This window comes from Salvelinus fontinalis, chromosome 7 (assembly GCF_029448725.1).
Source record: "Salvelinus fontinalis isolate EN_2023a chromosome 7, ASM2944872v1, whole genome shotgun sequence".
Taxonomy (NCBI): domain Eukaryota; kingdom Metazoa; phylum Chordata; class Actinopteri; order Salmoniformes; family Salmonidae; genus Salvelinus; species Salvelinus fontinalis.
Window position 1 is genome coordinate 64,771,082 of NC_074671.1, and position 72,089 is coordinate 64,843,170.

The window sequence follows — 72,089 nt, forward strand, 5'->3', positions numbered from 1 at the left end:
CTGAATTTAACCTCTTAATGGGACGGCAGGTAGCCTAGTGGTTAGAGCGTTGGGCCAGTAACCGAAAGATTGCTAGATCAAATCCCCGAGCTGACAAGGTAAAAATCTGTCGTTCTGCCCTTGAACAAGGCAGTTAACCCACTGTTCCTAGGCAGTCATTGTAAATAAGAATTTGTTCTTAACTGACTTGCCTAGTTAAATAAAGGTTCAATAATTTTTTCTCCATATAAAATAAAAAATGCGCCAGACCAGCAATTTACCAGGTTTTCACCTTGATCATAGGACTGTTTCAGCTTAGTTAAGCTGTTTTCAGCCTTTGAGGTGGAACATTCTTCATACTGAGCTTTAAGAGTGAATCATTCCTTGTTTACTTCTACTGAGTTATCTCAAAAAGATTTCCTCTCCAATTCTCTGATTTCGCTGTCCACATTTTCTGATTTAAATTTAATTGAGTTGATTTTAAACTGTTAAAATGTATAATTTGCCCTCAAATACATGCTTTGAAAGCCTCCCATCTGGTACTTGCTGACATTTGGTCAGTGTTCAATGTAAAATAAACATCTATATGCACTCCAACGTAATGTAAGAAGTCTGGGTCCTGTAACCATCTGGGATGCAAACACCATCTAGAGGATCCTTCCGTTAGTTCTCCTATATACTGCTTAGACAGACAAGTTATATTTGCATGATTTAGCTTATTCATTATTCATAATTAATTCATCATTAACGTTTGGTTCCTGCATGTGACCGACCAATAGCTCACGAGGCTTCTTCTCTCCAAGCTGAGACCTTGAAACTGAGATATCCATTTTGGTTCCCAGAACAATGTTCTGGGCGTACTACCAAATGGTCTAAGGAGGAGGTCACAGTCACCTGCGTGAACCAAGAACATTTCCCCCAATTTTTTAGAGGGCTAATAGTTAGCAGGGCAATTTTGTATTAATTACTGTATCAATGAGTTGAATGTATGTAGGCTGTGAAATCCCTCACACCAGTACAGTAGGTGTATGCAGCTAAAAGTTTGATGCGATCCGCCAACCAAATCCCAAAGAAGAAGAAGGACGCACGTGCATGTCGCTTGACCCGTATGTAGAATGTGAAAAAGGAGCGTTGTTAATCTCTATTATTGATGTTTGATTTAGAGTTTCTACCACCCTATGTAAAGCTGGGATATATTAGATACCCCATAAAAGAGTTTGTGTAAAATCCCGATGCAGTGCAAGAAATGTAAAAAGTTTGGCCACATGTCAAGTGTTTGCAGATGGAATGTGTGCAACTGTTGTGGGGGTCATATTCCTGAATTCCCAGAGTGTCAAGGAAAGAGAGGGTGAAAGGGTGGGTGAAAGAGGTTGAGGTGTCAAGGATCAGGACTGTACAGTAAATCTCCTATATGGAGGTAGTGAAGAGAGTTATAGGGGCATGAGGCCACAGTTCTGAAGAAGATATGGTGGTGGATGTGTAACCGATGTGAAATGGCTAGCTAGTTAGCGGTGGTGCGCGCTAATAGCGTTTCAATCGGTGACGTCACTCGCTTTGAGACCTTGAATTAGTGGTTCCCCTTGCTCTGCAAGGGCCGCGGCTTTTGTAGAGCGATGGGTAACGATGCTTTGTGGGTGACTGTTGTTGATGTGTGCAGAGGGTCCCTGGTTCACGCCCGGGTTGGGGCGAGGGGACGGACTAAAGTTATACTGTTACAGATGCACCATAACCAGTTGCAAATGTTGTACGTCAATCAAGTTATCTGGATACACTTATTGTGAAAAGGTGGATTTTGTAGCATTTATAGCCACAGCTATGAATTGTACTGCACAAGAAGTTCAAGAAACTGGACATTTTGGGCCTCCAAGACTGCAAGGACTAGGGCTACTGTCGCCAGAAAATGTTCCGTTCTTACAGGATCCTTCTCAGCCTGTGTAGGGAACTGATTAGAACAGAAAAGCAGGCTGATTTAGTTTTATTTAAATTTCGTTATTGATAGTTTGTATGATTTTGAAAATACTGTGTACACTGAACAAACATACAGTGCATTGCAAAAGTATTCACCCCCTTGGCGTTTTTCCTATTTTGTTGCATTACAACTTGTCATTTAAATGGGTTTGTATTTGGATTTCAGGTATTGGACATACACAAAATAGTCCAAATTGGTGAAGTGAAATGTAAAAAATAACTTGTTTCAAAAAATCTAAAATCAAAAACGGAAAAGTGTATTCACCCCTTTTGCAATGAAGCCCCGAAAGAAGATCTGGTGCAACCAATTTCCTTCAGAAGTCACATAATTAGTTAGATTGCACACAGGTGGACTTTATTTAAGTGTCACATGATCTCAGTATATCTACACCTGTTCTGAAAGGCCACAGAGTCTGCAACACCGCTAAGCAAGTGGCACTATGAAGACCAAGGAGCTCTCCAAACAGGTCAGGAACAAAGTTGTGGAGAAGTACAGATCAGGGTTGGGTTAAAAAAAAATATCCCGAAACTTTGAACATTCCACGGAGCACCATTAAATCCATTATAAAAGAATAGAAAGAATATGACACCACAACTAACCTGCCAAGAGAGGGCATTAATCAAAATTCAGAGACCAGGCAAAGAGGGTATTAATCAGAGAGGCAACAAAGAGACCAAAGATAACCCTGAAGGAGCTCCAAAGCTCCACAGCAGAGATTGGAGTATCTGTCCATAGGACCACTATATACCGTGCACTCCAAAGAGCTGGGCTTTACGGAAGCAAAACATGTTTGGTGTTCGCCAAAAGGCATGTGGGAGACTCCCCAAACATATGAAAGAAGGTACTCTGGTCAGATGAGACTAACATTGAGCTTTTTGGCCATCAAGGAAAGCGCTATGTCTGGCACAAACCCAACACCTCTCATCCCCCTGAGAACACCACCCCACAGTGAAGCATGGTGGTGGCAGTATCACGCTTTGGGGATGTTTTTCATCGGCAGGGACTGGGAAACTGGTCAGAATTGAAGGAATGATGGATGGTGCTAAATACAGGGAAATACTGAGGGAAACCTGTTTCAATCTTCCAGAGATTTGAGACTGGGACAGAGGTTCACCTTCCAGAAGGACAATGACCCTAAGTATACTGCTAAAGCAACACTCAAGTGGTTTAAGGGGAAACATTTAAATGTCTTGGAATGGCCTAGTCAAAGCCCAGACCTCAATCCAATTGAGAATCTGTGGTATGACTTAAAGATTGCTGGACACCAGCAGAACCCATCCAACTTGAAGGAGCTGGAGCAGTTTTGCCTTGAAGAATGAGCAAAAATCCCAGTGGCTAGATGTGCCAAGCTTATAGAGACATACCCCAAGAGACTTGCAGCTGTAATTACTGCAAAAGGTGGCTCTACAAAGTATTGACTTTGGGGGGGTGAATAGTTATGCAGGCTCAAGTTTTCAGTATTCTTATTTCTTTGTTTCACAATAAAAAATATTTTGCATCTTCAAAGTGGTAGGCATGTTGTGTAAATCAAATGATACAAACCACCAAAAAATCTATTTTAATCCCAGGTTGTAAGGCAACAAAATAGGAAAAATGCCAAGGGGGTGAACACTTTCGCAAGCCACTGTAAACGCAACATGTAAGGTGTTGGACCCATGTTTCATGAGGTGAAATAAAAGATCCCAGAAATGTTCCCAACACAAACTTATTTCTCACAAATGTTGTGCACAAATGTGTTTACATCCCTGTTAGTGAGCATTTCTCCTTTACTAAGATAATCCATCCACCTGACAGGTGAGACATCAAGAAGCTGATTAAATTGCATGATCATCATTAAACAGGTGCACCTTGTGCTGGGGACAAGAGTAGCTGAGTAGGTACCTTGCCAGCAGCTAATGGGGATCCCTGATGTCAACGTTGTGAACAGAGTGCCCCATGGTGGCAGTGGGGTTATGGTATGGGCAGGCATAAGCTACAGACAACTGCATTTTATCGATGGCAATTTGAATGCACAGAGATATGATATGACACGATCCTGAGGCCCATTGTTCTGCCATTCATCCGCCGCCATCACCTCATGTTTCAGCATGACAATGCACAGCCCGATGTCGCAAGAAAGACTCTGTACACAATTGAAAATGCTAAAAATGTCCCAATTCCATGGCCTGCATACTCACCAGACACGTCACCCTATGAGCATGTTCGGGATGGTCCGGATCGACGTGTATGACAGCTTATTCCAGTTCCCTCCTATATCCAGGAAGCCTTTGAAGAGTGGGATAACATTCCAGATGCCACAATCAACAGCCCGATGAACTCTATGCAAAGGAGATGGGTCCCGGAGGAGGCAGCAGCAGCTACCCACTTCTCTGGTGCTTCATTTGTAAATTGGGAGGTGCTGGTACAAAAAGGGAGTGCAAGAGTGGGTAACCTGGGGGTCTCTGACGTACCAGAACGCATAAAAAATAGAACTCACCTTTATAATAAAGCATTGCATTTATTATCATGGCTTTTGTGTACTGGCATATTATTCTTTTTTAAATATTATTTATTTAAACTTTATTTAACTAGGTAAGTCAGATAAGAGCAAATTCTTATTTACAATTACGGCCTACCCCGGCCAAACCGGGACAATGCTGGGCCAATTGTGCGCTGCCCTATGGGACTCCCAATCACGTCCGGATGTGATACAGACTGGATTCGAACCAGGGACTGTCGTGACACCTCTTGCACTGAGATGCAGTGCCTTAGACCGCTGCGCCTCTCAGGAGCAGTGGCGTTGAGCCGCTTACAGAAGTTACACACATGGAGTACATTTTCTGTAGCCTAGAGTCTAAGAAAAATTTGGCCTTTTTATAAACGGATTTCATGCAATTCTACATAATTTTAGATGACTAGAGACTTTTGCAGAATCTTTTTTAATACCTCACAAATGACCAAAATGACAGACTGCTTTGACACTAACAAACTGAGAATCTGAGATCAATAAAAACGACCTTGTCTCTAATCCATCAATAGCCTAGGCCAGGTGTGAGGAGAAACACATTGTACAATATGAGGAGGAAGTTATAGTCCTAAACAAGCTTTCCAGTTTCACTGACTCACCCAATGATGTGCAGCTCACTCACCGGCCAAAAGCTTCTCTCTCTTGCTTTACTATGTAAAAAATGCTGTTCGCTCATATTTGGAAGTTGATAACTTGGTAACATACAGACAGATTAGTATTTTCTTTTCAGCAGGATCCATTTGCTTTACAACCTGTGTTTTCCAGCGATTGTATTAGAAATATTGGGAAAGGTCTGTTTTGGCTGCATGCTGTTCACTGACAGATTTGCCACACGTTCCTGACTGTAGACATGCCTTGTGATTTGGCTACACACAATCCACAGCTAGGCTATTTAAAAAAAAAAAGCTATTTATCCTCTGGCTAAATTCTAGTCTTACTCCTGGTGTAGTATTGGGAATGATTTAATTTCTTTCTGAACAGACTGCAGAGTGCTGCAGCACCTCAACACACTTCCCACAGCTATTATTCTATTAGGAAATTATGAAGTGCAATGCTGGAGAGATGAGAGTTGTCGACTCATATCTAAACTCAGCAAAAAAAGAAACTTCCTCTCACTGTCAACTGCATTTATTTTCAGCAAACTTAACATGTGTAAATATTTGTATGAACATAACAAGATTCAACAACTGAGACATAAACTAAGTTAAGCCAAGTTTATCGCTATGAGAGAATGATAAGGGATGCAAATAATGTCGCCACAGATCTGACCATCACAGAGTTGTTTTGGGGATTTCTGGAGACTTCAACATAAAAACCTTCGGCAGCATAGAGGATAAGGGGCTGGATATTTCAAAATGTCGTGGGCAGGGGTATGATGGAGCTGCTAACATGAGCAGGGTGTATTCGGATGTGCAGGCCAGAATATCCTAAAAGGAGCCACTTGCTGTTTATGTGCATTGCGCAGCGCATAATCTTAACCTGGCTCTCAATGACTCTATCAAAAATGTGCCAGAGATTAAACAGTTTAAACAATATGATACTGTTGAACTGTTATACACCTTCTTCAGGTATAACATGAAGAGATGGTCAATGTTGCGTGGTAAATTTGATTTTGCATCAGAAAATGTAACTCTAAAACGTGTCCCACCCGCTGGTCATCTAGATATGAGTCCCTTGCCGCCCTGAGATACAGATATGTGGACGTAATGAAGGCCCTCACCAAGATTGTGCTTTTAAGTGACAAGAAGGACGAGATGGATGATGCAGTAGCACTTAAATGTTAGTCGTTCTGCAGACTAAGGTTTTAGAAAACGTGAACGTCGTCTCCAAAATGCTACTGGCCAAAGATGCAGACCTGCACAGGGCAGTTAGCCTAGTCAAGGACATTATAGAGGTCCTGTCCGGATTCCAACATGATTTTGAGAAGGCAAAAGTCACTGCAAAGACCCTTGCTGACAAATGGGGAGCTCAGAACGCATTTGAAGACACTCGGAGAAGGAAGGCAAGGAAGGCGAGGCGTCATTTTGATGAGCTATGCGAGGACGAGCGACTGATGGGGAGAGTAGTTTTAGAGTCAACATCTTTAATGCAAACCTTGACATCGTTATTCACCAGCTGTCAAACAGATTTAAAAGCCTGCGGGCAACATCGAGTCTGTTTGACTCCATCCATCCCACTACCCTGGCCAACGCAGATGATGATGCGCTCTACGAGACGGCCAGCCATCTGGCTGAACATTACAGCAAAGATATATCAGCAAGCTTGGGGCGGCAGGTAGCCTAGGCCCTCATGGTTCCCCACTGTTAGATCTAAACTCAGCAGAAAAATATGTGTCCTCTCACTGTCAACTGAGTTTATTTTCAGCAAACTTAACATGTGTAAATATTTCTATGAACATAAGATTCAACAACTGAGACATAAACTGAACAAGTTCCACAGACATGTTGTCACGATCGTGTGGAGGAGAGACGGACCAAAACGCAGCATTTGGAAAATAAGCCATCTTCCTTTTATTGAGAAGAAGGAAAAAACAAAACAAAAACACTTACAAACTAACCAAAACAATAAACGACCGTGAAGCTAATAAACGTAGTGCACATACACAGGCTACAAACGTTCAGACATAGACAATTACCCACATCAAACGAAAGCCTATGGCTACCTTAAATATGGCTCCCAATCAGAGACAACAGAAATCAGCTGTCTCTAATTGGGAACCCATTCAGGCAACCATAGACTTTCCTAGACAACTACACCCAACATAGACACAGCTAGACACATACACTCAACACAAACCCATACACTACACCCAACACCCCCTTTACCATATAACCACCCAAAACCGACAAAACACAAACATTCCCCATGTCACACCCTGACCTAACTAAAATAATAAAGAAAACAAAGAATACTAAGGCCAGGGCGTGACATAACCCCCCCCTTAAGGTGCGAACTCCGGGCGCACCAGCACACAGTCTAGGGGAGGGTCTGGGTGGGCTTCCTTCCACGGTGGCGGCTCCGGCACTGGTCGTGGTCCCCACCCCACCACAGTCACTAACCGCCTCCGTAGCTTCCTCCAAATGACCCCCCTCCACATTAACCCCACTGAATTAAGGGGCAGTTCCGGACTAAGGGGCAGCTCCGGACTAAGGGGCAGCTCCGGACTAAGGGGCAGCTCCGGACTAAGGGGCAGCACCGGACTAAGGGGCAGCACCAGGATAAGGGGCAGCACCAGGATAAGGGGCAGCACCAGGATAAGGGGCAGCACCAGGATAAGGGGCAGCACCAGGATAAGGGGCAGCTCCGGACTGAGGAACGGCAGCTCCGGACTGAGGAACGGCAGCTCCGGACTGAGGAACGGCAGCTCCGGACTGAGGAACGGCAGCTCCGGACTGAGGAACGGCAGCTCCGGACTGAGGAACGGCAGCTCCGGACTGAGGAACGGCAGCTCCGGACTGAGGAACGGCAGCTCCGGACTGAGGGACGGCCCATGGCTGGCTGACGGATCTGGCTGCTCATGGCTGGCTGACGGATCTGGCTGCTCATGGCTGGCTGACGGATCTGGCTGCTCATGGCTGGCTGACGGATCTGGCTGCTCATGGCTGGCTGACGGATCTGGCTGCTCATGGCTGGCTGACGGATCTGGCTGCTCATGGCTGGCTGACGGATCTGGCTGCTCATGGCTGGCTGACGGATCTGGCTGCTCATGGCTGGCTGACGGATCTGGCTGCTCATGGCTGGCTGACGGATCTGGCTGCTCATGGCTGGCTGACGGATCTGGCTGCTCATGGCTGGCTGACGGATCTGGCTGCTCATGGCTGGCTGACGGATCTGGCTGCTCATGGCTGGCTGACGGATCTGGCTGCACATGGCTGGCTGACGGATCTGGCTGCACATGGCTGGCTGGCGGATCTGGCTGCACATGGCTGGCTGGCGGATCTGGCAGATCCTGTCTGGTTGGCGGCTCTGGCAGATCCTGTCTGGTTGGCGGCTCTGGCAGATCCTGTCTGGTTGGCGGCTCTGGCAGATCCTGTCTGACGAATGGCTCTAGCGGCTCCTGACTGACGAACGGCTCTGACGGCTCGGGACAGACGGGCGGCTCTAATGGCTCGGGGCAGACGGATGGCTCTAATGGCGCTGGGTAGACGGATGGCTCTAATGGCGCTGGGTAGACGGATGGCTCAGATGGCGCTGGGTAGACGGATGGCTCAGATGGCGCTTGGCAGACGGGCAGTTCAGGCATCGCTGTGCAGACGGCAGACTCTGGCCGGCTGAGGCGCACTGTAGGCCTGGTGCGTGGTGCCGGAACTGGTGGTACCGGGCTGGGGACACGCATCTCAGGGCTAGTGCGGGGAGAAGGAACAGGGCATACTGGACCCTGGGAGCGCACATTAGGCCTAGTGCGTGGTGCCGGAACTGGTGGTACCGGACTGGGGACACGCATCTCAGGGCTAGTGCGGGGAGCAGGAACAGGGCATACTGGACCCTGGGGACGCACATTAGGCCTAGTGCGTGGTGCCGGAACTGGTGGTCCCGGGCTGGGGACACGCATCTCAGGGCTAGTGCGGGGAGCAGCAACAGGACACACAGGAAGCTTGGTGCGTGGTTTAGGCACTGGTGGTAAAGGGCTGGAGACACGCACCATAGGGCTAGTGCGTGGAGGAGGCACTGGTTGTACTGGGCTGGGGACTGTCACAGGAGAGTTAGTACGTGGGGCTAATACAGGAGGTGCAGGACTAGGGAGGCGTACAGGAGGCCTGGTTCGTGGGACTGTCATTCCCAGACGGTTAGCACGCACATCAGGACGAGCATGGAGAGCTGACTCAGGTAACATCACATCCCGCACACGCTCTGTCGGGTGGATCTTGTGCCTCACGCACCAACACAGCAGCTCCCTCATTTCACTCTCTTCCAACCTCCCCAATAAATCCTTAACAGTCTCTGTATCATTCCCATTGCTCACCTCCAATATCAGCCCGACTGGCTCAGGTTCCCTCTTAGAGTCCTCACGGGTAGCACGGGAAGTTGACGCAGATCTCCCATCTGGACTCGCCACACTCCCCATGAGCCCCTCCCCAAGAAATGTTTGGGTATTACTCACGGGTCTCCAGCCTTGCTTCCGTGCTGCCTCCTCATATCGCCTCCTCTCGGCTTTCGCTGCCTCCAGCTCTTCACGAGGGAGGCGATATTCTCCCGGTTGTGCCCAAGGTCCCTTACCATCCAGTATCTCCTCCCATGTCCTAGAATCCTGTGTAGGTGGGTCCTGTTGCCGCTTTACATGCCGCTTGATCCGATGTTGGTGGGTAATTCTGTCACGATCGTGTGGAGGAGAGACGGACCAAAACGCAGCATTTGGAAAATAAGCCATCTTCCTTTTATTGAGAAGAAGGAAAAAACAAAACAAAAACACTTACAAACTAACCAAAACAATAAACGACCGTGAAGCTAATAAACGTAGTGCACATACACAGGCTACAAACGTTCATACATAGACAATTACCCACATCAAACGAAAGCCTATGGCTACCTTAAATATGGCTCCCAATCAGAGACAACAGAAATCAGCTGTCTCTAATTGGGAACCCATTCAGGCAACCATAGACTTTCCTAGACAACTACACCCAACATAGACACAGCTAGACACATACACTCAACACAAACCCATACACTACACCCAACACCCCCTTTACCATATAACCACCCAAAACCGACAAAACACAAACATTCCCCATGTCACACCCTGACCTAACTAAAATAATAAAGAAAACAAAGAATACTAAGGCCAGGGCGTGACACATGTGACTAACAGAAATTGAATAATGTGTCCCTGAACAAAGGGGGGGTCAAAATCAAAAGTAGCAGTCAGTATCTGGTGTGGCCACCAGCTGCATTAAGTACTGCAGTGCATCTCCTCCTCATAGACTGCACCAGATTTCTAGCACACATCTGCATATTTCAGTTAGTCAATGAAGCGCTCATGTGCTATAACTCAATTCGCCTTTACATTCCTTCTAAACAATGCAATTTAAAAAAAACTTTTGCAAAGGGTAAAGTCTGCAAAACTTAGTCCACTCTGTTCATAACAGATTTTAGTTTTGGGAACAGAAAACTGTATTAAGATCAGATGTTTCATCGATTAGAACATTTGCAGAATGTCGGACAAAATCCATCTCGTTCCATCTTCTCCCACTGCCGGCCAGGCCGGTAACATCAACAGTGAGGACAAGCCCAGCCTGCCTCGCTAAGCGGATGCTTCACATTTATACATCCGGTGAAATATCTGTCTCATTGTTCTATCTGTGGCTGCACTGTGGTAGTGGGGGAACAGGAAGTTCCAGGCAGGCACGCACCATTCTTCAGAATAAATAAATCGGGGGGATCACGTGACCCCTGAACGAGATGGCCGCATGAACTAGGAGCTCCGCACAAGTAGTTTCCAATTCCTAATCTTACCTCCACTTCAAGTTTAAACTCATTTAGCTTTAGTCAAAAAGTCATGGCGGCTACAAAAGGCGACACTACAGGTGACATTTTTACCCGGACTCGAGCACTAGCGACGGAAAAAGCCTCCAAGAAGCAGCTAGCTTCAGAAAAAGCTAGCGCCATTAGCCAGGAGCAAGAGGACCCGTTCCCCCCCGAGGCCCAACGAAGGCCAACCTCGCACTCTGTCGAAGACATCTTTTCTGAGCTGAGATCCCAACGTACAGAACTCAACACTAAACTAGATGCCATTAACGCTCAGCTCAGTGCGATAGGGGGCAAGGTGACAATCCTGGAAAATGCTTTGCCTGACATAAACAACAAGATAACCATAAACGCGGGGCGCCTGGACGAGGCAGAGAGGCGAATCCTATCCACGGAAAACTTATTGACAGACGCCATGGAAACAATAGCATATGCTAAAAAAAAAATAGAGCAGCTGGAAGAGAAAACAGAGGACCTGGAAAACAGGGGGCGAAGGAATAATTGTGTTCTATTAAATCTGGGCGAAAAAGAAGAGGGAAACATGCCACTGATCCGCTACCTGCAAGACAAACTTCCCGAGTGGCTCCACCTGTCCACCGACAGACCCATAGAACTCGAGAGAGCTCACCGAGCACTGAGGCCCCCACCAGCAGCCAGACAACCACCGCGCCCAATCACCATACGTTTCTTGAGATTCACCGACAAGGAACGAGTCCTACAGGCGGCGAAAACCAACACCATTACAGTGGGAAACGCCAAACTCATCTTACTCCAGGACCTGTCAGCTGGAATACGCCGAAAGCGCCGAGAGTTTGACGAGGTGAAGAAATGCTCCATTGACCGAGGCATCTTTAGGGGATTCAAATACCCAAACGAGCTCAGGATTCTTTACCAAGGAGCCCTGCGACACTTCAAAACTCCCGAAGAGGCAAAACGTTTTTTGAAAGACAACCCCGGTCAATGAGAAATGGACCAATGACTAAATGCGATTACTATTATTACTAAAGGAGGTAAGACAACATATAGCCGATATCCAAAGACCCACCCGCCCTGCTAAATGTCATTATAGCCGTCTAATCTATATTTATGTTCCTTTAGCTGAGAGGGATAGGCTCCATATTATAACCTAGGCCTACTATATGTAGGCTGGGCTATTGATTTTATTTTCTCCCATTTTTAATGTGGTCTGGACAGGGGCTACGTTGTCATTTACCCAATGCGGGGCGGAGAGGATGAGGCATTTCTTTGGTGGGGAGGGGGAGACGTTGTGCGTTGCTAACTGTTCCCGTTTTTTTTTGTTGTTGTTGTTGGAACACAGAATTGTGACTGAGCGGGGAGGTAATAGATCCAACGGGATATGTCGAGTTGTTTGGGAACTCGGCTGGGGTGTTCAGAGACTGTTATTTTATGTAAACCATTTATTTTCCTTTTATGTGAACGCAGCTGTAACTACTATCCACCTTTACCCAGAGATGACTTGCACTAAAGTTCGATTACTGTTCGATGACGATGACTAGTACCTTAAATCTATTGACATGGAACTGCCATGGTCTAGGTCATGCAATAAAACGGAAAAAGATACTATGTGCTCTAAAAAAGGAAAAAGCAGACATCGCGCTATTGCAAGAGACACACCTCTGTGATGCTGAACATGCCAAACTCCGCAGAGCTTGGGTGGGACAGGTGTATTTCTCATCTTTCAAATCCAACAGTAGAGGTACAGCCATACTTATCCATAAGAATGTTCCATTCATAATTGACAAAAACATATCTGATCCGGAGGGGAGATTTATTTTGATAACTGGGTCACTGTATGGGCAACCAATTACTATCTTAAACATATACGCCCCTAACACAGATACTCATGCTTTTATGTCGAAAATGATAACCCTGTTCAATGAGCATTGTGTTTCCTTTGGAGTGTTGGCCGGAGATTTTAATTGTACCCTGAACCCAACCCTAGACAAATCATCTCAAGTCCCCACCACAAATCCTAGATCTGCAAAGATGTTGAACTCTCTTACTAAAGAGATGGGACTGATAGATATCTGGAGAGAGACTAATAGCTCATCTATGGACTATACATACTACTCTAATGTCCATAACACCTACTCCCGTATAGATTACATTTTTATCCCAAAGAGTTTCATAAATTCAGCCACGTGTAGAATCAGACCCATAGCGCTTTCGGATCACGCCTTTGTCCACCTCCGCTTTGACCTCTGCAAAAACATCCCGAGGTCAAAGAGCTGGAAATTCAACACCTCCATGCTATCAAACGAAGCATTCCATACATTGGTAACTACATGGATAGACAACTACACACAAGACAACAAAGATTCTCCTGTTTCTCCGGCCACAATGTGGGACGCTGCTAAAGCCACACTAAGAGGTCATCTAATTGCATATGCTTCCTCTAAGAAAAAAGCAATGGAAGCACACAGGCTAGATCTGGAGAGGGAGCTGGAACGCTGTGAAAAAGTACATAAACAATCCCCAGACAGCACCTCCTGGAGTCAACTTAAAGCAGCCAAAGCCAAACTGAATTTGGACTATACTCGGGAGATTAAAAAAAAAGTTTTCTTTACTAAACAGAAATACCATGAGTATAGCAATAGGCCTAGTAGATTGCTTGCTTATCAATTAAAAAAAGAGCAGTCAGAGCGTACAATTATGGCTATCCGAACAGCAGAGGACGAGGTCACATATGACCCAAAAAAGATCAATTTAACTTTTCATGATTTTTACTGCAAACAATATACAGTGGGGAGAACAAGTATTTGATACACTGCCGATTTTGCAGGTTTTCCTACTTACAAAGCATGTAGAGGTCTGTAATTTTTATCATAGGTACACTTCAACTGTGAGAGACGGAATCTAAAACAAAAATCCAGAAAATCACATTGTATGATTTTTAAATAATTAATTTGCATTTTATTGCATGACATAAGTATTTGATCACCTACCAACCAGTAAGAATTCCGGCTCTCACAGACCTGTTAGTTTTTCTTTAAGAAGCCCTCCTGTTCTCCACTCATTACCTGTATTAACTGCACCTGTTTGAACTCGTTACCTGTATAAAAGACACCTGTCCACACACTCAATCAAACAGATTCCAACCTCTCCACAATGGCCAAGACCAGAGAGCTGTGTAAGGACATCAGGGATAAAATTGTAGACCTGCACAAGGCTGGTATGGGCTACAGGACAATAGGCAAGCAGCTTGGTGAGAAGGAAACAACTGTTGGCGCAATTATTAGAAAATGGAAGAAGTTGAAGATGACGGTCAATCACCCTCGGTCTGGGGCTCCATGCAAGATTTCACCTCGTGGGGCATCAATGATCATGAGGAAGGTGAGGGATCAGCCCAGAACTACACGGCAGGACCTGGTCAATGACCTGAAGAGAGCTGGGACCACAGTCTCAAAGAAAACCATTAGTAACACACTACGCCGTCATGGATTAAAATCCTGCAGCGCACGCAAGGTCCCCCTGCTTAAGCCAGTGCATGTCCAGGCCTGTCTGAAGTTTGCCAATGACCATCTGGATGATCCAGAGGAGGAATGGGAGAAGGTCATGTGGTCTGATGAGACAAAAATAGAGCTTTTTGGTCTAACTCCACTCGCCGTGTTTGGAGGAAGAAGAAGTATGAGTACAACCCCAAGAACACCATCCCAACCGTGAAGCATGGAGGTGGAAACATCATTCTTTGGGGATGCTTTTCTGCAAAGGGGACAGGACGACTGCACCGTATTGAGGGGAGGATGGATGGGGCCATGTATCGCGAGATCTTGGCCAACAACCTCCTTCCCTCAGTAAGAGCATTGAAGATGGGTCGTGGCTGGGTCTTCCAGCATGACAACGACACGAAGCACACAGCCATGGCAACTAAGGAGTGGCTCCGTAAGAAGCATCTCAAGGTCCTGGAGTGGCCTAGCCAGTCTCCAGACCTGAACCCAATAGAAAATCTTTGGAGGGAGCTGAAACTCCGTATTGCCCAGCGACAGCCCCGAAACCTGAAGGATCTGGAGAAGATCTGTAGGGAGGAGTGGGCCAAAATCCCTGCTGCAGTGTGTGCAAACCTAGTCAAGAACTACAGGAAACGTATGATCTCTGTAATTGCAAACAAAGGTTTCTGTACCAAATATTAAGTTCTGCTTTTCTGATGTATCAAATACTTATGTCATGCAATAAAATGCAAATTAATTACTTAAAAATCATACAATGTGATTTTCTGGATTTTTGTTTTAGATTCCGTCTCTCATAGTTGAAGTGTACCTATGATAAAAATTACAGACCTCTACATGCTTTGTAAGTAGGAAAACCTGCAAAATCGGCAGTGTATCAAATACTTGTTCTCCCCACTGTACCTCTGAGAGAAAACACACGGAGGCAGAACTCCACTCCTTCCTAGAGGGAATCTCGCTACCTAAACTATCAGAGACCAACCAAGAAGATCTCAACTCCCCCTTCACTCCTGAGGAGATCCTGGAAGCAATTACCTCCATGCCACCTAACAAGTCCCCAGGCCCAGATGGATTCCCCAGAGAGTTCTACAAAGCTTTTTGGCCCCAGCTTAGCCCTATTTTCATGCCAATGCTGGAGGATTTTTGCAAAAACGGAGTTCTCCCAGACTCAATGCACACAGCTCGCATTACAGTGTTGCTCAAAAAAGACAAGGACCCCCTATCCTGCTCCTCCTTCCGGCCCATAAGCTTGTTGGATTTCGACTTGAAAAATAATTACCAAATTGCTCGCCAAAAGACTAAACACTCTTCTTCCCAAAATAATAAAAGTGGACCAAACTGGATTTATTAGAGACAGATACTCTTCTGATAACATTCGCCGTCTTTTTGATATTATTGATCAAGTAAACGCACAGAAGACCCCTGTCCTGCTGGCTTCACTGGATGCTGAGAAGGCGTTCGACAGGATGGAGTGGAGCTTTCTGTTCTCAGTCTTAGAAAAGTTCAATATGGGCCCAAACTTTATTAAATGGATCAAATCACTATACTCTCATCCAAATGCCATGGTGACTACTAACGGACTGAACTCTGACAGATTCCCTTTGGGACGGGGCACAAGACAAGGGTGCTCGCTGTCCCCCCTGCTCTACTTGTTGGGGGCGGAGCCTCTGGCAGAGTTGATAAGGAGCAATCCAAGTATTATAGGTGTTCCTGCAGGCGGCCTGCAGCACAAGATTTCGCTTTACGCGGATGATGTCTTGCTCTACATATCCAACCCTGAGAAATCCCTTCCTCCCATTTTAGACACAATTGCTCAGTATGGCACGTTTTCAGGTTATAAAATAAATTTTAACAAATCCACTGTCTGCCCTCTCAATATTACACTCACCAGTTCTATGAAGACACTATGCCCATTCCAATGGAAGACACAGGGGTTTCAATACCTTGGGATATTCATAAAACCAGATCTGAATAGGCTTTTCAAGGAGAATTATCTTCCACTCCTGGATCGAATCAAGAACAACCTCCAAACCTGGATCTCCCTCCCAATTAGCTTAGTAGGAAGAATTAATGTAATCCGTATGAACATCCTCCCTAGACTGAACTATTTATTTCAGATGCTCCCATGCTATCTCCCAGCTTCCTTTTTCAAAACAATTAACCAAAGCATCACCAAATTTATATGGGGCAATAAAAAACCTAGGATCAAGCTCTCCACTCTATCGAAACCTGAATCTAAGGGTGGTCTTGCCCTTCCCTCCCTTCAATTGTACTACTGGTCTGCCCAAATCCGCAACATGCTAACATGGATCACAAACAGACAAGAGTCAACGTGGATTCAGATAGAAGCCCAATCCTGTGGTTCATTGCCACTAAGCTCAACTATATTCATTAATAACTTTAGTGAAGTGGGCAACATAGCCAAACCATTTGTGATTTACAGCACCCTACTAGCGTGGAGGGACTGTAAGAAATACCTGGGCATCTCCTCCCAAATATGCTCTCACTCGCCTATAGTAGGCAACCCAGACTTGCCAAAAGCCCTGAGGGATGCCAACTTTAATCTTTGGCATACTCTAGGAATCAGGACCTTCTCAGACCTATTTCATCAGAAGACCACTACACTGAAATCCTTTCAAGAGCTCTGCAGCGAATTCAATGTGCCAAGATCCCACTTCAAATTAGACATGTCATCTCCTCATTTACTTCCAAGAGGAGGTTTAGAACTCAGTTGAACGAAGTTGAAACCCTTCTTGTCACAGCACAATCCATTAAAGGCAAAATATCCTATATCTATAGACTCCTTTCTGAGAAAGGAGGCTCCTCCTTTACTCCTTTGAAAATAATCTGGGAAAAGGACCTTGGTCTGACTATCAGTGATGAGTTATGGGCGGAGGTTTGCGACAGGGTATACTGCTCCTCTACTAATGTAAAAATGAAAGAATCTAATTACAAATTTTTGTACAAATTTTATTACACTCCCTTGAGACTCCATAAAATGAAAACAGACATTTCTCCTAACTGTAAAAGATGTACCTCTGAAAGTGGAACCTATATGCATGTATTTTGGAGCTGTAGAGAGATTGCCAGATTTTGGCAATCTATACATACTGCTGCACAGAAAATACTAGATGTACAGTTTGATATGACCCCGTGTCTCTATCTTCTTAATGCCCAGCAGGACTTTGTTCTTGATCCTGACAGAGAAAATTTGCTCATGACCATTACATACTTTGCTAAGAAATGTATTCTTCTATTGTGGGCCTCTAGTACCTCTCCTACATTTAAAATGTGGATTGACCAGATTGTTGACTTTCTCCCTCTTGAAAAGCTCACTTATGACCTCCACAAGAGGACAGCCCAAGTTTGATAGACTCTGGTCTCCACTACTCAACTATATTTCAAATTGGACAGAGTGAATGGGGGGGATCAGGGAGATGAGCAGATGCGTGTTGTGTAAGGTGCGGTAAAATCTAAAAACTAATTATTGGCTCGTCATCTCAGTTAAGGCTGGAAATAGCTAATAAGAACCTTGATAGTGCTGCTGCAAGATCTATATTTTAAATTTTGTTATAATTATTATTTGTGTGTGTGTGTATGTATGTATGTATGTATGTATGTATGTATGTATGTATGTATGTATGTATGTATGTATGTATGTACAGTGGGGAGAACAAGTATTTGATACACTGCCGATTTTGCAGGTTTTCCTACTTACAAAGCATGTAGAGGTCTGTAATTTTTATCATAGGTACACTTCAACTGTGAGAGACGGAATCTAAAACAAAAATCCAGAAAATCACATTGTATGATTTTTAAGTAATTAATTTGCATTTTATTGCATGACATAAGTATTTGATACATCAGAAAAGCAGAACTTAATATTTGGTACAGAAACCTTTGTTTGCAATTACAGAGATCATACGTTTCCTGTAGTTCTTGACTAGGTTTGCACACACTGCAGCAGGGATTTTGGCCCACTCCTCCCTACAGATCTTCTCCAGATCCTTCAGGTTTCGGGGCTGTCGCTGGGCAATACGGACTTTCAGCTCCCTCCAAAGATTTTCTATTGGGTTCAGGTCTGGAGACTGGCTAGGCCACTCCAGGACCTTGAGATGCTTCTTACGGAGCCACTCCTTAGTTGCCATGGCTGTGTGCTTCGTGTCGTTGTCATGCTGGAAGACCCAGCCACGACCCATCTTCAATGCTCTTACTGAGGGAAGGAGGTTGTTGGCCAAGATCTCGCGATACATGGCCCCATCCATCCTCCCCTCAATACGGTGCAGTCGTCCTGTCCCCTTTGCAGAAAAGCATCCCCAAAGAATGATGTTTCCACCTCCATGCTTCACGGTTGGGATGGTGTTCTTGGGGTTGTACTCATACTTCTTCTTCCTCCAAACACGGCGAGTGGAGTTAGACCAAAAAGCTCTATTTTTGTCTCATCAGACCACATGACCTTCTCCCATTCCTCCTCTGGATCATCCAGATGGTCATTGGCAAACTTCAGACAGCCCTGGACATGCACTGGCTTAAGCAGGGGGACCTTGCGTGCGCTGCAGGATTTTAATCCATGACGGCGTAGTGTGTTACTAATGGTTTTCTTTGAGACTGTGGTCCCAGCTCTCTTCAGGTCATTGACCAGGTCCTGCCGTGTAGTTCTGGGCTGATCCCTCACCTTCCTCATGATCATTGATGCCCCACGAGGTGAAATCTTGCATGGAGCCCCAGACCGAGGGTGATTGACCGTCATCTTGAACTTCTTCCATTTTCTAATAATTGCGCCAACAGTTGTTTCCTTCTCACCAAGCTGCTTGCCTATTGTCCTGTAGCCCATCCCAGCCTTGTGCAGGTCTACAATTTTATCCCTGATGTCCTTACACAGCTCTCTGGTCTTGGCCATTGTGGAGAGGTTGGAATCTGTTTGATTGAGTGTGTGGACAGGTGTCTTTTATACAGGTAACGAGTTCAAACAGGTGCAGTTAATACAGGTAATGAGTGGAGAACAGGAGGGCTTCTTAAAGAAAAACTAACAGGTCTGTGAGAGCCGGAATTCTTACTGGTTGGTAGGTGATCAAATACTTATGTCATGCAATAAAATGCAAATTAATTATTTAAAAATCATACAATGTGATTTTCTGGATTTTTTTTTTAGATTCCGTCTCTCACAGTTGAAGTGTACCTATGATAAAAATGACAGACCTCTACATGCTTTGTAAGTAGGAAAACCTGCAAAATCGGCAGTGTATCAAATACTTGTTCTCCCCACTGTATGTATGTATGTATGTATGTATGTATGTATGTATGTATGTATGTATGTATATGTATATATTTATGTGTATGTATGTATATGTATATACAGTGGGGAGAACAAGTATTTGATACACTGCCGATTTTGAAGGTTTTCCTACTTACAAAGCATCTAGAGGTCTGTAATTTTTATCATAGGTACACTTCAACTGTGAGAGACGGAATCTAAAACAAAAATCCAAAAAATCACATTGTATGATTTTTAAGTAATTAATTTGCATTTTATTGCATGACATAAGTATTTGATCACCTACCAACCAGTAAGAATTCCGGCTCTCACAGACCTGTTAGTTTTTCTTTAAGAAGCCCTCCTGTTCTCCACTCATTACCTGTATTAACTGCACCTGTTTGAACTCGTTACCTGTATAAAAGACACCTGTACACACACTCAATCAAACAGACTCCAATCTCTCCACAATGGCCAAGACCAGAGAGCTGTGTAAGGACATCAGGGATAAAATTGTAGACCTGCACAAGGCTGGGATGGGCTACAGGACAATAGGCAAGCAGCTTGGTGAGAAGGCAACAACTGTTGGCGCAATTATTAGAAAATGGAAGAAGTTGAAGATGACGGTCAACCACCCTCGGTCTGGGGCTCCATGCAAGATCTCACCTCGTGGGGCATCAATGATCATGAGGAAGGTGAGGGATCAGCCCAGAACTACACGGCAGGACCTGGTCAATGACCTGAAGAGAGCTGGGACCACAGTCTCAAAGAAAACCATTAGTAACACACTACGCCGTCATGGATTAAAATCCTGCAGCGGACGCAAGGTCCCCCTGCTTAAGCCAGTGCATGTCCAGGCCTGTCTGAAGTTTGCCAATGACCATCTGGATGATCCAGAGGAGGAATGGGAGAAGGTCATGTGGTCTGATGAGACAAAAATAGAGCTTTTTGGTCTAACTCCACTCGCCGTGTTTGGAGGAAGAAGAAGTATGAGTACAACCCCAAGAACACCATCCCAACCATGAAGCATGGAGGTGGAAACATCATTCTTTGGGGATGCTTTTCTGCAAAGGGGACAGGACGACTGCACCGTATTGAGGGGAGGATGGATGGGGCCATGTATCGCGAGATCTTGGCCAACAACCTCCTTCCCTCAGTAAGAGCATTGAAGATGGGTCGTGGCTGGGTCTTCCAGCATGACAACGACACGAAGCACACAGCCATGGCAACTAAGGAGTGGCTCCGTAAGAAGCATCTCAAGGTCCTGGAGTGGCCTAGCCAGTCTCCAGACCTGAACCCAATAGAAAATCTTTGGAGGGAGCTGAAAGTCCGTATTGCCCAGCGACAGCCCCGAAACCTGAAGGATCTGGAGAAGATCTGTAGGGAGGAGTGGGCCAAAATCCCTGCTGCAGTGTGTGCAAACCTAGTCAAGAACTACAGGAAACGTATGATCTCTGTAATTGCAAACAAAGGTTTCTGTACCAAATATTAAGTTCTGCTTTTCTGATGTATCAAATACTTATGTCATGCAATAAAATGCAAATTAATTACTTAAAAATCATACAATGTGATTTTCTGGATTTTTGTTTTAGATTCCGTCTCTCATAGTTGAAGTGTACCTATGATAAAAATTACAGACCTCTACATGCTTTGTAAGTAGGAAAACCTGCAAAATCGGCAGTGTATCAAATACTTGTTCTCCCCACTGTATATATAACAATTTTTTATTATTATTATTATTTTTTTAAGTTTGTCACATCTGTGAATGTGGAATGTGTTTGGTTGGTTGATTGAAAACTTAATAAAACTTTAAATTGAAAAAAAAAGAATAAATAAATCTCCAGAACTGTGACGTCAAGAACCTTTGTGTTGGTTTCTATGTATTACTACAGGTATGTAATAGCAGGTTTAAACGTTCTAATATCAAAAGAACATGTCGTCCCATTCTAGGTAACAAATCTGTTTAGGTATTATCACGTTTGGTAAAGGGTTGATTTGTTATTTTTGTGTCAAACCAAGTGAAGAACGCGATAACTATTTTACGAGCCACATAACTAGAGACTTTGGGTTTGTCTGAGTGGATGTACATCATTTTCTCAAGGTAATTTCATAAAAAATAAATGTATTTGAGGTTTCTGAGTTCCTTTTGCATGTTAATTGGTTTTGTGTAAAATTCATAAACTGGGAAAATGGCGACGCCCACTCTGTCTGGGCATTGAAGCTGAATGTAATGATTATCAGTTTTCTACATGTGTACTAATATTCAGACACATTCAGTTTCTATCTTTGTCTATAAATGTTAATATGGTGTGAACGGGAAATACAACTGGTTTTTGATTGAAATAATACAGTGAAGTCAAGGTTATTCAGGAAAATATTACGTTGTGCTGCCTGAAACAAACTGCAACCGTGTACTAAATGTTTTTTGAGTCATTTATTAATTTAAGTAAATTCAAGAAATCTACTATAGGTTAAGTTTAGTTACATTGTGCAGCGTGTACTTTTGTCTAATTTCAATTAATTCATGTTTTGTTGTCAATGCTTACCTACCTGATTACCTACCGGCGCTGTGTACCGGCACCTCAATTTTCTACTGCCTGAGCTCATTTCCTCTTATAGAAAAATAGCTGAAAAGTTTTGTGAAGCACCTGTATCTAAATAATTACAGTACTGGCACCCACAATGACTACATACACCTATTTCAGTCCAAGTCAAGCACTGAATTTGATAATTGAACAAGAAGAAATAGAATATATTTTAATTGAGAATATAGAAAGTGCCAGAACAGTCAAGACAATTAACCTTCTGTGTCTGTTTCTTATTGTTACTACAGGACGACTAGAATTAAGTCTGAGGCCGGTAACATCAACAGTGAGGACAAGCCCAGCCTGCCTCTCTCCTTCCACACTGAGTCCAAACCTACATTCACTGGGTCTTGATTGTGACAGTGGAGCCCAGTTTGCACTGCAGGATCCAGAGATGGCATCAGTGAAGCTGGAAGACTGCAGTCAAACACTGGAGCTGAATGTCAACATTAAAGATGAAGAAGAGGAGGAGAAGATTGGGAAATCTGTTAATCATGGTAAGAGCAGGTTCTGTTTGTTGTTCATTCCATCTTCCCACTCTGCATGAAAATTTGCAGTAGAACTGTTTCATGATGAACTGTTTCAATGAGAAGGTAGATGTTATTTCATGCTACTCCGACTTGCATTGTTTGACACCAGTATTGCCAGCATTTGTTTTATTCACTGGGCTATCTGGAGTGTTCAGAGAGTAGGCTAAAGAAGTAAAGGAGACAAACTGCCAGCGTTTTAAAGTTCTATGATTTTTTTTGTACCTTTATTTAACTATTCAAGTCAGTTAATTAAGAACAAATTATGATTTACATTGACGGCCTACACCCTGCCAAACCCAGGCGACGCTGGGCCAATTGTGCGCCGCCCTATGGGACTTCCAATCATGTGATACAGCCTGGTTACTAACCCTTGTGATAGTGAGTGGATGATGATATGACTCATCATTTTCACAACTTTTAGAAAGGTTTTATTCTCTTTTGTTTTGTACAGCCTACTGATATGAATAAATATGTCACCTGGTACAGCAGAAGAGGACTGGCCACCCCTTTGAGCCTGGTTCCTCTCTACATTTCTTCCTAGCTTCCTGCTTGCTGGGGAGTTTTTTGTGGCCACTTTGCTTCTACATCTGCATTGCTTGCTCTTTGGGGATTGAGGCTGGGTTTTTGTTAAGCACTTTGTGAAAGCTTCTGATGTAATAAGGCCTACATAAAATACATGTGATTGACATGTATATCACACCAACTGACTGGTTCTTCTGATGTTGTTCACACAGGAGACCATGTAGAGACATTCTCTACATCCAGAGAGCAACAGCAGGAAGATCACAGAGCTAAGAGGTCTCACCACTGCCCACATTGTGAGGAGATTTTCCCATTTCTATCAAAGCTAAAAATCCACCTAAAAATCCACACAATAGAGAATCAGTATTCCTGTACTGACTGTAGGAAGAATTTCACAACATTAAAGGCTCTGACAGTTCATCAGAGAGTGCATGCAGGAGAGAAGCCCTACTCCTGCTCTGACTGTGTAAAATGCTTCACAACATCAACTGAGCTAAAAGTTCATCAGAGAACACACACAGGAGAGAAGCCTTACTCCTGCTCTGATTGTGGAAAGAGTTTCTCTCAACTGGGCACCTTAAAACACCATGAACGTATACACACGGGAGAGAAGCCTTACTCCTGCTCTGACTGTGGAAAGAGTTTCTCTGTACTGGAACACTTGAAAGCACATGAACGTATACATACAGGTGAGAAGCCTTACTCCTGCTCTGAATGTGTTAAATGCTTCACAACATCAACTGGGCTAAAAGTTCATCAGAGAACCCATACAGGAGAGAAGCCTTACTCCTGCTCTGATTGTGTAAAATGCTTCACAACATCATCTAGGCTAAAAGTTCATCAGAGAACCCATACAGGAGAGAAGCCTTACTTCTGCTCTGATTGTGCGGTGAGTTTCTCTCTAGTGAGCCACTTAAAACGACATACACATATACATACAGGAGAGAAGCCTTACTCCTGCTCTGACTGTGGAACGAGTTTCTCTTTACTGTGCCACTTAAAACGACATGAACGTATACACACGGGAGAGAAGCCTTACTCCTGCTCTGACTGTGGAAAGAGTTTCTCTGTACTGGGCCACTTAAAAAGACACCAACATGTACACAAGGGAGAGAAGCCCTACTCCTGCTCTGATTGTGTAAAATGCTTCACAACATCAACTGAGCTAAAAGTTCATCGGAGAACACACACAGGAGAGAAGCCTTACTCTTGCTCTTATTGTGAAAAATGCTTCACAACATCAACTGGGCTAAAAGTTCATCAGAGAAAACACACAGGAGAGAAGCCTTACTCCTGCTCTGATTGTGTAAAATTCTTCACAACATCAACTGGGCTAAAAGTTCATCAGAGAACACACACAGGAGAGAAGCCTTACTGCTGCTCTGACTGTGGAAAGCGTCTCTCTCGAATGGGCCAGTTGAGGAGACACCAACATAAACATAAAGGAAATAAGCCTTTCCACTGATCTGACTAGAATATGTTTTAAAACAACAGCTGAGCTAAAAGTTAATCAAAGAACACACACAGGAGAGAAGCCTGACTCTTGCTCTGATTTTGTCAAATGCTTCACAACATCAAGTGGGCTAAAAGTTCATCAGAGAACACACACAGGAGAGAAGCCTTACGTCTGCTTTCAATGTGGCAAGAGTTTCTCCCAATTGGGCAATGTTAAAACACACCAACGGATACACACTTAAGAGAAGCCTTATCACTGCACTGACTGTGAGAAGAGATTCTACAGATTGGGCCATTTATAAAGACACCAATGTATACATAAAGGAGAGAAGCCTCATCAATTCTCTCAGACCAGCTAAGATTAATCACGCCACTTAATTCTCATCTCATAAAGTAATTGCCCATGTTGAATTGGCTCAAATGAAGAAAGTGTAGAACACTCTATTGTAATCCTATTGTTTCTCACTGTGAGAGAACTGTGCAGAGGAAAGGGTGCGTTTAAGGGCCTCCCGGGTGGCGCAGTGGTCTAAGGCTGTGCAACCAGAGATTCTGGGTTCGCGCCCAGGCTCTGTCGCAGCCGGCCATGACCGCGCACAATTAGCCCAGCGTCGTCCGGGTTAGGGAGGGTTTGGTCGGCAGGGATATCCTTGACTCATCACGCACTAGCGACTCCTGTGGCAGGCCAGGCGCAGTGCACGCTGACCAGGTCGCCAGGTGTATGGTGTTTCCTCTGACACATTGGTGCGGCTAGCTTCCGGGTTGGATCAATGTGTCAGGAAGCAGTGCGGCTTGGTTGGGTTGTGTTTCAGAGGACGCATGGCTCTCGACCTTCGCCTCTCCTGAGTCCGAACGGGAGTTGCAACGATGAGACAAGACAGTAACTACTACCAATTGGATACCACGAAATTGGGGAGAAAAAGGGGTAAAAAAAAGAAGAAAGGGTGCGTTTATAGAATGTTAGCCTCTCTACTTTACTGATCAGTATGCACCTTATCAGTTTTGATGAGTTTTGTTAGCTTCTACTGCAAAGATATTGAGCTGACCTTGAATTTGCCCTTAAGGTTGAATATCCTCTGTGAGGCGTCTCACGATGGATTCTGATGGGTGACTGGGTGGTACTGCTTCCCTCTGCAGTTTTCTGTGGGAATGAGCTAGTAGACACAACATACACTGAGTGTACAAAACATTAAGGACACCTGCTCTTTCCAAAACATAGCTTTCACCTGGGTTCACCTGGTCAGTCTATCTTCCTTAATGATGTAGTTTTTGTGTATTTATTATGGATCCTCATTAGCTTTCAGCAAAAACAAGAAACTGCGGTTGCAGTGGGCTAAGGAATGAAAACACTGGAAAGTTGGAAAAATATTGCCTGGTCCGATGAATCCCGGTTCCTGCTATTTCACGCTGATGGGAGGACTAGGGTATGGAGGAAACCACGAGTACATGCATCCAGTGGTGGAAAAAGTACCTAACTGTTGTCATGACGTTGCTCTGTGGGTAAGGTTTATGACCCCCCCATAAATACCTTTCTCCCCTTCCCTCTCTCTTGACTCTACAGAGGGACTCTTGAATAGCCTTTGTTAAACATAGAGAGTCTGGGAACATCAAACAAGTGGAGGGAAAGGAACCATATTTCGGTAATAGAACCAGTTGAAAATATGCGTTGGTACTTAATGAATATGATGTCAGTTCGGTTGTCATCTGAGACATTATGACTGATGACAGGACGACCTAAACTGTATCTGGGAAAGTCTACACATTATAATGATCAGATTCACATGGAATTGTTGTGCAATTCAAATGTTTAAACATAAAATTATTTGTGAAAAGATTAAATGTAATTTTAGCTTCCAAATGAGAGATTTGGGTTTTCATAAGGTTAGGACTCTGCTCAATCAGTGGCCTGCCCCTGTGAAGAGACATGGGTTATAAACTATGAAACACACCCTTCTCTCCCTCCACTATATAAGCCCTTGACGAAAATGTAACCTCCTGTTCCGGGTACATTAGGATGACAGTCCGATGTCAGAAGGATTCAGATAATAACTACAGAACGAAGCCAACCTCAGCGTGAGCTTTGGTTGCGAATGGTATGAACTTTGAACTCTTATTCGCTACAGAAGTGATACCTCCTAGCCGTTGAGTTAGCAGCGGCTGCTGTAAACGTGGGCTAGGAGAGGACAGACAGAGTATCCCGTCTACCACACAACGACGACACTACAACGTATCCCGTTCACCACCTGAGACACTCTTCAAAGGACAAAGGACTCACAGCCTTCCATCTACCACCAACCTATTGAAGCGCAGCTCAGAGTAAATATTTATTGCATTTTCCTTTTCCAAATTGGCGGTAATTTAGAATGCATAAGATTCTCTATTTACGATCGAGTAGCTGCCTACGGCCCGATAGAGACACAGCTTCTCCCTTTGTTCTTCAGTCTTCCCGCTCTTTCACTCAAACCCAACCCCCTTTTCTTTGTGTAACCAGCTGTCATATCTGTTCCGTACGCTAAGGACGTTTTCCTTTATGACATAATTTGTAATCAAGGTATGATTCATTCTGTGTATATGTAATTCTGTGTGATTAGTTAGGTATTTAGTAAATAAATAATGAAACCCAATTTTGTATTGCTGATTCAACTTGTTAGCCAGGGTTCGTGAAGATAACCAAGAATTTACAACTTTCAGATGAGACTGAAATAAGGTGACGATTAATATTGACTGCTATTGATGTAAAATATTACTAGGTCTTTAAGAGTTTATTCAGAAGATAACTGCTCTATAAATATTATTTCGTGGTGCCCCGACTTTCTAGTTAATTACATTTACATGATTAGATCAATCAGGTAATATTAATTACGGAGAAAGGATTTTATAGAATAGCATGTCATATCACTTAGTCCGGCATAGCCAAAGACACGACACTGTCATACTTGAGTGAAAGTAATGATACCTTAATATAAAATAACGCAAGTAAAAGTGAGTCACCCAGTAAAATACTACTTGAGTAAAAGTCTAAAAGTATTTGGTTGTAAATATACTTAAGTATCAAAGGTAAAAGTATGAATCATTTCAAATTCCTTAAATTAAGCAAACCAGACTGTACAACTGTGTTGTGTTTTTTATATTACGGATAGCCAGGAACTCACTCCAACACTCAGACATAATTTACAAATGAAACATTTGTGTTTAGTGAGTACGCCAGATCAGTGGCAGTAGGGATGACCAGGGATGTTATCTTGATAAGTATGTGAACTGGACCCTTTTCTTTCCTGTTCTAATCATAACATTCAAAAGGCACTCGCACATCTGAGCAAACTTTTTTGCAGGTGCATGGCAACAATTGAACAAGATGAAGGAAAAAAGGAAACCGCACACTGCTCTTGATAGTATCACTGATATTTAATAAGCTTTACGTATCGGCCTCACGGTCTTCGTCAGAGCTTTTATGGTTTAAAAAGAAATTGCACCCTTATGTATACCTAGCCCCACCCACATCCGTTCCACACATCGAAGGGGGTTGGAGGCAAAGGAAAAACAAATAAGTGTTACCAAAAATAACAATATGCATTCCATAAATATTACAAAAGTGTATAAATAAGACATATTAAACACGTCTGTAAAACCACAATGAGGCCATAGCAAGTTTTCATTAATCATTGGGTACATCGTACAAAAAACATCAGAGTAATCTTCAATAGGCACATAATTCATGTTCAAATTCACAACATAACATACATAGGCATTTCATCATTAAGTCCTTCAGGAAAAAAACATTCTCTTTTACTCAGAGTATTATTATTTTAAAGATAAACTTGTTGTTAATCCCACCACAGTGTCCGATTTCAAAAAGTCTTTACGACGAAAGCACAACATATCATTATGTTAGGTCAGCACCTCTATTCACAGCAAAACACAGCTATTTTTCCAGCCAAAGAGAGGAGTCACAAAAGCAGAAATAGAGATAAAATTAACCACAAACCTTTGATGATCTTCATCAGATGACACTCATAGGACTTCATGTTACACGATACATGTATGTTTTGTTCGATAAAGTTCATATTTATATCCAAAAATCGTAGTTTACATTGGCGCGTTATGTTCAGTAATGTTTTGCCTCCAAAATATCCGGTGTTTTGCAGAGAGCCGCATCAATTTACAGAAATACTCATAATAACATTGATAAAAGATACAAGTGTTTTACATGGAACTTTTGATAAACTTCTCCTTAATGCAACCGCTGTGTCAGATTTTTTTTTTTAAATACGGAAAAAGCACACCATGCAATAATCTGAGTACGGCATTGTGTTGTTTAAGTGTTCCCTTTATTTTTTTGAGCAGTGTATTAAGTTAAAATAAAAATGTTCATTGTTCATTCAGTATTGTTGCAATTGTCATTATTACAAAAATGTGTGTGTGTGTATGATATATATATAAATACATATATATAGTTTTTTTTTTATTAAATCGGCCGATTAATCGGTATCGGCTTTTTTTGTCCTCCAATAATCGGTATCGGCATTGAAAAATCATAATCGGTCGACCTCTAGTATATATACCTGTGTTTTCTGTCTGTCTATGACAGTGTGTCTTGTTTGTTCAAGCCTACCAGCGGTTTGTGTCTCAGCTCCTGCTTTTTCCAGTCTCTCTTTTCTCGCCCTTCTGGTTTTGACCCCTGACTCCGAGCCCGCCTGTCTGACCCTGCCTGTGGTCCTGTACCTTTGGCTCTCCTCTGGATTACCGACCTTTGCCTGACCTGGGCCTGCCTGCACCTTGGCCCCACTACTCTGGATTACCGACCTTTGCCTGACCTGGGCCTGCCTGCCGTCCTGTACCTTGGCCCCACTACTCTGGATTATTGACCCCAGCCTACCTTGACCTGTCGTTTGCCTGCCCCTGTTGTTACAATAAACATTGTTACTTCTACACAGTCTGCACTTGGGTCTTACCTGAAACCTGATAACAAGTTAGGCAACACATTGACTGGAGGACAAACCTAGTTGCCAAACCCCATATTGCAAATTCAATCTCCCCCTTCATCATCATCATCATCAAACAGATAATTCAAACGTGTGGATTTAGTGCTAAACTGGAAGGACTCATTGTCTCTGTGAATTGAAATTATGTTGTTCCCCACCAGTGCCCTCAGAAGAGGAAACAACGATACAATGGAGTCTAACAACATCTCTCTCAAACAGCACAGATGTGAGATGTGTTTCACTGTAGAAGCACTGGTCCTCTTACATTTGAATACCAGGTTGCATATTACAATATTTAAGGGCATATCAGATGGTCTGCTCTGACCATAACAGTCACACCAAGCATAGGGTTGGTTGGTATAAGATTGAAATGGGTAAATAATGTACCTGTGAAAGCCCTATGAAATAGCTCCCCAATACCATCTGATGTATATATTTAATGTATTACATGAATGGTGACCACAGCCCTTCCAACAATACATTTAAATAATGTTTTACTGTGATTGTTTTCATCCTGATGCATGTATACAATGGATTAAAAAATAAAGGGAACACTAAAATAACACATCCTAGATTTGAATGAATGAAATATTCTTATTAAATACTTTTTTCTTTACATAGTTGAATGTGCTGACAACAAAATCACACAAAAATTATCAATGTAAATCAAATTTATCAACCCATGGAGGTCTGGATTTGGAGTCACACTCAAAATTAAAGTGGAAAACCACATTACAGGCTGATCCAACTTTGATGTAATGACCTTAAAACAAGTCAAAATGAGGCTCAGTAGTGTGTGTGGCCTCCACGTGCCTGTATGACCTCCCTACAACGCCTGGGCATGCTCCTGATGAGGTGGCGGATGGTCTCCTGAGGGATCTCCTCCCAGACCTGGACTAAAGCATCCGCCAACTCCTGGACAGTCTGTGGTGCAACGTGGCGTTGGTGGATGGAGCGAGACATGATGTCCCAGATGTGCTCAATTGGATTCAGGTCTGGGGAACGGGCGGACCAGTCCATAGCATCAATGCCTTCCTCTTGCAGGAACTGCTGACACACTCCAGCCACATGAGGTCTAGCATTGTCTTGCATTAGGAGGAACCCAGGGCCAACCGCACCAGCATATGGTCTCACAAGGGGGCTGAGGATCTCATCTCGGTACCTAATGGCAGTCAGGCTACCTCTGGCGAGCACATGGAGGGCTGTGCGGCCCCCCAAAGAAATGCCACCCCACACCATGACTGACCCACCGCCAAACCGGTCATGCTGGAGGATGTTGCAGGCAGCAGAACGTTCTCCACGGCGTCTCCAGACTCTGTCACATGTGCTCAGTGTGAACCTGCTTTCATCTGTGAAGAGCACAGGGCACCAGTGGCGAATTTGCCAATCTTGAGGTTCTCTGGCAAATGCCAAACGTCCTGCACGGTGTTGGGCTGTAAGCACAACCCCCACCTGTGGACATCGGGCCCTCATACCACCCTCATGGAGTCTGTTTCTGACCGTGTGAGCAGACACATGCACATTTGTGGCCTGCTGGAGGTCATTTTGCAGGGCTCTGGCAGTGCTCCTCCTTACACAAAGGCGGAGGTAGCGGTCCTGCTGCTGGGTTGTTGCCCTCCTACGGCCTCCTCCACGTCTCCTGATGTACTGGCCTGTCTCCTGGTAGCGCCTCAATGCTCTGGACACTACGCTGACAGACACAGCAAACCTTCTTGCCACAGCTCGCATTGATGTGCCATCCTGGATGAGCTGCACTACCTGAGCCACTTGTGTGGGTTGTAGACTCCGTCTCATGCTACCACTAGAGTGAAAGCACCGCCAGCATTCAAAAGTGACCAAAACATCAGCCAGGAAGCATAGGAACTGAGAAGTGGTCTGTGGTCACCACCTGCAGAACCACTCCTTTATTGGGGGTGTCTTGCTAATTGCCTATAATTTCCACCTGTTGTCTATTCCATTTGCACAACAGCATGTGAAATTTATTGTCAATCAGTGTTGCTTCCTAAGTGGACAGTTTGATTTCACAGAAGTGTGATTGACTTGGAGTTACATTGTGTTGTTTAAGTGTTCCCTTTATTTTTTTGAGCAGTGTACATCACTCCTGATAGACACAAGCTAAAACTCTTGCAGAAATGTAGCAGCCTATACACCTAATCATTAGCGATCTGACATGCTGTATTGCATGGAAACTGTAGGCTACTAACAACAGCAGCTACATAGTCTAGCTTACTATGGTCCTGTCCCTCTGGCCAGGGTAAACAAAGTGGTAATGTTGTGTATTGTATATACAGTATTTCACTTCAAACAGTTTATTTCATTGAATTATACATAAGAGAAGAAGAGGTTGCCCAGCATAAATTCATGTACAAACATTATTTTGATTACATTCTTGTCATTTAGCAGATGTTCTTATCCAGAGCGACTTACAGGACAAATAAGGGTTAATTGCCTTGCTCAAGGGCACAATGACAGATTTTTCACCTAGTCGGCTCGGGATTCAAACCAGCAACCTTTCAGTTACTGGCCCAACACTCTTAACCGCTAGGCTACCTGCCACCAGATCAATTAACTTCCACTCAGTTATTCAAATACATTCATCATCAATGACTAAAATAATAAAAAAAGTATTAAAAGATACATTTCATAAACACAAGTAGTCGATTCATAGCCTGTTTATCATTAAACAAAAGTTGTTTAATAATATAAAATAATCCACCCAAACTAACGCTAAAAACTGATCATCACACCATCTTTATCTGATATACACTGAGTCCACAAACATTAGGAACACCTTCCTAATATTGCGTTGCACCCCCCTTTGTCCTCAGAACAGCCTCAATTCGTTGAAACATACACTGTCCAAGGCGTTGAGAGCGTTCCACAGGGATGCTGGCCCATGTTGACTCCAATGCTTCCCACAATTGTGTCAAGTTTGCTGGGAGTGGATCTCTACTCCGAATAGCTTGTTCTATCTCCTCCCACCGATGCACAATTGGATTGAGATCTGGTGACTCGGCAGGCCACTGCAGTAAGCTGAATTCACTGTCATGTTCTTGGAACCATTCCTGGACAAGCCTTGTGGCATGGAGCATAATCCTGCAAACATTATATATTTGCAGAAGGATACACTGATTGGCAATGATGTTTAGATATCCTGTAGCATTCAAACATTGCAAAACTTTTATCAAGGGGCCCAATGTGTTCCCTGAAAACACACCCCAACCATCACCCTGCAATGCTGACACACAGCATGGATGCATACAGTGGTGTAAAGTACTGAAGTAAAAATTATTTAAACTACTTTAGTAGTATCTGTACTTGACTATTTATATTTTTGACAACCTTTATTTCACTACATTCCTAAAGAAAATAATGTACTTTTTACTCCATACATTTTCCCTGACACCCAAAAGTACTCGTTACATTTTTTATGATTAGCAGGACAGAAAATGATCCAATTCACGCACTTATCAAGATAACATCCCTGATCTGGCGGACTCACTAAACAGAAATGCTTCATTTATAAATGATGTCTGAGTGTTGGTGTGCCCCTGTCTATCTGTAATATTTTTTTTAAAACAAGACAATTGTGTCGTCTGGTTTGCGGATTAGCCTAAATTTTAGCCTAAAATGACATACCCAAATCTAACTGCTTGTAGCTCAGGCCCTGAAGCAAGGATATGCATCCGTAGTACCATTTGAAAGGCAACACTTTGAAGTTTATGGAAATGTGAAACGAAAGTAGTAGAATATAACATAATAAATCTGGTAAAAGATAATACGGGGAAAACCGCTCTTTTGTATATATTTTTTAAATGCAAGAGAAAGGCCATAATGTATCATTCCAGCCCAGGTGCAATGTAGATGTTGGCCTCTAGATGACATCAGTGTATGTGCAATGTTTTAGACTGATCAAATGAACCATTGTATTTCTGTTCAAAATTTTGTATCAGGACTTAATTTGTTTATTAATAACTTTTCATGTTCAAAATTGTGCACTCTCCTCAAACAATAGCATGGTATACTTTCACTGTAATAGCTACTGTAAATTGGACAGTGCAGTTAGATTAACAAGAATGTAAACTTTCTGACAATATCAGATATGTCTATGTCCTGGGAAATTGTCTTGTCACTTACAACCTCATGCTAATCGCATTAGCCTACGTTTGCCCAACCGTCCGTGGAAGGGACACCGATCCCAAAGAAGATTGATTAATTTAAGGAATTTGAAATGATTCATAGTTTTTTACTTTGATGAAGTATATTTTGGCAATTACATTTACTTTTGATACTTCAGTATATTTACAACCAAAAACTTTTAGACTTTTACTCAAGTATTATTTTACTGGGTGACTCACTTTTACGTGAGTCATTTTCTATTAAGGTATAATTACTTTCACTCAAGTATGACAGTTAGGTACTTTTTCCACCACTGGATGCATGTACTCGTGGTTTCCTCCATACCCTAGTCCTCCCATCAGCATGAAACAGCAGGAACAGGCATTCATCAGACCAGGCAATAGTTTTCCAATTTTCCAGTGTCCAGTGTTTTCATTCCTTAGCCCACCTGGGTTCACCTAGTCAGTCTATGTCATGGAAAGAGCAGGTGTCCTTAATGTTTTGTACACTCAGTGTATGTTGTGTCTACCAGCTCATTCCCACAGAAAACTGCAGAGGGAAGCAGTACCACCCAGTCAACCATCAGACTCCGTAGTGAGAAGCCTCACAGAGGACATTCAACCCTAAGGGCAAATCCAAGATCTCAGTATCTTTACAGTAGAAGCTAACAAAACACACAACCTGACAAGGTGCACACTGATCAGTAAAGTAAAGAGAGGCTAACATTCTATAACGCTCCCTTTCCTCTGTACAGTTCTCTCACAGTGAGAAACAATAGGATTACAAGAGTGTTCTACGCTTTCTTCATTTGATCCAATTCAAAGTTGACAATTATTCTATGAGATGAAAATTAAGTGATTGAGTGACTAATCATAGCTGGTCTGAGAGAACTGACAAGGCTTCTCTCCTTTATGTACACAATGGTGTCTTTTTAAATGGCCCAAATTGTAGAATCTCTTCTCACTGTCAGTGCAGTGATAAGGCTTCTCTCAAGTGTGTATCAGTTTTTGTGTCTTTTCATTGCCCAATCTGGAGAAACTTTTGCCACATTAAGAGCAGAAGTAAGGCTTCTCTCGTGTGTGTTCTCTGATGACCCTTTTAGCTCAGCTGTTAATAAAAAATCTACAGTCACATCAGTGGTAAGGCTTCTCTCCTTCATGTTTACCTTGGTGTCTTTTTAACTGGGCCATTCGAGAGAAACTCTTTCCACAGTCAGAGCAGGTGTAAGGCTTCTCTCCTGTGTGTGTTCTCTGATGAACTTTTAGGTCAGTTGATGTTGTGAAGCATTTTACACAATCAGAACAGGAGTAAGGCTTCACTCCTGTATGTATACGTGCATGTCTTCTTAGGTTTTCCAGTCGAGAGAAACTCTTTCCACAGTCAGAGCAGGAGTAAGGCTTCACTCCTGTATGTATACGTTCATGGGTTTTTAAGTGGCCCAGTCGAGTGAAACTCTTTCCACATTCAGAGCAGGAGTAAGAATTCACTCCTGTATGTATACGTTCATGTGTTTTTAAGTCACCCAGTCGAGAGAAACTCTTTCCACAGTCAGAGCAGGAGTAAGGCTTCACTCCTGTATGTATGCGTTCATGTGTTTTTAAGTTGCCCAGTCGAGAGAAACTATTTCCACAGTCAGAGCAGAAGTAAGGTTTCACTCCTGTATGTATACGTGCATGTGTTTTTAAGTGGCCCAGTCGAGAGAAACTCTTGTCACAGTCAGAGCAGGAGTAAGGCTTCACTCCAGTATGTATACGTTCATGTGTTTTTAAGTCGCCTAGTCGAGAGAAACTCATTCCACAAACAGAGCAGGAGTAAGGCTTCACTCCTGTATGTATAAGTTCATGTGTTTTTAAGTTGCCCATTCGAGAGAAACTCTTTCCACAGTCAGAGCAGGTGTAGGGCTTCTCTCCTGTGTGCATTCTCTGATGAACTGTCAGTGACCTTGATGTCGTGAATTTCTTCGCACAGTCAGTACAGGGATACAGATTCTCTCCAGTGTGTATTTTAAGGTGTTTTTTTAGCTTTGATAGAATTGGGAAAATCTCCTCACAATGTGGGCAGTGGTGAGACCTCTTAGCTCTGTGACCTTCCTGCTGTTGCTCTCTGGATGTAGAGAATGTCTCAACATGGTCTCCTGTGTGAACAACATCAGAAGAACCAGTCAGTTGGTGTGATATACCTATAACTTCATATCAGTAGGCTGTACAATACAGGGAATAAAGCTATTAGGACTGTCCCGACAAGAAAAAATTATCCTGGTCAACCGAGTCTTTTCTTTCAACCAATCGAATTTTTACATTTGCAAACATATATTTTTCCATATATATGTGTTTGAATAAAATCAACTATATGTAGGCTTCTGAGCTTGTCTGATGCTTCAGCACTGCGATTTAAAATGAAGACACACAAAATACTCACGAGGGAGCCAGAGATCAATATAGCGTAACCAGAAGAAAATAAATCTGTTCTCGACTCTCCTCCTCCCACTGCTGCGTTATGATTTTCGTGGAAGAGTTTCGTTTAATTTATAATAAAGTCTTCATATCTCAAATCAATGTCATGTGGTTAATCAAAATTATATCTAATTTAAAATGATACAATTCTAAAAGTAACTTCTATTGCCATTGTCAAAACTAGCTTACATAAAGCTAACAAATAAAAACATTGCAGCCTGCAGGTAGAAAATATCCCGAGGGAAAAAGATATCCTATGAATCAAATTGGCTACACATGGCCTGTCTGCAAGAAACTTGAAACATTGTATCAACTATTAATTTGGTCTGGCTTGTGCTAGCAAACTTGCAACTTTGTATAAAATATTTCGGGCCCTCAGTTTCCCATGACAGCGAGCTCCAGACAGACAGACAGCTGTAGGGATATTTTGCGCAAAGGATAAGAAGTCATTAGGTAGGCCTGCTTTATGACGTTTCCACCGGATCAGAGCATGACATTTTTGGTGGTTATCAAAAGGGAGATAGCTGGAAAGATTTTTCAAAGGAACCATTGTCATTCTCAATGGATGTAGAAACAGACTTCACATACTTGCTGTTTGAGCTGAACATTTTTATATTTGATAAACTCCACAGTGATGATGAGTTAAGACAATCAGAAATAATTTCAGATCCCCAAATGGGCACATTTATAGGCCTACATTTACACAGAGGCCAGCTAGCCTATAGGACTACTTCAATGAGTAATCAGGTGTGTGTCCTTACTCAACATTGACAGGAGCACACTAAACAAAACACAATGAATAAATTGACAACTCCTAAATGGAATGAAATACACCAAAACTTCTCAAGTGTAGCCTAAGTTATACGCTCTGCAAACAATGTGTCCACTCCTACAATGACAATGGTAAGACTGTAATAATAATATATTGAATGCATTACCGTAACCAAACAAACATTGTAGATTAGAAATTATGGGAATTAACAGTAGGCTAAATGTACTGCTGGTGATAGTGGTGTGTCATCCCCTCTGCAATGGACGAGTCCACTCAGACAGGCAATGGACGAGTCCACTCAGACAGGCAATGGACGAGTCCACTCAGACAGGCAATGGACTAGTCCACTCAGACAGGCAATGGACTAGTCCACACAGACACATTTCATATCACCCTCCTCTCATTATCACAAGAGTTAGTAACTACACAGACTAATTTCATAGAACTTTAAAACACTGGCAGTTTGTCTACTTCACTTCTTTAGTCACTCCAGATAACCCAGTTGTTCAGGGATGTGTTGTCAGAATTACAGAATTCAACCTATCAATAGACTGGGTCATACCTTAAGGAGGTCTAATTTATAGATAGATAGAACCTGCTCTTACCAATCTCCTCCTCCTCTTCTTCATCTTTAATGATGACATTCAGCTCCAGTGTTTGACTGCAGTCTTCCAGCTTCACTGATGCCATCTCTGGACCCTGCAGTGCAAACTGGGCTCCACTGTCACAATCAGGACCCAGTGACTGTAGGTTTGGACTCAGTGTGGAAGGAGAGAAGAGGGCTGGGTTTTGTCCTCACTGTTGATGTTACAGGCCTCAGACTTGACCTGAGTCGGCCTGTAGTAATAAAGAGAAACGCACACAAAAGTTAGTCTTGACAGTTCTGGCACTTTATTCTCTAAAAATATATTAGATCAGGTCGCTAAACATTGACAACAAACCATTTATTAATTTCCCATTAGACAAAGTGCACACCTTAAATTACACAACGTAAGTTCACATAACCTACAGCAGATTTCCTGAATTCACATAAATGACTCAAAAACCATTTAGTACAAGGTTGCAGTTGTTTTAGGCAGCAATATTCACTATTTTCCTGAATAATCTAGGTGGCGGGGTTAAAGACATTTACAAACCATAGCACCCAATTTGAAGAAGGCAATGCTCTGATAATTGGCTGATTGCTCCTAAACCATAGGAATCCCCACACAGTTGACTTCATCTCTATGGATGACGCAGACCCGTACTAAAATGGGTTACATAGAGGTGGAGTCTCTGTCTCTCCTCTCTGTCTCCGCCCTAACAATGGGAATTGTTATCCCAAAGGTGGGAAGGCAGGGGACAAGCTTCGGTCCAAAACAAGCTCATAGAAAAGCATTGGCCTTTTCCTCTAGGATTTACACACACCAAGCCCCTCCCCCTGCCTCTCACACCAGCAAAGTTGCAAGATCACCACAGTTCCTCTCTGGCAAGCGGTTTCAACTAGCTATTTACATTTGTGGTTTGGTCCAAAAGAATGGTTCATATGGACACCAAAACACATTGAGACATTATTTTACTGGAATAGAGGAGAAGGTACCTTTTCTATCAATACCCTTTTTATGTCTCAACTACTCAGATTGAGAGCAGAGCTACACTACTAAAACCAGAGTATCAATGAACATTAATTCTGGAAAATGAATGCTAGTATTAGTACTGCTAGCAGTATTTTAGACAAATACTATTATAATAGCGCTCTAGTCTGTTTTATAAATGTGCAATAAGCATAAAACACAATTATATAAAGTATTGGCAACTCATTCTCATTTTGAGAAATAAGGTAGGCCACTTGATTTTAACATCTGAATAAAGTGGACAGGCTAATATGCTTTTCAAACAGTTGGAGACTGTAGACAGAATGGTGTGTTCATAACAATTTAACTGTTCTACCTTGTTAGCAAATAGATCCAAGTTGACTAAACTTGAAATATAAAGATTAGCTGGCTAGTCACTAGCACGTGGGCTTGAGAGATTGTTGATGAGACAGAAAATGAACACCGGTCTATAGGCTAATAATGCCTGCTACAATAAGTTAGTCCATTTTTAACAAAGGGTCATTTTCATAGACAGAATTGAAAGCCAGATCAGTGATTATTGCAACAACAAAAAAGCAGGTTAAACTATTTTGATAAAATAATAAATTATTAGTGGGTGTTATGGTTGTGGATGGCTTATATTTAGCTTAGGTATAACTTCACAAGCCCTGAATTCATTAGATTATTGCTGACTTTTTGAAATGCAGTGTATTCAACCTTTAATTGTACAACGCTTATTTGGAGAAAAACAAAATGGAGATATATATGGTGAATCGCCTAGAAGTTTGAAAACTCAAGATAAAGCAGTATGATTTTTTTTGTCCATATCGCTCAGCCCTAACAAAGTACTTTAGAGTAAAGTACAATACAGTACTTTATACTGTACTATACTCTGAACTGTTGTACTCTACTGTACTGATTTAAACTTTACCTTTTTCCCCTGTACTCTGCTGTAGTGCTTTCCAATCTTGTGAAATTAGCTATGTTTCCAATAACTTGTCCAGAGATTTTTTTTGTCGCCATTTTGAAAAAGTTGAAATAGAAAATAGATCCAACAATTTCCCGCTCGGGTGTATTTCCATTTAACCATCTTGTGTAGATAAAAACAACTGAACGTAATGACGCACCCCGTACCTTCATTATGATTCAGCAGTCATCATTTCTTCAAAACACACTGTTTCTATCCTCACTTGTCGGAATAAAGAAACTTTGACAAAGAAAATCCACCCGTCGAACTTTGGTCGAATGCATCTGGGTCAATGGAAACCTGCCTAATGAGGTCTGAGTGATTGTTTCAGATTTGGTCCGGTCTAATATTTGGGCCAAGTCAAAAAAAGACATTAAAAAGACATCGACGTCGGTCTGTGCTTACTGGGGTGTAGTATCCTACAGTGTCGGCCTATAACTTTATTTTATGAATGTCCATCCATGTGGTAGGCCTAGCGTTTGTAAAACAGCCAGTTGCATTGGCTTTATTAGTCCTGGTTCCTGTGATTAATAATTATGTCTATTTCAGCGCTGAAAAGGCCCATCAGCTACCCAACTTTATCAGGAGTAACCCTGCAATAGAGTGACTGGGAATGTGATGTTTCACAGTCAAAGTCCTGCAATAAGAGCTAAGAAGCTAATATTTGCGTTAATTCTTGAAATTAGTTTTCTGTTGGTGTCACCTGTTTCGTGGGAGCACAATCTAACTCGTTTCATAAATTCATATAAGAATGCCTCCAATCCAATGATGTGGTTTGGATTTCAGTTTTTTCCAGTTTATTTTCAAAATAATTCGTTATTGTAATTAATTGTAAATTAAGTAACAACAATACAACCATGTTTTGCGTTATTTTGTCCAAATATGACATTATTTCACTATTTTGTATCAGTTTATCACTTTCAAAGAGGGACTTTTATTTTGAGTGGAACCACAAAGTCCACTATTGTGGCTAGCTTCACATAGGTAGGGGTACCAGGCCTATGTCCAGCTGGCGGACGGAGATGTTGGCCACATTCAGATATAAATGTATTATGTAGAACAAACATGCCTCTGATTCTAAGGAATCATGTTTGTTCTATTCAGAGGATTTATATCTGCAACTTTCCAAAACGTTTTTGTACTGAACATCCCCAGGCGAAACCCACTGAGCTATATACGAACCAGCAAAGCCTAACATATGTACGTGTTGTGGACCCCGCGCCGTGTGCTTTTTTTAAAATCACGTTGTTCACTCACTCGGTTTGACACAAAACCTTTCCCAAACGTAATAATACATTGACTGGTTTGTTATCTAACATGTCATGACGTTATTTCGATATTAGACAGTTTAAAAGTGCTATTACATACCTGTAGTAATGAAGAGAAAAGGACAGCACAGTTCTTGCGTTTTCTTTATTCTGAAGAATGGTGTGCGCCTACCGGAACTTCCTGTTCCCCCCACTACCACAGTGCAACAGCGACATCTATTGGACTGATGGACTAACTACTGCTAAAGCATGTAGATTGTAAGTGATATTGATTAGCTAGACAAATAAAACTTGGTTTAAAAAACTAAAGCGGTGTCTGTTTTAGTGTCTACGTCTCTAAACCCATTACATATTCATTATAGATGATCTCTGTGGAAGGCCAAGAAGATCATCAAGAACCTCAGCCACCAGAGACACGGCCTGTTCACCCTGCTACCATCTATCAGGCGGAGACAATACAGGTGCATCAAAGCTGGGGCCAAGAGAATGAAAGCACTTCCGTCTCCAGCCCACACGACTGTTAAACAGTCATGCTTGATTTGATGTAGAGAATATTGGTTACTAGCAACTTGGCTTGTCCCAATGTATACTGGTGTCGTGACATGTATTGAGTAGAGAAATACAGATATATATTATTTTGAATGCCTTGAATTAAACAAAAGCATTATATTTACTGTAAAGACCCCCCTGTAAAGATTCAGTAGATCAATAAAGTTACTGTTCTCTAGCAGGGCTCCCGAATGGCACTGCGGTCTAAGGCACAGTATCTCAGTGCTAGAGGCGTCACTACAGACACCCTGGTTTAAATCCAGGCTGTATCACAACCGGCCATGATTGGGAGTCCCATAGGGTGGCGCAAAATTGGCCCAACATCGTCCGGGTTTGGCCAGTGTAGGTCATCATTGTAAATAAGAATTTGTTCTTCACTGATTTGCCTAATTAAATAAAGTTTCAATTATAGGTCTCACAGCTGCTTATGCTGAGAGAATAGGTCAGACTTAGCTTTGTGATGCTCATTTAAACTTCCTGTCTTGTTCAGCTTCAGATAAACACTAAATATTTCACTTAAAATAAAAAACAAATGTAATTCATTACACAAGAGAATTAGAGTTTGATCAGTACAAATATTTTTCATGGGAAGATCAATTAAGCTGGCTTCAATGGAGCTGTCCAAACATATTCATCAATGACTCAAATAACAAATCTAGTTTAAAATAAAATGTAATAAACACATATACTTTTGTTTATTGATGTACAGGCTATGTAGTAAAACATGTCTCCCCCCAAACTAATGGTAAAAACTGATAATCACACGATTGTTTCAATATGATATGTTGGATAAAGGAATAAAGACAGACACCAATGTCAAGTTCAATAGCCTTGTTCATGCATTGTACAAATCCCTACACACGGAGTCCGGGGAACAGTCCGGCTAGTCGATTACCTATCAACTAGACTCGTAACATCATCCTTTTCAATAGAAAGTGCAAACATAACGGCATAACATTAAGTTCTTAACAGTCAAGTCATAACAATTGAAAAAGCATGACATTTTCTTTTTAATTCAGTTGTCATCTTCCTTTTTAAATTTATTTTTATAAACAGAGGACAAGTTAACACAGTCTCTTGCTTACAGAGTAAGCCTGTCCGGTGGCTTGCACAGCCGACCCACCCGTGAGTAAGTATTGGCTCTGACAGGGGTAGGATTAGGGCCATGAGCTGGAGAGCTTGGTGGGGTAGAAGCCTCACCTTCAGTTGGCTCATGTCTCAATTCTGTGCCCCTTACCCTTAGGCCTGGACTGTGATCCAGCTCATCTAGGTGAGTGTATGGCGTGTTCTGGTTTGTCTGCTCTGCTACGCGCAGATCCACCCGATTGCGATGATAGAGGGAGCCACCAACATCCACCAGGTAAGAACGTGGTGCAATTCTCTGTAGGCACGTGCCCAGCCAACAAAGTCCTGTGTGGTTTCACGGCAGCGGTTTCATCCTTATCTTTCACACACCTCCAGCACTGGTAGGTCTCGAGCAGTCCGGTCGTAGAAGCACTTAGCAAGCTGCTTTCTGTGACGCAGTTCGTCCGTGACGCCAACCATGACGCAGGGCTCAAGTAGCTTGTTAGCTACAGGGATGGTAGTCTTCAGACGTCTGGACAGAAGGCGTTGTGCTGGGCTGCTGTCCATGTTTTCGGTGGGTGTGTTCCTCCACTGTAAGATTGCTTTCCATGGGTCGTTGCTGTCGCGCAAGGCCCTGCTTAACAGGTTTTTTGCAATCTTGACAGCTGACTCTGCCTTGCCATTTGCTTTTGGGTGTCTTGGAGAGGAGGTCACGTGGTCAAACTCCCATTCTGAGGCGAAACGCTTGAACTGTGCAGTGAATTGTGGGCCATTGTCCGTGATTACCTTGTCAGGCTGACCTTGCCTTGCAAACTGCGCCTTGCAGCGCTTTATGACCGTCTCTGCACACAAGTCAGGTATCAGTTCAATATCCCAAAAGTCAGAGTAGTGATCAACAATGAAAAGATTGACCTTTTGTCTGTGGCTGAATAAGTCCATGCTGACGATTTGCCAGGCCCTTGTGGGCAATTCGTGTGACATCATAGTTTCCTTTTGCTGTTCATGAGCGTACTCGTTGCATGTGGTACAGTTGCTGACAAAGTCTTTAATTTCTGCTTGCATGTTTGGCCAGTATAATGTTTCACGAGCCTGGCGGTAGCATGCGTCACCTCCAACGTGACTGGAGTGTATGCGGGTAAGCATCTCTGGACGTAGTGATTTGGGAATAATGACCTTCTGACCTCTGAACAAGACGCCATTTTGCAAGCTGATCTCATCTCGAAAGGTCCAGTATTCTCTCACTGTGAAAGGTGTCTCCTCTTTCAGGTATGGCCAACCTGCGAGAGCCATGGACTTCAATGACTGTAGGTGTTTGTCCTTGTCAGTGTGTTGCCTGATCTGGGCTAGGCGGTGATCTGTGACGTTTAAGTAGTCTGCCTGATTGATCTGTTGAATATCTTGTTGTTCCTGCTGTAGTGAATAGATGGCCTGCCGCTGATAGGCAGTGCCTCTGCCTGTACATTGTGCTGTTGCCCTGCTCAGTGTGTCGCTGATGTACATCTCTAGTTCTGGCTTGTAAATTACCTTCAGGCTGTAGTTTTGCAGAGTCAGGAGCATGCTTTGAAGCCTCTTGGGTGCGTTGAGGAAAGGTTTACAGAATATGGCAATGAATGGTTTGTGGTCAGTTTCAGCGGTGACCAGCTCTCGACCATATAAGTAGTAATGGAATCGCTGGCAGGAGAAGACGATGCTGAGGCACTCTTTCTCAATTTGTGCATAGTTTTGTTCGGTGGGGGTGAGCGCTCGAGGCAAACACAACGGGCTGGCCTTCCTGCACAAGGCAGCATCCAAGTCCCCTTTGGCTGGAGTCCCTCTGGATTGTGACAGGCTTCGTGACTTCGTAGTAGCGCAACACTGGCATGGATGAAGCCAGAGATTTCATCTCCTGCACTGCGGCCTCGTGCTTGGGTGTGTCTTTGTCCCGCAACCGGTGCAGAGGCTCACAGACTGCTGATAGGTGTGGCATGAACTCTGCAAGATAGTTTGCAAAACCGATGAGACGCTGTACTCCTTTTGCATCAGACGGATTTGGCATGTCGAGGATCGCTCGGACCTTGTCTGGGTCTGGCTTCAGGCCTTTTGCCGAGAGAATGTGGCCATGGAAGTGGACGTTTTTCACCTTGAACTGCAGCTTCTTCAGGCCAAGACGAAGCTTAACTGATTGGCAGCGCTCCATCAGTGCCAGGAGCTTCACATCGTGGTCGCGTTCTGCTTCTTCGTCTGTGTCACCACAGCCTACGATCAGGACATCATCGGCGATGGGTTCATAGCCCTTGAGTCCAGCCAGTATCTCGTGCTGCTTGCGTTGGTATACCTCAGGCGCCACTGAGACACCAAACGGGAGCTTGAGCCAGCGTTTCCGACCCCAGGGGGTCCAGAAGGTAGTCATGAAGCTGCTTTCTTCGTCCAGCTTGCATTGAAGGAATGCATCTCGGGCATCCACCAAGGTGAAAATCCTGGCCTTGGGAAGCTTGTAGAGGACATCCTCTAGTGTCAGCATGATGTAGTGGGATGGTTTCAGTGCTTGGTTCAGATGCTTTGGGTCGATGCAGACTCTCAGCTTCTCTGTTTTTTTCACTATGACCATATTGCTGATCCAGTCAGCTGGTTCAGTCACAGATGTCATGTGGCCATCGGCCTCATACTTGTCCAGCTGGGCCTTCACAGCCACTTTCATTGCAATGGGCACATTGCGAGGAGCACACTGGACTGGAGTGATGCTCTCATCCACTTCAAAGTGTACATCCCCAGGCACTGATTCAACGAGCATGTTAAATACATCGTCAAATCTGCTGAGTAGTTGTTCTTCGGACAGGGGTCCATGCTGGACATGATCCACAATGTGCAGGTCATTTGGTACAGTGAACTGCATCAGTCCCAGGCGTTCGCATGTAGAGCCTGAGAGGAGAGGATGTTGACTGGTTTTCACAATCTCAAACTCCAGCTTGTGTTCGCGTTCCCGAATAACACATTCGGTCTCAAAGGTGCCCATAGAGCTCATTAGTTCTCCTGAGTACAGCTTTAGTCTAGTATCGCTGGGCAATAGATGTGTGTCAGATGCCAGATTGATTTTGTCTTTGTAGCTCATTACGTTGCATGTAGCACCGGAATCCAGTTGACATTGTCGTTGCTTGTTGTGTAATCGTAGTGTCACAAACCATTTCTTCCCTCTTGAGTGTATGGATTAATGCATGTAAATGTCACTTTCACTGTTCAGCTCTGAACATTGAGTGACATCATCAACACAGTGAATCTTGCCCTCACTCACCCTTCTTTTGCTTTTGAGACACACTTTTGCAAAGTGATTATTAGTTACACAAGCTCTGAATGGTTTTCCGAAGGCAGGGCAGTGCTCTTTGCCACGTGTGTGTGTATTCCCACAGTATGTACATGCTACGGGGCTCTCTGTGTTCACCGTTCGTGGTGAATTACTCTGCCTCGATTGGTTTTGTCTGAATGTCTCCCTAGCAATAGCGTGAACAGTATCAACGTCGGAGTGTGGAGTTTCGATTTCCATTGCTCTCATTGTCATGTCAGTGACTTCAGCAGTGCGGCACATTTCGATGGCAGTTACTAATGTTAAGCCTCTCTCTCTCAGTAGACGCCGGCGCGTATCCTCATTTCCAATTCCCAGTACTATTTTGTCACGAATCAATTCATCTTTCAATCCCCCGTATTCACAAGTGGCGGATTTTTCTCTCAAACGGGTTACAAAGTTGTGTACTGACTCACCCTCTTCCTGTTTGCAACTTCCGAAAACGCTCGTAAATGACGTTTCTGGCGGGTTTGAAGTAATTCTCCAATGCATCCAATATAGCCTTTGCATCACACTGTTGTCGTGCTGTGAGGGTGAGATTGTGCTGGTAGATATGCCTGCATTCGCTGCCCATTAAACTCCTCAGAGTTGCCGCTTGTACCTCATTGGGTTTCTCATGTAGACCGGTCGCCAGCGCATAGTCCTCGAATTCATCCCTGAAGTTGTCCCAATTAGTATTCCAGTCCCCTGTGAGAACCATGGGATTTGGTGGCGGAATGTTCGCTGCCATAGCGATGGAATAGGAGGTTTCTTTGCCTTCAGTCATCGAGGTAGGCAGTGATGCTAGCCAGCTTACAAAGATTTGATCAGTGTTATGACTAGGAGTAGGAAACAGCGTGTGTTCGTATGGAACGTAACTGCGCCGATACTGTACTTAGCTACAAAAATAACGAACGTGTGGTTGTCGAGCCACTTCTGATACCATGTTTCAGTATGATATGTTGGATAAAGGAATAAAGACAGACACCAATGTCAAGTTCAATAGCCTTGTTCATGCATTGTACAAATCCCTACACGCGGAGTCCGGGGAATGTCGTGGAATATTGTCTCAGAAATATTCACAAGAAGAAATATTTACAAGAACTTGTGAATTCAATATAGACTTTAATACAGCGTAGCAAAGCCGTGCTGGTCCGCAGAACCACCCAACTTCCCTAAGCACTGGCTCTGCTTTTATACACATATAGCATATGGGTACATCCCATATGTAAATGAAGTTACTCCCCTCAGTCCTTCTGCCACCATTATCTTTTAGTCTGAGTTCTTTGCTTGTTCACGCCCAATAACGCCCATATCTGCTTCTGGGTAGGTTATAATGGTGGCGGGACCCTTTCATGTCCTACAAAAATAATACATTTGTTGCATGCTTATGTTTCACCTGTTGGTCATTTTGCTACCATCCTCCTTCCTGTGTCCTTCTGACATTAATATGTCCAGCTGTCATAAGTGTTAAGTTTGTTCCTTATATAATGACAAACCGGGGCGTAGGTTTAACTACTTTTAATGAACATATACTTCAGCTAGAAAACTCCATGTTTAGCCATGCAAGGCATTCTTTAACCATCTGCCTCCCACATAGCCTGCTGGGTAACGTAGTCTAAATGTTATTAACACATAACAACACATATTCTTTCCTTTAAAAGAAAACTACTTTTCTATGTAACTACACATGTCACATCACATTTGTTTACTCAAACTGCATAACATGCAATTTTCAATAACACACATTTCTTTCCCCAAAAAATGTTCCTTAAAAAAAAAACATTTTTTTTTTCAACTAAATATAGTCTGTCCAACAATACTCTATTGTGGCTCTATTTCTTTTCACATTAACAAAACATTCAGTCCAGGTGCCCCTTTTTAGATTAAAAAAAAGCAGTTCTCAATAAGCCTTTCAGGGGCTCTGACAGTGCTTTTTGGTCGTTCTGCTGAAGTGCTTTCTGAAACAGTTGGACAGCGTTCATTGTCAGTCATGGTGTTCTGACTGAATTGTCCATTTCTAAAGGCATTTGACGCTTTAGCAGTATCCTTCTGATGATCCCCAGTCCCTTGAGTGAATGGCTGCAGCCTTAGATCCACTCTGTTTCGTCTCAGTTGTGATCCATGCTCCGTTTGGATCTCATAGGATCGCGGTGCAACTTCTCTGTAGCATTTCTTTGCGTAGTGTCATGGGAATGACAATCTTGTTGCCTTTGAACACTAAGTCATCCACAACGGTGAGCTCTGCTCTGCACATCCAGTAATCCTGTATTCTCCTTGGACAGTTGTTTTTCTGTGCAGGCCATCCTATCAGTGTTGTTTCTCTCAACTCTGTCATTGTTTGGTCAGCTGCGGTCTCTCTTTTGATCTGCTCCATTCTCTCAGAAGACACAGGAAGTGATGCCACGATCATGTCGACGTAGGCCTGAATCTCAGTGTTTTTCTGTGTGTCGAAGCTCTCCTTCTTGTTGACTGCCCGAGAAAGTGTCGGCGGCGAACATGAACTTTCCCGGGGTATAGATCATCTTCACATCATACTTTTGCAGTCTGATCAACATTTTCTGTATTCACATTGGACAATCATTCAGTAGCTTAGACATGATTGACACCAATGGTTTGTGGTCGGTTTCTACTTCGAAGTCTCGTCGGTAGACGTATTGGTGAAACCTTTCGCAAGCGTATGTGCTTGCCAGTAGTTCTTTCTCTATTTGTGCATACCTTGTCTCTGCACCTGTCAAGGCTCTGGACGCATAAGCGACGGTTTGTGCATATCTTGTCTCTGCGCCTGTCAAGGCTCTGGACGCATAAGCGACGGGTTGCCATGTGTCGTCATGCTGTTGCAGAAGAACTGCTCCCAGGCCAAACTGTGACGCGTCTGCAGAAATCCTTGTGCTTTTCTCTGGATCATAGAACCTGAGCACTGGCTCTTCTGTGATTGTCTTCTTTAGGTTTTTGAAGCAGTTTTCCTGTTCATGGGATCATTCCCATAAATTTTTCTGTTCCAGAAGACATCTGAGTGTCTTGTGGTTGAATTGATTAGCCCACTAACCACGTGTTAAATGTGTAGTGTAGCCTACACTGTGTAGGACTATGAATTGGGCAGCTATAGGCTATCTGTTAATAGGCTAATTCAAACGTGTGGATATAGGGCTAAATTTTAAATACTAATTGCCTCCGTGAATTGAAATTGTTGTTCCCCACCAGTGCCCTCAGAAGAGGAAACAATGATACAATGTAGTCTAACAACATCTCTCTCAAACAGCACAGATGTGAGATGTGTTTCACTGTAGAAGCACTGGTCCTCTTACATTTTAATTCCAGGTTGCATATTACAATATTTAAGGGCATATCAGATGGTCTGCTCTGACCATGACAGTCACACCAAGTATAGGGTTGGTTGGTTAAAGATTGAAATGGGTAAATAATGTACCCAATAAACCCTATGAAATAGCTCCCCAATACCATCTGATGTATATATTTAACGAATTACATGAATGGAGACCACAGCCCTTCCGACAATACATTTAAATTGTGTTTTACTGTGATTTTTCTCCACCCTGCTGCATATATTCAATGTATTCCATTTCAAATGTGTCTCCCAGTGCAGCTTTACTTCCAGGCTATTATGACACATCTGTCAGTTTCTTCTATGTTCCTAGGCCTCTAGTACAATGGAAACATATTGTTTTTAGGTCACTGCCATTCCATGAAAATACCATGCTATATATTTTTTTCATTGCACTACAATCATACATTTTTGTACAGGTCTTCACATCAGAGTGCTGCTGCAGGCTCTTTGCCTCTCTTGACCATGTCGGGCGGGCCGGGCACAACGCACAAAGCTCAAGGCGCGCTCTCTACTTCCCTCTGGTAGCCTGATAATACATCACTCCTGATAGACACCAGCTAAAACTCTTGCAAAAATGTAGCAGCCTGTACACCTAATCATTAGCAATCTGACATGTGTTATTGCATGGAAACTGTAGGCTACTAACAACAGCAGCTACATAGTCTAGTTTACTATGGTCCTGTACCTCTGACCAGGGTAAACGAAGTGATAATGTTGTGTATTGTATATACAGTATTTCACTTCAAACAGTTTATTTCATTGAATTATACACAAGAGAAAAAGAGCAGTTGCCCAGCATAAATTCATGTACAAACATTTTTCATAACATTTTTGTCACTTAGCAGATGTTCTTATCCAGAGCAACAGGACAAATAAGAGTTAATTGCCTTGCTCAAGGGCACAATGACAGATTTTCACCTAGTCGGCTCGGGATTCAAACCAGCAACCTTTCAGTTACTGGCCCAACACTCTTAACCGCTAGGCTACCTGCCACCAGATCAATTAACTTCAATACAGTTATTCAAATACATTCATCATCAATGACTAAAATAATGACTCTAGTATTAAAATACAATTTAATAAACACAATTAGATGATTCATAGCCTGTTTATCATTAAACAAAAGTTGATTAGTAATATAAAATAATCCAGCAAAACTAATGCTGAAAACTGATCACACAACCTTTATCTGATATACAGTGTATAAAACATTAGGAAGACCTTCCTAATATTGAGTTGCACCCACCCTTTGTCCCCAGAACAGCCTCAATTCATTGGGGCGTAGACTGCCCAAGGTGTTGAGAGCGTTCCACAGGGATGCTGGCCCATGTTGACTCCAATGCTTCCCACAACTGTGGCAAGTTGGCTGAGAGTGGATCTCTACTCCGAATAGCTTGTTTCATCTCCTCCCACAGATGCACAATTGGATTGAGATCTGGTGACTCGGCAGGCCACTGCAGTAAGCTGAATTCACTGTCATGTTCTTGGAACCATTCCTGGATAAGCCTTGTGGCATTATCCTGCTGAAGAAATCCATTTGCAGATGGATACACTGCTGCCTTGAAGGGATGCACCTGATTGGCAATGATGTTTAGATATCCTGTGGCATTCAAACATTGCACAACTTTTATCAAGGGGCCCAATGTGTGCCCTGAAAACACACCCCACCCCTTCACACCACCAGCCTGCAATGCTGACACACGGCATGGATGCATACAGTGGTGTAAAGTACTTAAGAATAAATTATATAAAGAACTACTTTAGTTGTATCTGTACTTTACTATTTTTATATAAATATTACATTTATTCATATTGTTGACAACTTTTACTTTTGTCACTAAATTCCAAAATAAAGTACTTTTTACTCCATACATTTTTCCTGACACTCAAAAGAACACGTTACATTTTTTATGATTAGCAGGACAGAAAATTGTCCAATTCACACACTTATCAAGATAACATCCCTGGTCATTCCTACAGCCTCTAATCTGGCAGACTCACTAAACACAAATGCTTCGTTTGTAAATTATGTCTGTGTTGGAGTGAGCCCCTGGCTATCCGTAATATATAAAAAACAAGACAATTGTGCAGTCTGGTTTGCTTAATTTTAAGGAATTTAAAATGATTCATACTTTTACTTTTGATTCTTAAGTATATTTAAAACCAAATACTTTTAGACTTATTCTCAAGTAGTATTTTACTGGGTGACTTTCACTTTTAATTGTGTCGTTTTCTATGAAGGTACTTTTTCCACCATTGGATGCATGTACTCGTGGTTTCCTCCATACCCTAGTCCTCCCATCAGCGTGAAACAGCAGGAACAGGCATTCATCAGACCAGGCAATAGTTTTCCAATTTTCTAGTGTCCAGTGTTTTCATTCCTTAGCCCACTGCAACCGCAGTTTGTTGATTTTTGCTGAAAGCTAATGAGGATCCATAATAAATACACAAAAAACTACATCATTAAGGATCATAGCTTTCACCTGGTCAGTCTATGTCATGGAAAGAACAGCTGTCCATAATGTTTTGTACACTCAGTGTAGGTTGTGTCTACTAGCTTCTTCCCACAGAAAACTGCAGAGGGAAGCAGTACCACCCAGTCAACCATCAGAATCCATTGTGAGACACCTCACAGGATATTCAACCCTAAGGGCAAATACAACGTCATCTCAATATCTTCACAGTAGAAGCTAACAAAACTAACCAAAACTGACCAGGTGCACACTGATCAGTAAAGTAAAGAGAGGCTAACATTCTATAACACTCCCTTTCCTCTGCACAGTTCTCTCACAGTGAGAAACAATAGGATTACAATAGAGTGTTCTACACTTTATTCATTTGATCCAATTCAATTCCTTTATGTTTACCTTGGTGTCTCTTTAACTGGCCCATTCGAGAGAAACGCTTTCCACAGTCAGAGCAGGAGAAAAGCTTCTCTCCTGTGTATATGTTCATGTTGTTTAAGTCGTTCAGTTGAGACTCTTCCCATAGTCAAATGAGGAGTAAAGCTGAACTTTTGTGTGTGTTCTCTGATGAACTTTTAGCCCAGTTGATGTTGTGAAGCATTTTACACAATCAGAGCAGGAGTAAGGCTTCTCTCCTGTGTGTGTTCTCTGATGAACTTTTAGCTCAGTTGATGTTGTGAAGCATTTTTCACAATCAGAGCAGGAGTAAGTCTTCTCTCCTGTATGTATATGTTCATGTGTTTTTAAGCGGCCCAGTCGAGAGAAACTCTTTCCACAGTCAGAGCAGGAGTAAGGCTTCTCTCCCTTATGTATATGTTGGTGTCTTTTTAAGTGGCCCAGTAGAGAGAAACTCTTTCCACAGTCAGAGCAGGAGTAAGGCTTCTCTCCTGTGTGTATACGTTCATGTCGTTTTAAGTGGCCCAGTAGAGAGAAACTCTTTCCACAGTCAGAGCAGGAGTAAGGCTTCTCTCCTGTGTGTATCCGTGCATGTCGTTTTAAGTGGCCCAGTAGGGAGAAACTCACCGCACAGTCAGAACAGAAGTAAGGTTTCTCTCCTGTGTGTGTTCTCTGATGAACTTTTAGCCTAGTTGATGTTGTGAAGCATTTTACACAATCAGAGCAGGAGTAAGGCTTTTCTCCTGTGTGTGTTCTCTGATGAACTTTTAGCTCAGTTGATGTTGTGAAGCATTTTACACAGTCAGAGCAGGAGTAAGGCTTCTCGCCCGTATGTATACGTTCATGTGTTTTTAAGTGGTCCAGTACAGAGAACCTCTTTCCACATTCAGAGCAGGAGTAAGGCTTCTCTCCTGTGTGTATACGTTCATGTTGTTTTAAGGTGCCCAGTTGAGAGAAACTCTTTCCACAATCAGAGCAGGAGTAAGGCTTCTCTCCTGTGTGTGTTCGGTGATGAACTTTTAGCTCAGTTGATGTTGTGAAGCATTTCACACAGTCAGAGCAGGAGTAAGGCTTTTCTCCTGTATGCACTCTCTGATGAACTGTTAGAGCCTTTAATGATGTGAAATTCTTCCCACCATCAGTATCGGAATACCGATTCTCTCCTGTGTGCATTTTTAGGTGTATTTTAAGTTTTGACAGAAATGGGAAAATCTCCTCACAATGTGGGCAGTGGTGAGACCTCTTAGCTCTGTGATCTTCCTGCTGTTGCTCTCTGGTTGTAGAGAATGTCTCAACATGGTCTCCTGTGTGAACAAAATCAGAAGAACCAGTCAGTTGGTGATATACATGTCAATCATATGTATTTTATGTAGCCCTTATTACATCAGAAGTTGTCATAAAGTGCTTAACAGAAACCCAGCCTCAATCCCCAAAGAGCAAGTAATGCAGATGTGGAAGCAAAGTGGACACGAAAAACTCCCCAGCAAGCAAGAACCTAGGAAGAAACGTAGAGAGAAACCAGGCTCAAATGGGTGGCCAGTCCTCTTCTGGCTGTACAGGGTGACATATGTATTCATATCAGTAGGCTGTACAATACAAAAGGGAATAAAACTGTTTTAAAAAGTCATGAAAATTATGAGCCATATCATCCTCCACTCACTATCACAAGGGTTAGTAACTAGGCTGTAATACATCGACCATGATTGGGAGTCCCATAGGGTGGCGCACAATTGGCCCAGCGTCGTCTGGGTTTGGCCGGGGGTAGGCCGTCAATGTAAATAATAATTTGTTCTTAACTGACTTGCCTAGTTAAATAAAAGGTTAAAAAAGACTCATTTCATAGAACTTTAAAACACTGGCAGTTTGTCAACTTCACTTCTTCAGTCGACTCTCTGATCACTCCAGATAGCCCAGTGAATAAAATAAATGCTAGCAATACTGGTGTCAAACCATGCAAGTTTCAGTAGCATGAAATAATATTTACCTTCTCATTGACACAGTTCATCATGAAACAGTTCTACTGCAACTTTTTATGCAGTGGGAAAATGGAACGAATAACACAAACTTAGTTAGATAGAACTTGCTCTTACCATGATTAACAGATTTCCCAATCTTCTCCTCCTCTTCTTCATCTTTAATGTTGACATTCAGCTCCAGTGTTTGACTGCAGTCTTCCAGCTTCACTGATGCCATCTCTGGATCCTGCTGTGCAAACTGGGCTCCACTGTCACAATCAGGACCCAGTGACTGTAGGTTTCTACTCAGTGTGGAAGGAGAGAGGCAGGCTGGGTTTGTCCTCACTGTTGATGTTACTGGCCTCAGACTTAATTCTAGTCGTCCTGTAGTAACAATGAGAAACAGACAAGTTATTGTCTTGACAGTTCTGGCACTTTCTTTATTCTCTATTAAAATATATTCTTTTTTTCTTGTTCAATTATCTAAATCAGTGCTTGACTTGAACTGAAATAGTTGCCGATACTCATTTTTGGGGGCGGTACTGTTTATATTTAGATGCAGGAGCTCCACAATACTGTTGAGGTAATATTCTATAAGAGGAACATGAGCTCAAGCAGTAGAAAATGTAGGTGTCTGTTCTCAGCTCCAGTAAGCTCCTGTCCATCTCATTTCAATAGATCAGGTAAGTAAGCATTGACAACAAAACATTAATTAATTCAAATTAGACACAGTACACACTACACAACGTAACTAAACTTTACCTATAGTAGATTTCTTGGATTTACATATTAATAAATGACTCAGAAACCATTTAGTACAAGGTTGCAGTATGTTTTAGGCAGCACTATGTACTAATTTCCTGAATAACCTTGTCTTCACTGTATTATTTCAATCAAAAACCAATTGTATTTCCTTTCACATCATATTAACAATTTATAGACAAAGATAGAAACTGAATGTGTCTGAAATTTACTACATAAAATTGTCTCTGACGCAGACAGAGTAGGCGCTGCAGTTTTCCCAGGTCGTGAATTTTAAATAAAATCAATAACATGCAATACGAACCTAGAAATCTCAAATAAATTGATTATGAATTTACCTTGAGAAAATGATGTACATCCGCTCAGACAAACCCAAAGTCTCTAGCTATGTAGCTTGTAAAATAGTTATCACGTTCTTCACTTGGTTTGACACAAAAATAACACATCAAACCTTTACCAAGTGTGATAATACCTTAACGGATTTGTTTGCTAGCATGGTATGACATTCTTTTGATATTAGTTAGTTCAAACCTGCTTTTACATACCTGTAGTAATACATATAAAAAGACACAAATGTTAACTTCTTAACATCAGAGTTCTGGCGCTTCATTTATTGTGAAGAATGGTGCATGCCTGCCAGGAACTTCCTGTTGCCCCACGACCACAGTGCAGCCACAGGTAGAACAATGAGACAGATATTTCACCAGATGTATAAATGTGATGAATCCGCTTAGCGTTTCCACTCACTACCAAATATGGTAGTGAGAGGAAGCCCACTGGCCGGCAGTGGGAGAAGATGGAACGAGATGGATTTTGGCCGACATTCTGCAAATGTTCTAATCAATTGAACATCTGATCTTAATACAGTTTTGGGAACAAAAGATTTTAAAGACTTTACCCTTTGCAAAAGTATATATTTTTTTTAATTGCCTAACAGAAAAATTGCAGATGTGTTCCAGAACGCGCCAATAAGATCTCGCTAGCTCGTGCTTGGCTCTGCCTGCTATGACTAATCTGTTCCCATCGGAAATGACTGGTTGTGGTCTATCTTGGTTTAGTTATAAAGAATCTTTGGTGCAACCATCCGTGCATTCAGGGATTCTTGGGATGGCCCTACCCCATTATATGAGAAGGGTGGTGCTTAATTTGTTGCCGGATCCTCCAGCACCTCTCAGTTTTGTTTCCGGGACCCATTTGCTAGGATCAGGTAGCCTACCTCGTGGCATGAAAAATCAAGTTTGCAATGTAAAAATCCTAATGAAAGCAATCAGAGTAAATACATTTGGATTGCTCCTGTAATTGTCATGACCCCTAAAAAACATAATGTGAAAACGCTGGAAAACACAGGTTGTAAATGGATCCTGCTGAAAAGAAAATACTAATCTGTCCTTGAACAGCATGCATCCAAAATATACTGTGAAATATACTTTCAGAATATTTCTAATACAAAAAGCCCTTTTCAAATAGGCCTTTGAGCAAACAGCATTGTTTTACAATGTAAAGCAAGAGAGAGAAGCTTTTGGCCAGAGAGTGAGCTGCACATCATTGGATGAGTCAGTGAAACTGGATAGCTTTTTTAGGACTATAACTTCCCCCTCATATTGTACAATGTGTTTGTCCTCACACCTGGCCTAGGCTATTGTTAAATTAGAGACAAGGTCGTTTATATTGATCTCGAATTCTCAGTTTGTCAGTGTCAAAGTAGTCTGTCATTTGTGAGGTATTAAAAAAGATTTGAAAGTCTCCAGTCATCTAAAAAGATGTAGAATTGCATGAAATCAGTTTATAAAAGGCCAAATTTTTCCAGGACTCCAGGCTACAAAAAATGTACTTTTCCCCCCAGACTCTAGGTTACAAAAAATTTACTCCATGTGTGTAACTTCTGTAAGCGGCTCTACACCACTGCTCCCGAGTGGCGCAGCAGTCTAAGACAATGCATGGTTCGAATCCAGGATGTATCACATCCGGCCGTGATTGGGAGTTCCCTAGGGCGGGGCACAATTGGCCCAACATCGTCCGGGTTTGGCTGTCATTGTAAATAAGAATTTGTTCTTAAGTGTTAACTTCTTATGGCTGCAGGGGCAGTATTGAGTAGCTTGGATGAAAGGTGCCCAAAGTAACGGCCTGCTCCTCAGTCCCAGTTACTAATATATGCATATTATTAGTAGTATTGGATAGAAAACACTCTGAAGTTTCTAAAACTGTTTGAATTATGTCTGTGAGTATAACAGAACTCATATGGCAGGCAAAAACCCGAGAAAAAATCCAAACAGGAAGTGGAAATTCTGAGGCTGGTTGATTTTCAACCAAGATCCCATTGAAATCACAGCGAGATATGAATGAGTATTCACTTCCTACGGCTTCCACTAGATGTCAACAGTCTGTTGAACTTTGTCTGATGACTCTACTGTGAGGGAGGCCGAAGGAGACAGGAATGAGTCACCACTGCCATGAGGTGAACATTCTTTGACCACGCCCGCTCACATGAGAGGCAGCTCCGTTCCATCGCTCATCTGAAGTCAATGTAATTCTCCGGTTGGAACGTTATTCAAGATTTATTTTAACAACATTCTAAAGATTGATTCAATACATCGTTTGACATGTTTCTACTGACTGTTACGGAACTTTTGGACATTTCGTCACGTTTTAGTGAACGCGCTTTGTGACTTTGGAATTGTTTACCAAATGCGCTAACCAAAGTAGCTAATTGGACATAAATAACGGACATTATCGAACAAATCAAGCATTTATTGTGGACCTGGGATTCCTGGGAGTGTATTCTGATGAAGATCATCAAAGGTAAGGGAATATTTATCATGTAATTTCTGGTTTCTGTTGACTCCAACATGGCGGCTAATTTGACTATTGTTCTGAGCTCCATCTCAGATTATTGCATGGTTTGCTTTTTCAGTAAAGTTTTTTAAAAATCTGACACAGCGGTTGCATTAAGGAGAAGTATATCTCTAATTCCATATGTATAACTTGTATTATCATCTACATTTATGATGAGTATTTCTGTAGAAACGATGTGGCTATGCACTATCACTGGATGTTTTTGGAACTAGTGAATGTAACGCGCCAATGTAAACTCACATTTTTTTATATAAATATGAACTTTATCAAACAAAACATACATGTATTGTGTAACATGAAGTCCTATGAGTGTCATCTGATGATCATCAAAGGTTCGTGATTAACTTTATCTCTATTTGTGCTTTTTGTGACTGCTATCTTTCGCTGGAAAAATGGCTGTGCTTATTGTGGTTTGGTGTGACCTAACATAATCGTTTGTAGTGCTTTCGCTGAAAAGCATATTTGAAATCGGACACTTTGGTGGGATTAACAACAAGATTACCTTGGTGGTATAAGACACATGTATGTCTGAGGAATGTTAATTATGAGATTTCTGTTTTGAATTTGGTGCCCTGCACTTTCACTGGCTGTTGTCATATCATCCCGTTACCGGGATTGCAGCCATAAGACGTTTTAAACCTAATCCCATTATCACTCCTTTCAATGCCGCCCTGTTCTGGAGAGCAAGTCGAGTCAAAATTCTTGTCCCCAATCGCAAAATCCGGAGCGCCCGCTCCCTCTGGATACTAAGAGAAACAATAAATCATTATGAGTCCACTCTGAGTCACCTTCACCAACTCAACTTCCCTCTACACTCAGCTCCTTCTCGGGGGTCATCATTCCACTGGCCATCACAGTTAATTCATCCTCTTGTCACATTCACTTTCCTCCTGTAGGTCTTCTAAAGGCTCTGTGTGATCCTCCAGTCCATATTCACTCAAAAGATATTCCACTTCTCTCCTTATTTTCTGGTCCACCATCTTCTCCATCAGATCTTCCAGAAGGCTTCCGCAATCCCCCATTCCTCTTTTTTTCTTGTCTGCCATATTTTTTTTAATGTAATTGTTTTATATAACTAGGCAAGTCAGTTAAGAACCAATTCGTATTCATAATGACGAGCTACCAGGGATCAGAGGGTTAACTGCCTTGTTCAGGGGCAGAACATCAGATTTTTACCTTGTCATCTCAGGGATTTGATCCAGCAACCTTTTGGTTACTGGCCCAACACTTTAACCACTAGGCTACCTGTGGCCCACGTGTCTCCACACCCCTCTAGCGTCGGGTAGCTGCATACCAATAGACTATAAATCATAATACCCATAAATCCTAGCAGTCAAACAAGGAAATGGTTCCAATAATTTTTTCACCCTTCATTTTTCTCAGAGGATTTTAGAAACACTTAAAATAAGGGCTGTGTTTCGTGTAGGCTTACCCTGGTTGACGTTTTGATAACTGTGTAAATCTCTCTAGGACAAGGTGACTTTACACTTTTTGAGAACTCAGTAGAAGTAAACAAGGAATTATTTGCTCTTAAAGTTCAGTATGAAGAACGTTCCACCTCAAAGGCTGCAAACAGCTTAACTAGGCTGAAACAGTCCTTCTATGATCAAGGTGAAAAACATGGTAAATTACTGACCTGGTGCATTAAGAAGTTCAATTCAGACCGAGCCATTAATGCAATTCATAATTAACAAGGTCAATTATCAATGGATCCTGCAGAAATCGGATGCTATTTTCAATATGAAGGGAGGTAAAGCGGCAGGTCCAGATGGGCTCCCATTAGATATTTAGAAGATATTTAAGGACGCTTAAAACTCCAAGATGGCGTAGCAGTAGGACGTGTGTGTTTGTCTTTGTCTTATCTCGTGTAAATAGCCTGTCTTTTTCATATATATATATATATATATATATATATATATATCTCACTTTCTATCTACGATCTAAATATACTTTCCTGCAACCCGCCTCACCCAATGAGGTATGGATCTGCTATTTTTATTCCTTATAACTGGAACTTCCATCAGGAGCTAGCCAGCTAACTAGCTACTCGTCTTTGTTAGCCACGGCTAGCGGTCTGCACCTTTTTCCTCGGTCACCAGCCAGCCTTAGCTCAGACAATACCTGCCAGTCTGCACAGCGCGATATCAACCCAGAGCATATCGGACTGCTTCTCTCTAACACATCACCAGATTCCTGCCGCTTTGGATCATTACACAGGATCATCGCAGCTAGCTAGCTGCAAACGAGCGGCTACTGTTAGCTAACAGTCCCGAAGCAAGCACCAGCTAGCCTTGAGCTAACCTCGAGCTAGGCCCATATACCAGATAATTCTAGGGCTACAATACCTCCTTTGCCAATTGGCCTGGTCCCTTTATTGTCGGCACGGAGCCCCGCTGATCCATCACGACTGGACTGCCGACGTGATCGCCCGATGTGGTCTCAACAGGCTATTCTGTTACGATGCCGCCGAAGAACCATCTACTAGTCCCGGCCCGCTAGCTTTTCTGAACACTGTGTCCCCTGCTTGCCTAGCGTAGTAGTGACTACTGAACGGCACCCTGACTCACCGATTGCTGCTCTTTTGACCCTATGATCACTCGGCTACACAGCTGATGCCCCCTGGACTGCTTCAATAACACGGTACCTAATTTTGTTGACCTGTCGGCCCCAGTCTCGAACTCAGGTCCTGTATGTACCTAACTGACCTGCTCTGCTCATTCATCACCATTGTTGTTGTTGTCTTAGCTCTTCTGATCAACACCTGTGATGGCTTTATGCCTCTAATGTCAATATGCCTTGTCTACTGCGGTCTTGGCTAGTTCTTTTTGTTTTATTTCACTGTAGAGCCCTCAGTCCCGCTCAACAAGCTCTTTTGTCCCACCCCACACACATGCGGAGACCTCAACTGGCTTAACTGGTGCCGCCAGAGACAAAATCCACTGTACTCACATCTTACCATACCATTGTCTGTAAATTATGCCCGGATTTACAACAAGTGTATCTTTAAAATGGTGTAAAATACTTGTATGTTTGAGGAATTTTAATTCTGGGATTTCTGTTGTTTTGAATTTGGCGCCTTGCAGTTTCACTGGCTGTTGTTGACGAGGTGAGACGCTAGCGTCGCACATACCCTAGTGAGGTTAACACCCCGGCTGTCCTACAATCTAAGCTAGATGCCCTCAATCGCACACAAATTATCAAGGAACATACCAGGTACAACCCTAAATCCGTAAACACAGGCACCCTCATAGATATCATCTTGACCAACCTGCCCTCTAAAATACACCTTTGCTGTCTTCAACCAGGATCTCAGCGATCACTGCCTGCGTCCGTAATGGGTCAAACGACCACCCCTCATCACTGTCAAACACTCCCTAGAAAAAGAAGGGGGTGTGTTTCCCTAAAACACTTCAGCGAGCAGGCCTTTCTAATCGACCTGGCCCGGGTATCCTGGAAGGATATCGACCTCATTCCGTCAGTAGAAGACGCCTGGTTATTCTTTAAAAGTGCTTTCCTCACCATCTTAAATAAGCATGCCCCATTCAAAAACAAACAACAACAAAAAAAACTGATATTGCCCATGGTTCACTCCAGACTTGACTGCCCTTGACCAGCACAAAAACATCCTGTGACGTACTGCATTAGCATCGAACAGCCCCCGTGATATGCAACTTTTCAGGGAAGTTAGGAACCAAAAGACACAGGCAGTTAGGAAAGCAAAGGTTTGCTTTTTCAAACAGAAATTTGCATTCTGTAGCACAAACTCCAAAATGTTCTGGAACACTAAAGTCCATGGAGAATAAGAACACCTCCTCCCAGCTGCCCACTGCACTGAGGCTAGGAAACACTGTCACCACCGATAAATCCACGATAATCGAGAATTTCAAGAAGTATTTCTCTACGGCTGGCCATGCTTTCCACCTGGCTACCCCTACACCGGTCAACAGCTCTGCAACCCCAACAGCAACTTGCCCAAGCCTCCCCCATTTCTCCTTCACCCAAATCCAGTAAGCTGATGTTCTAAAAGAGCTGCAAAATCTGTACCCCTACAAATCAGCTGGGCTAGACAATCTGGACACTCTAAAATTATCCGCCACAATTGTTGCAATCCCTATTACTAGCCTGTTCAACCTCTCTTTCATATCGTCTGAGATCCATAAAGATGGAAAGCTGCCGCGGTCATCCCCCTCTTCAAAGGGGGAGACACACTAGACCCAAACTGTTACAGACCTATATCTATCCTACCCTCGCTTTCTAAAGTCTTGGAAAGCCAAGTTTACAAAAAAAAAATCACAGACCATTTCGAATCCCACCGTACCTTCTCCGCTATGCAATCTGGTTTCCGAGCTGGTCACAGGTGCACCTCAGCCACGCCCAAGGTCCTAAACAATATCATAACCACCATCGATAAAAAAACAGAACTGTGCAGCCGTAGTTATTGACTTGGCTAAGGCTTTCGACTCTGTCAATCACCACATTCTTATCGGCAGACTCAACAGCCTTGGTTTCTCAAATGACTGCCTCGCCTGGTTCACTAACTACTTCTCAGAGTTCAGTGTGTCAAATCGGAGGGCTTGTTGTCCGGACCTCTGGCAGTCTCTATGGGGGTGCCAGGGTTCAATACTCGGGCTGACTCACATTAAGCATCTCCCATCCAAAATTAAATCTAGAATCGGCTTTCTATTTCGCAACAAAGCATCCTTCACTCATGCTGCCAAACATGCCCTCGTAAAACGGACCATCCTACCGATCCTTGACTTCGGCGATGTCATTTACAAAATAGCCTCCAACACTCTACTCAGAAAATTGGATGTAGTCTATCACAGTGCCATCCGTTTTGTCACCAAAGCCCCATATACTACCCACCACTGCGACCTGTATGCTCTCGTTGGCTGGCCCTCACTACATATTCGTCGCCAAACCCACTGGCTCCAGGTCATCTATAAGTCTTTGCTAGGGAAAGCCCCGCCTTATCTCAGCTCACTGGTCACCATAGCAGCACCCACCCGTAGCACGCACTCCAGCAGGTATATCTCACTGGTCATCCCCAAAGCCAACTCCTCCTTTGTCCGCCTTTCCTTCCAGTTCTCTGCTGCCAATGACTGGAACGAATTGCAAAAATCACTGAAGCTGGAGACATATCTCCCTCACTAACTTTAAGCATCAGCAATCTGAGCAGCTTACCGATAATTGCACCTGTACACAGCCCATCTGTACATAGCCCACCCAACTACCTCATCCCCATATTATTATTTTTGCTCCTTTGCACCCCAGTATCTCTACTTGCACATTCATCTTCTGCACATCTATCACTCCAGTGTTAATGGCTAAATTGTAATTATTTCGCCACTATGGCCCATTTATTGCCTTACCTCCCTAATCTTACTACATTTGCACACACTGTATATAGATTTTTCTATTGTGTTATTGACTGTACGTTTGTTTATCCCATGTGTCACACTGCTTTGCTTTATCTTGGCCAGGTAGCAGTTGTAAATGAGAACTTGTTCTCAATTGGCCTACCTGGTTAAATAAAGGTGTAATACAATTTTTTTTAACTTCTAGGTTTGGAAATGTACAGTGTATTGGGGTATGATATGCTGTAGAGCTCAGATACAGACAATAAACACCCACCTGAGATTGTTGTAATACAATTGGATAATGAGAACATATATCACCCTTGTTAAGCCCCACAAATTTGACCCTAATACCTCAGACCTGTGTGTTAAATGTAACACACATTTAGGTACCTTGTATCATTGCCTGGTGGAATGTGCTGAGATACAAATGTTTTGGAGCTCAGTACTGTGCTATATCTCTGAGATGACCTCTACCCCAATACCACTAATCCCTAAACTATGCCTCCTAAATCTTTACCCAGAGAATATCTCTTTACATAGGAGAGAAAAGAAAATGGTTGACCTTTGTCTATTACAAGCTAGACGTTCAATTGCTCTCCACTGGAAGTATGTCAGTTGCCCCTCACTTGGTCATTGGTTAAAATAATTAACGTCAAGCCTGGCTCTTGAAAAAATGTACTTATATAGTGAAAAAGAAAGCCCCAGAGTTTCCTAATATTTGGGATCCGTTTTGTTAATTTTTTCAAACCGGTGATATTGTAGAAGCATTAGAACTGTAAATCTGTATATTCAAAAGAATGTATGTGAATATTGGCTATAGTCGAAGCGTAATCTACATTATCTACAACTGCATATTGTACTTTTTATTTATTTGTTTGGTTGTTATGTTCGTCTATCTTCGTGTTGGGGAGGGGGGGGCGGAAAAAATAAAATAAAATTGTATTTCTGTTGATTGTCCTACTTGGAACTAATAAATAAATAAATAAAATATATAAATATTTTTAAAAAGAATGAATGATGGAGGCCACTGTGTTCTTGGGGACCTTCAGCGCTTCTAGGGGCTCCCGAGTGGCACAGCGGTCTAAGGCACTGCATCTCAGTGCTAGAGACGTCACTACAGACCCCGATTCGATTCCAGGCTATATCACAATCGGACGTGATTGGGAGTCCCATAGGGCTACGCACAATTGGCCCAGCGTAGTCCAGGTTAGGGTTTGGCCAGGGTAGGCCATCATTGTAAAGAATAATTTGTTCTTAACCGACTTGCCTAGTTAAATAAAAAGTAAAATCAAATAAACACTGGAGAAATGTTTTGGCACCCTCCCCCAGATCTGTGCCTCGACATAATCCTTTCATGGAGTTCTCCGGACAATTGTGTCTGAATATTATTACACATGTAGAAAACCGATAATCATTACATTTAGATTCAAAAAAGTAGTGCAACCGTAAAAGTTGTCTACATCCACACTGCCTGCACTGACGTTCGTTGACGCAGACCGAGTGGGCGCCGCCATTTTACCAGTTTGTGAATTTTTCCTTTCATGGAGATCTACGGACAATTCCGTCGACCTCATGGCTTAGTTTTTGCTCTGACATGCACTGTCAAATGTGTGACCTTATCTACACAGGTGTGTACCTTTCCAAATCATGTCCAATCAATTGAATTTACAACAGCTTGACAACAATCAAGTTGAAGAAACATCTCATGGATGATCAATGGAAACAGGATCCACCTGAGCTCAATGTTAAGTCTCATAGCAAAGGGTCTGAATACTTTTGTAATTAAGGTATTACTGTTTATTTTTATTATTATAAAATGTGAAAACATTTCCAAAACCGGTGTTTGCTTTGTCATTATGGGGTATTGTGATGTCATTATGGGGTATTGTGATGTCATTATGGGGTATTGTGATGTCGTTATTGGTATTGTGTGTAGATGAATTAAAATTTGTATTTAATCAATTTTAGAATAAGGCTGTAACAAAACGTGGAAAAAGTCAATGGGTCTAAATACTTTCCGAATGGGAGAGGGGGATACCTAGTCAGTTGTACAACTGAATGCATCTTCCACATTTAACCCAACCCCTCTGAATCAGAGAGGTGCGGGGCGCTGCCATAATGGACATCAACGTCTTCGGCGCCCGGGGTTCAGTGTGTTAACTGCCTTGCTCAGGGGCAGAATGACATATTTTTAACCTTGTCAGCTCAATGATTCAATCCAGCAGCCTTTCGGTTACTGTCCCAACGCTCTAACCACTAGGCTACCTGTATGTATTCATATAAGTAGGCTGTGCAATACAAAAGGGGAATAAAACTATACTAAAAGTATCTCATAAGTCATGAAAATTATGAGCAATATCATCCTCCACTCACTATCACAAGGGTTAGAAACTACACACTCATTTCATATAACTTTAAAACACTGTCAGTTTGTCTACTTCACCTCATCAGTCTACTCTGAACAGTCCAGATAGCCCAGTGAATAAAACAAATGCTGGCAATACTGGTATGCAAGTCTCAGTACCATGAAATAACATCTACCTTCTCATTGAAACAGTTCTACAGCAACTTTCATGCACAGTGGGAAGATGGAATGAATAACACAAACTTAGTTAGTTAGAACCTGCTCTTACCATGAGAAACAGACGTCCCAATCTCCTCCTCCTCTTCTTCATCTTTAATGTTGACATTCAGCTCCAGTGTTTGACTGCAGTCTTCCAGCTTCACTGATGCCATCTCTGGATCCTGCAGTGCAAACTGGGCTCCACTGTCACAATCAGGACCCAGTAACTGTAGGTTTCTACTCAGTGTGGAAGGAGAGAGGCAGGCTGGGTTTGTCCTCACTGTTGATGTTACCGGGCTCATACCTGAGTCGGCAAGTAGTAGAAGAGAAACAGACACAAAAATTATTTTCTTGACAGTTCTGGCACTTTATTCTCTATTAAATATTTTATATTTTTTCTTGTTCAATTATCTAAATCAGTGCTTGACTTGGACTGAAAAAGTTGCTGATACTCATTTTGGGTGCTGGTACTGTTTATATTTAGGTGCAGGAGCTCCACAATACTTTTGAGCTAATACTTACCCTGTAGTAGATAAGTGCATAAACGACTCAAAAACCATTTAGTACAAGGTTAGTTAGTTTTAGGCAGCACCATGTGCTATTTTCCTTAATAACCTTGTATTCACTGTATTACTTCAAAAACACAACACAGTAGTGCAACCGTAGAATTGTCTCCCTCTGCAGATGAAGTTTGTTGATGCAGACCGAGTGGCGCCACCATTTTACCAACATTTCCTTTCATGGAGCTCTACGGACAATTCCTTCAACCTCATGGCTTGGTTTTTTGCTCAGACATTTTTTATTTTATTTAACTTCTTACGGCTGAAATCCCGTTAACGGGATCGCTTTGACAAGAGCCAGTGAAAGTGCAGGGCGCCAAATTCAAACAACAGAAATCTCATAATTAAAATTTCTCATACATACAAGTATTATACACCATTTTAAAGATACACTTGTTGTAAATCCCACCACAGTGTCCGATTTCAAAAAGGCTTTACGACGAAAGCACACCATCTGATTATGTTAGGTCAGCGCCTAGTCACAGAAAAACACAGCCATTTTCCAGCCAAAGTGAGGAGTCACAAAAAGCTGAAAGAGATCAAATTTATCGCTAACCTTTGATGATCTTCATCAGATGGCACTCATAGGACTTCATGTTACACAATACATGTATGTTTTGATAAAGTTCATATTTATATCCAAAAATCACAGATTACATTGGTGCGTTATGTTCAGTAATATTTTGCCTCCAAAACATCCGGTGATTTTGCAGAGAGCCACATACATTTACAGGAATACTCATCATAAACGTTGATAAAAGATACAAGTCTTATGCATAGAATTAAAAATATACTTCTCCTTAATGCAACCGCCGTGTCAGATTTCAAAAAAGCTTTATGGCAAAAACACACCATGCGATAATCTGAGTACAGCGCTCAGCCACCATACAGGTACCCGCCATGTTGTGGAGTCAACAAAAGTCAGAAATAGCATTATAAATATTCACTTACCTTTGATGATCTTCATCGGAATGCACTCCCAGGAATCCCAGTTCCACAATAAATGTTTGTTTTGTTCGATAAAGTCCATCATTTATGTCCAAATACCTCCTTTTCGTTCGCATGTTTAGTCCAGTAATCCAAATGCGCGAGCACTAAGTCCAGACGAAAAGTCAAAAAAGTTCTATTACAGTTCATAGAAACATGTCAAACAATGTATAGAATCAATCTTTAGGATGTTTTTATCATAAATCTTCAATAATGTTTCAACCGGACAATTCCTTTGTCTTTAGAAATGAAAAGAAACAGAGCTCGTGCTCACGGCCGCACGCGTGACTAATCTAATGGCTTTCTGCCAGACCACTGGTTCAAACAGCTCTTATTCGCTCCCCCTTCACAGTAGAAGCCTGAAACAAGGATCTAAAGACTGTTGACATCTAGTGGAAGCCTTAGGAAGTGCAATCGGACCAAATTTACACTGAATCTTGGATAGGCATATACTTGAAAATCTACAAACATCAGATTTCCCACTTCCTGGTTGAATTTTTTTCTCAGGTTGTTGCCTGCCATATGAGTTCTGTTATACTCACAGACAACATTCAAACAGTTTTAGAAACTTCAGAGTGTTTTCTATCCAAATCTACTAATTATATGCATATTCTAGCTTTTATGGCTGAGTAGCAGGCAGTTTACTCTGGGCACGCTTTTCATCCGAACGTGAAAATAGCGCCCCCCAGCCATAAGAAGTTAACCTTTATTTAACCAGGAAGGCTAGTTGAGAACAAGTTCTCATTTACAACTGCGACCTGGCCAAGATAAAGCAAAGCAGTTCGACACATACAACAACACAGAGTTACACATTGAATAAACAAACATACAGTCAATAATACAGTAGGAAAAGTATATATACAGTGTGTGCAAGGGAGGTAAGGCAATAAATAGGCCATGGTGGCGAAGTAATTACAATATACCAATTAAACACTGGAGTGATAGATGTGCAGAAGATGAATGTGCAAGTAGAAATAGTGGGGTGCAAAGAAGCAAGATAAATAAATACAGTATGTGGATGGGGTAGTTGGATGGGCTATTTACAGATGGGCTATGTACAGATGCAGTGATCTGTGAGCTGCTCTGACAGCTGGTGCTTAAAGTTAGTGAGGGAGATATGTCTCAAGCTTCATTGATTTTTGCAGTTCGTTCCAGTCATTGGCAGCAGAGAACTTGAAGGAAAGGCGGCCAAAGGAGGAATTGGCTTTGGCGGTGACCAGTGAGATATACCTGCTGGAGTGCGTGCTACGGGTGGGTGCTGCTATGGTGACCAGTGAGCTGAGATAAGGCGGGGCTTTACCCAGCAAAGACTTGTAGATGACCTGGAGCCAGTGGGTTTGGCGACGAGTATGAAGCGAGGGCCAGCCAACGAGAGCGTACAGGTCGCAGTGGTGGGTAGTATATGGGGCTTTGGTCACAAAACAGATGGCACTGTGATAGACTGCATCCAATTTGTTGAATAGAGTGTTGGAGGCTATTTTGTAAATGACATGTCGAGGATCGGTAGGATGGTCAGTTTTACGAGGGTATGTTTGGCAGCATGAGTGAATGATGCTTTGTTGCGGAATAGGAAGCCGATTCTAGATTTAACTTTGGATTGGAGATGTTTGATGTGAGTCTGGAAGGAGAGTTTACAGTCTAACCAGACACCTAGGTATTTGTAGTTGTCCACATATTCTAAGTCAGAACCGTCCAGAGTAGTGATGCTGGATGGGCGGGCAGGTGCAGGCAGCGATCGGTTGAAGAGCATGCATTTAGTTTTACTTGTATTTAAGAGCAGTTGGAAGCTAAGGAAGGAGAGTTGTATGGCATCGAAGCTCGTCTAGAGGTTAGTTAACACAGTGTCCAAAGAAGGGCCAGAAGTATACAGAATGGTGTCGTCTGCGTAGAGGTGGATCAGAGAATCACCAGCAGCAAGAGTGACATCATTGATGTATACAGAGAAGAGAGTCGGCCCAAGAATTGAACCTTGTGGCACCCCCATTGAGACTCCCAGAGGTCCGGACAACAGGCCCTCCGATTTGACACACTGAACTCTGAGAAGTAGTTGGTGAACCAGGTGAGGCAGTCATTTGAGAAACCAAGGCTGTTGAGTCTGCCGATAAGAATGTGGTGATTGACAGAGTGCACTGTCAAATGTGGGACCGTATATAGACAGGTGTGTACCTTTCCAAATCATGTCCAATCAATTGAATTTACCACAGGTCGACACCAATCAAGTTGTAGAAATATCTCAAGGATGATCAATGGAAACAAGAGGCGCCTGAGCTCAATGTGGAGTCTCATAGCAAAGGGTCTGAATACTTATGTAAATAAGGTATTTCTGTTTTTCATTTTTAATAAATGTGAAAACATTTCTAAAAACCTGCGTTTGCTTTGTCATTATGGGGTATTGTGTGTAGATTGATGAGAAATGTTTTTTTATTTAATCCATTTTAGAATAAGGCTGTAACGTAGCAAAATGTGGAAAAAGTCAAGGGGTCTGAATACTTTCCGAATGCACTTTATGTATTCATATGAGTAGGCTGTGCAATACAAGAAAATTATGACCTATATCATTCTCCACTCACTATCACAAGGGTTAGTAACTATACAGACTCATTTCATAGAACTTTAAAACACTAGCAGTTTGTCTACTTCACTTCTTTAGTCTCCTCTCTGATCACTCTAGACAGCTCAGTGAATAAAACAAATGCTGGCAATACTGGTGTCAAACCATGCAAGTATCAGTAGCATGAAATAACATCTACCTTCTCATTGAAACAGTTCATCGTGAAACAGTTCTACTGCAACTTTGCATACACAGTGAGAAGATGGAAATAACAACCAACTTAGTTAGATAGAACCTGCTCTTACCATGAATAACAGATGTCCCAATCTTCCCCTCCACTTCTTCATCTTTAATGTTGGCATTCAGCTCCAGTGTTTGACTGCAGTCTTCCAGCTTCACTGACGCCATCTCTGGATCCTGCGATGCAAACTGAGCAACACTGTCACAATCAGGACCCAGTGAATGTAGGTTTGGACTCAGTGTGGAAGGAGAGAGGCAGGCTGGGTTTGTCCTCACTGTTGATGTTACCGGCCTCAGACTTAATCTGAGTCAGCCTGTAGTAATAAAGAGAAACAGACACAAAAGTTAGTGCCAGAACTGTCAAGACTTTCTTTATTCTCTAAAAATATGGTTTATATTTAGGTGCAGGAGCTCCACAATACTGTTGAGCTAAAATTCTAAACGAGGAACATGAGCTCAAGCAGTAGAAATGTGAGGTGACGGTACTCAGCTTCGGTGAGCTCCTGTCCAAGTCAATCACTGATCTCATTTCAATAGATCTGGTAGCTAAGCATTGACAACAAAACATTAATTAATTCACATTAGACAAAGTATACACTTTAAATTAGGCTACACAACTCTAAACGCACTTAATCTATAGTAGATTTCCTGAATTCACATAAATGCATAAATGACTGAAAAAACATTTAGTACAAGGTTGCAGTATGTTTTAGGCAGCACTATGTACTATTTACCTGAATAACCTTTTCTTCACTGTATTATTCCAATCAAAAACCAATAGTATTTCCGTCACACCATAGTAACATGTATAGATAGACAGAAACAACAGAATGTCTCTGAATATTAGTACACATGTAGAAAACTGATAATCATTATATTTAGCTCCAAAACAGTAGTGCAGCTGTATAATTGTCTTTCTCTGCTGCACCCTCAGTGCCTGCACTGATGTGCGTTAATGCAGACCAAATGGGAGCCGCCATTTTACCATCTCGCGAATCTTCCACAAAACCAAACACGACATGTAAAACGAAGCCAGAAATGTCAAATAAACTGATCCTTTATGAAATTACTTTGACGAAATGTATACATCCACTCTGACTCACCCAAAGTCTCTATGTGACTTGTAAAAAAGTGATCACGTTCACTCATGCGGTTTGACACAGAAATAGCACATACAACCTTCATCAAACGTGATAATAACTTGATAATAACATGTTATTACATGTTCTTTCGATATTATAACGTATTATTACATACCAGTAGTAATACATTTGAAACGGACACAAAAGTTGTCGTCTCGACTGCACAATTCTGGCGTATCCTTTATTCTGAAGAATGATGCGCGCCTGCGCAGAACGTCCTGTTCCCCCACTACCAGTTTCTAAACCCAGAGACGCAAGAACGCGAGACTTCAGAGAACGCTTGTGAAGCAGACCAAGCCTGGGTTTGAGAAGTCAGTGAGAGAAGTGAACAATTCTGATACTTTTGCAGCAGCTAATGGGGATCCTAATAAATACCCAAAATATTCTGTCGTCACACACTTGAAACATGGCCATTCTTATATCAATTTCATAACTGCAGTGGCTTATTCACAATAGCTCTCACTGCGTATCATACATATTCCAGCATCACAGGTAGCCTAGTTATTAGAGCGTGAGGGCAAGTACCCGAAATTTTGCTGGATCGAATCCCCGACATGACAAGATAAAAATATATCTCTCTGCCCCTGAACAATGCAGTTAACCCACTGTTCCCTGGTAGGCCGTCATTGTAAATAAGAATTTGTTCTTAACTGACTTGCCTTGTTAAATAAAGATTTTTAAAAATCGCATGAGTAGGCAGACCGAGGTAAAGTTGGTTTTAGATTCATTCATTCGCCAAAAGCCATTTCAAATTGCAAAAATCAATAACTAATTCATTGATTGTCACATAAATATAGATATGGTTTATTCTATAAATGTCTAGCATACTTTTACAACCTTTGTTTTAAGTAGAATTTCCAGTTTTGAACTGATATAAATACATAATCTATCAAATGTAATTTAAAACTTTATAAAACAATAACTAATTCACCGTTTGTCACAGAAACATCAAACTATGTATGATTAATTCTATAAATTTCTAGTAGATTGTCGCGAAAGAAAAAAACGTGTTATAGACTGTCTTGTTTTGCACGCTTTGTACAAAATAATCAAATGCAGTACTTCAGGATATTTCTTAACGTAGCTCTTTATTAGCTAGCTATAACTTGCATGTTCACCTATCTCCAACCATG

General features: G+C 42.4%; 3 protein-coding genes across 3 annotated transcripts in view; 1 reads left to right on the forward strand and 2 right to left on the reverse strand.

Annotated features, from left to right (window-relative positions):
- The first annotated feature begins 10,950 nt into the window (after positions 1-10,950).
- Positions 10,951-24,742, forward strand: LOC129860119 (oocyte zinc finger protein XlCOF22-like). The gene is made up of 2 exons (XM_055930438.1): positions 10,951-11,847; positions 23,684-24,742. Exons 1-2 carry the CDS (start codon positions 10,951-10,953, stop codon positions 24,740-24,742), a joined length of 1,956 nt encoding a protein of 651 aa, XP_055786413.1.
- A 9,893-nt stretch (positions 24,743-34,635) lies between these two features.
- On the reverse strand, positions 34,636-37,836 carry LOC129860203 (zinc finger and SCAN domain-containing protein 2-like). The gene is made up of 2 exons (XM_055930591.1): positions 37,661-37,836; positions 34,636-35,964 (listed from the first exon to the last, which is right to left on the reverse strand). The coding sequence occupies exons 1-2, from the start codon at positions 37,743-37,745 to the stop codon at positions 34,964-34,966; spliced, it is 1,086 nt and encodes a 361-aa protein (XP_055786566.1). The 5' UTR covers positions 37,746-37,836; the 3' UTR covers positions 34,636-34,963.
- A 13,564-nt stretch (positions 37,837-51,400) lies between these two features.
- LOC129860120 (zinc finger protein 91-like) overlaps positions 51,401-72,089 on the reverse strand; it is a 398,291-nt gene continuing 377,602 nt past the window's right edge. The window contains exon 9 of the mRNA XM_055930439.1: positions 51,401-53,085. Coding sequence (XP_055786414.1) covers positions 52,092-53,085 — 994 coding nt within the window. The 3' untranslated portion in view covers positions 51,401-52,091. The remainder of the gene's footprint in view (positions 53,086-72,089) is intronic.

What these genes read in the sequence shown, in the direction of transcription:
- LOC129860119 (XM_055930438.1), top strand. Translation starts at nt 10,951, where the DNA reads ATGGCGGCTACAAAAGGCGACACTACAGGTGACATTTTTACCCGGACT. An exon ending in ACTTCAAAACTCCCGAAGAG is followed by an intron (nt 11,848 to 23,683) that starts GCAAAACGTTTT and finishes ACAACATTAAAG; the next exon opens with GCTCTGACAGTTCATCAGAG.
- LOC129860203 (XM_055930591.1), bottom strand. Translation starts at nt 37,745, where the DNA reads ATGGCATCAGTGAAGCTGGAAGACTGCAGTCAAACACTGGAGCTGAAT. An exon ending in AGAAGAGGAGGAGGAGATTG is followed by an intron (nt 35,965 to 37,660) that starts GTAAGAGCAGGT and finishes TTGTTCACACAG; the next exon opens with GAGACCATGTTGAGACATTC.